At 36.2% G+C, this 72,089-nt stretch overlaps 1 protein-coding gene across 1 annotated transcript; it reads left to right on the forward strand.

The window, feature by feature from the left end:
• Positions 1–8,989: 8,989 nt before the first annotated feature.
• Positions 8,990–37,943, forward strand: LOC134843716 (myotubularin-related protein 2-like). Its single transcript, XM_063859963.1, has 12 exons — positions 8,990–9,069; positions 9,252–9,385; positions 10,259–10,351; positions 10,432–10,587; positions 11,954–12,151; positions 12,398–12,472; positions 15,024–15,246; positions 15,378–15,763; positions 35,804–36,004; positions 36,273–36,470; positions 37,119–37,166; positions 37,312–37,943. The coding sequence occupies exons 1-12, from the start codon at positions 9,006–9,008 to the stop codon at positions 37,645–37,647; spliced, it is 2,112 nt and encodes a 703-aa protein (XP_063716033.1). The 5' UTR covers positions 8,990–9,005; the 3' UTR covers positions 37,648–37,943.
• Positions 37,944–72,089: the final 34,146 nt, after the last annotated feature.

The raw sequence follows: 72,089 nt of genomic DNA on the forward strand, positions 1-72,089 counted from the left end.
AACAAGGGATTCCCTGAAGACACCTCGAAAGATGGAATCCATTTCGATAGGCCAAGGGGAGCTGAGTGGCTGAACGACGTCTTCCAGGAACACATAAACACGCTAGAAGCGGACCTGCTGGAGACAGCCCAATTCACTTTAGGGCCACCTCCCAACCCACCATTCCTTGCCTCGAGGGCCTTGGCTGGTCGATTGGGAGCGAGAGTTGATACTGGAGATAGCTCGAGCAGCAATCAGACCCGATTGCAGAGTGCCACACCAATGGAGTCAGAGGAGGTAGAGTCATCAACACCTCCGACCTCGGCGATGTCCTCCGTGGTGGTGGCAGATGGCAGGAGAGAAAAGAAGTCTAGGGAGACTACCCGCTTGAGATATCCTGAGAAGGTGAAGGAACTGGATCTAGAGACTTTGGAATGCAGACGAGAGTTGGCGGAAACCCTGGGGATCGAACGAGTGTCGCATGAGGACTTGAATAGACATCATTGCGTAGACTGGTTGAAAGCACACGAGGCGCATTTCTCGAGAACGAAGTTAATGGAGACTACAGACCTGACTGGAATTCCCACAAAAACGATCATGGGACCCATTAACTACAGGCCTCTTAAGCAGCTAGGGAGTCCTGGACTTATAGCAGAACCTCCCAAGCACCGAACTGGCATCGCCAGGATCAGGTTGGCAACCCCGGCGCAATTGAAGGTAGTAGACAAGCTACTCAACCCGGGGGGAATGGAGTTGCCTGACGCTGCTTACGAAGGTCCAAGGTTGGCAGAGGATCCCAGGTACGGGAAGCCCTGTGGCGGCACCCAATTGGCCAAGACTCTGGCAGTTTATGATAGAGCAGATCCAGCTGCTGCAAGAGTGATCATTGTGGCGGGATCAGACTTCGAAGGAACGTCTCCCAAGTTGTTCTGGCCGGAGACTCTGGTATACTCTTTGCCAGGAGCCGAATTGAACCAGATGTTGACCCTAGTGGTGGCAATAAAGTCGGAGATGCCCTGTGAACCTGAGCTGCTATTGTTTGCAGGAATGAATGACCACCTGCACGCGATGGGACTTCTTGAGCAACTGAAGGGCAAGGAGATTCCGACATCAAAGAAGATATGGGAGGCTATTCAGGCGTTATTTGCGGCGATGAATGAGGTACAAGAGAACGTAGCCTCGAGATTTGGGTCCAAGACAAAGGTGGTGTTTACCACATCCCCAGGATACGCCAGCATGCCACCCGCCCTACAATTCGTGTATGCGGTCTTAATCTTGATAGCGGAAGGGAGTGAATGGCGGATTCTGATGGCAGCCCCCAATCGAGAGCTGGAGCCAGTAAACTTGAGACTTTACAGATCAGAATTACCAGCGGCATGGGCTGACATATCTCATGCGCTGAGGGGCTTTTACGGACTAGCCGATGTCTTGATTGTATTGGATGAGGTACTCTTGCTAGAGATATCGAACTTTGCTAGACAACTCAAGTTCAGCCCAGTCATCGGGGACGACCACCCGGCGATAAACCAGTTGACGGCCAGCCTGTGGTTCCGGAGTATGGATGTGAAAGTCGCAAATTCCACCAGCAGGACTAGAGGTCCCAGCAACGAGAGAAGAAATGTGGTCGAGACGGAGAAACAGTTAGAATCGATGAAATATCGCTTGACCCAAGAGAATGGCTGGTGGCCATTCCTGACACCAAGGCTGGAGAACGCCACGAATAAAACGAGGGAGGAAGCACCACTCCTCGTGAAACAAATCTGGAGTTTTCTAGAGAAGCAACTGGAGCTAGCTGAAAGGAGAGACATGACGGTGGTTAGATTTGTCTCGGCCGCCAATGAAGTGACGATTGGAGGATTTTGGAGAGAGCACGCCAACGGCGAATTGAAGACTAGGAGAGATTACGAGATTCTCAAGTTCTTGAGTCCTTGCTGGGAGAGAGAATTCTTGGCAGGAGTGTTCGGCACCACGGCGACTATCTTCGGAGCCTTCGTGCAGGAGATACTGGGCATGCCCATCAGCCTGCTCTTGGCCCTGTATTTGGTCTACCCCAGATACTTGTTCAATATGGGTCCAGCATACATGTTTAGTCGGGGAGTGGAGACACTTCGAGTTGATGGGTACCTGGCACTAGTGCTCTTGACCCATGGGGAATTGGTGTCGTTTCATCGGTTAATGGAATATGGAGAACCTCTGTCTATGGGGAGAGTCCACACGAGCATTGAAACCAGCTCCTACAAGTGCGCCGCAGGGTTGAAGACACTACTGGTGCAATACCTCATGATGCAGAATCGATACATGACGGGTGAAGATGAGAACCCAACCTCGAGAGAAGAATGGGAGAAGGCGAACAGAGGGATGCCTCTGTTGACGGACCTGTGTCTGGCAATGAGGTCGGACCCAATGGGGATAATCCGAGGTCTGGAGGAGGTGGTGACCTGCATCTATGGTCCAGCAGTGACGTACGCGTTTCCAGATCCCCTGGTGATAACGTATCGTCACTCGGTGACGCACTTGAGTCTCATCAGCGTACTGGATGGTGCAGCGCTGAATTGGTGTCAGCAGGAAGTGCTCAGGGCGCGTATGAGCAACACGGTACTCTTCGGAAAAGTGAAAGATGCTGAGATGATGGTGTGCAATTTCAGGGGACAAATGCAATGCAGAATGGGAGGCAAGCGAGAGGGCCCTATTGAAATGTATCCCAAATTCTGGAACTTGAACCCATTGACGGCGGACGGACGAGAAATCTTGAGAATTCCTGCCTGGAAGGAGTGCTTCGCACTGGTGAAGAGGGAGCTAGAGACCATAATGGAGAAAGAAATCCTCCCGGCAACCATGCCTGAGTTCCCAATAGTCAGGAGGATGACCTTAGGAATGAATAGTCCCTTGGTAGTGCCCTCCATAATGGCGAGGATGAGGGCGGAGGAAATGCAGAAGGATTTCACTGATGGCTGGGACCCCCTGTTCATTGGCTACACGGCGGCGGTCTACTTCCATACCAGCGAGATGAAGGTAAATTCGTGGACGACGCAAGCGAAAAAGAGTAGAGGTTCGCAGCCCCCTGGATATGAGGTGCGGAAAGTCTTGAGGACTCTTGAGAAGGAAGGACTTGAGAATATGCTACCCATATGGGATGATGGCAGGATGATCGTGATGGAGGGACACGTCGCACTGGTGGACGACATGAAATTTGCCACGAGAAAATATAAGGCGCCCTATGGCTTGGAACAGGTGGAAATAAGACAGGAAGGAACAGAACTAGATGCAGCAGGTCAACTGCACGTAGCACTGACGGAATACAAAAAGCTGGATCCCGCGACACCATCACCACTGTCCGTGGACACACCTGGAGACAAGAGGAGCGGACCCGTCGAGGACCGATTTAAGAAAATTCTCGAGAGAAGGAGACATGAGTCAGAAGAAGAGAGTATGGATGAAACTCTCAGTGAAGCTGGTGAAGACATGGAAGTGGGGAATACGCCTGAACCAGGGCCATCAGGGGAGGAGCTCACCACTCAAGAGCTGTTGAAAGATTTGAGCGAGGAGAATTGGGCAGATACTGCCACACCACCCCTGATTCCGTCTCCACGGAAGAACCTAGAGTTGCCATTGGCAGGTGAGACCTTCAATATGGGGATGTTACTCTTGAGCTCGGAGGAAAGGGAGAAGAACACGTTCGAAGGGAATAGGGACATATTCTTGGGATCTCTCGAGGATGACGCTTGGCAGGAGTTCCTGGAGGAATTCAATCGAGAAGTGGGCAGCGAGACGACGCTGGACAAGTTCAAGAAGGAACTGTGGGACGCAGTAGTGAGATTCGGGGAACCGCTCCTGATAGGAACGGGCCTGGATGAGAAAGCAAGAAAAGAGCTGCTGAACAAGCTAGTGGAGCTGAGGAACGCACGATCGAAGACTAGAAAAGAGAAATGTGAGGACAGCTCTACTCTGAAACAAAAAACTGTGGATAAAATGGTTGATGATATAAAAAGGGATAAGGTTGGGACTAGTAATATGATTAAAAGTACTAATATCCTTAAGGCTCGAGCAGGGGGGAGGCAAGAGTTGGAAGGAGTGGATGGAGAGGTAGAATCAATGATGATAGCCACAACACCCTCGAGCAGAGATGTGAAGACTCGCAAGAGGAAGAGAGAAGTGGAAGGATGGGGTAGTCCTTCAGTGGATGCTGTTTCGGAAGGAAACTTGAGAGAGACGGCGCCCATCGTTTTGGCCCGATGCAAGACGGCGGCATACAAGAACAGCTCGGAGCTCAGGAAACCACTTGAAGTAGAAAAGGAAATAGAGGTTTCCACCAGTTCTACGTCAGAAGAAGACTTCAAGCCTCAGAAGGTAAACGTGAAGAGAGGTTCAACGAACGGACAGGTAGGGGAAGTGGAGATCGGCAAAGAATGGATCTCGAAGGCACATCAGGACATGGGCAAACAAGTGACGAGTGATCCATTGGAGAGGAGCAAGACGAGGAACACTTCCCGGACGTGGTGGGTGGCCCTCGAAACATTGAAGGAAATGGAGGACTGCTTGAAGAAGTTGGATAGTGGAATAGCTCGCAGGCGACGCAATTGGGCCACCCAGCAGAAAGCCGAGGTTAATAAGATAGAGATGGTAAGTCATCTGAAGAGGTCCTGGCAGAGTTTGTTGAAGGATCATTTTGAAGAGGCGATGAGAACATCCTCATCAGCACCGCCACTAATGGCGAATCCCTTCGTTAGAACTGCGGGACAATTAATGTTCACCTGGAGTCTGGTGGGAATAGAGTTGGAGACATTGACCTCGTATGACAGGCTGAAGTTGGGAAGCAAGAAGCTAGAGGTGTATCAGGCACTGATGCAACACGTGGCCAGGGACAACTCAGGCTTGAGCCTGGCTAGGAGAAAAGATGCCACATGTTTCTTGAGATGGACAATGTCAATGATGTCTGATAGCACCATCCTGGCATGCCACCAGAGAGCAAGTGGAAGTAAAACCATGGAGAGAAGGGTCTCAACGATCATCTTGAACGTATATCAAAGTACAGGAATAGAGAAAGAAGATGGTTCCAGACTATCCTTAGAGAGCCATCGAAAGCTGGACGAGGTACGGAGGTTCTCTAATAAGAAGTTCGAGGAAGAACATGATGTTCACCGTAACCTGGCCTCGTCAGAACAGTACTCGAGACTCAGTGAGAAGGGGGAATACCAATACGTGTCTGGAGTGCTGGGAATAGCCTACAATCCCTTCTTAGACTCGGAAGCTGGAGGAGCCCACAGAAACCATGAGGTAGCGGAGCTGCTGAAGTTTTGGACAGGAAGAATAATGGAGATAGACGCGGTGGAGAAAGAGGGGCCGAGCCTGGGCCTGATTCTTGAGAAAACACCAGAGGTGATAAGCATGCCGCGCTCAAACAAGAGAGTTGAAGTAAACATGGGCGGTGGAAATGGCTTGTTAACCACGAACTTGGGAGTGATATGGAAGCTACTAAGACCCTCCTGGTGTCCACATCCCCATGCGAGTCTAATCGAGGAAACCACCGAGCGAGTGAGGTTAGCACCAACGGAAGATGAAGATCTGGCGAAGTTGAGTGTGCTGCATAAGTTAATCACGCCCCAGATGCAAGAGCCAAGCGAAAGGACGAGCGACCCCGGGTCAACAAAGAAATTGGAGCCGGGTAGCTGTCTGGATTCGACGTGTGGGAACGGAGAGCACATCTGCGATGGACGGTCATGCGTCAGAATACTGTCGTTTCAAAAAGAAGATCTGGTCACTTGGTTCGAAGACATCACAGAAAGGGAGAAAAGTGAAGTGCAAATAATAGCGGAATGTTACGCGAGAACCACGGTGAATATAGCGACAGCTCTCGGATTCTTCTCGAGAATGTGTGGTCTGCAGGCACTGGAGAGACTGGAGTCTGAACATCATTTAGTGACGGCGTTGAGCGTAGAATCATGGCCCGGGGTGTTGCAGGTGACTCAAAAACACATCCGGAGCTGGAAAGTTGGTCTTGAGGCGGAAATGGGATTTCCCCTGAGCGAAGCTTATGGCTTGCCATTGAACGCGAAATCACTGATAGGGTCAATGATGGCCAACTTGTGCGGAAGTCACTACCCGCTACACATGGCGATGGTGGAAGTGTCCAGCCAGAGAATACTGGTGGACAAGGCCTTCTCAGTGCCCAAGTGCGTGAGGTTGGCTCGGATGTCGCATCACTCGCACAAGTTGTTGAGAAAAATCAAAGGGACAGTACCAAAAGAATTGAGAGATGACTTAAGCGAAATCTGGGGAGAAGATCTTCTGAAGTTGGAAAGAGAAAACACAAGCGATCACGAGAGACAAAACGTGATCGGGAAACCTGTGGGAAGTACTCCGAACCTGGAAGACAACGACACGATGCACGAGAAAATGATGGAGCTTGAGCCTCTCTTGGAAGCCTCAGGGGAGCGTAATCTCAGGAGCATTGAGATCTCTCATGGGGAATGCCCATGCCACTGTTTGGCACAAACGGTGTGGTATCCAGATCACAAGAACCTTTGCCTGGTGTGGGATGTGGAAGAGATTCGGTCGATAGGACTACCGGATCACCGGCAGAAGGTGACGCTCTTAGTAGTGAGTACGATGTTAGCTCTGAGATGGATAGAAGAGAATATAACGAAGTATCGGGAGGCGACGACGCCAACGGCTGAGTCAATATACGCGATAGACTACAGCAGGAGACTTGAGTTGTTTGAGACTGCGTGCAAAGTATTCGCCATACCAACGGAAGTCAGGCACGTATGGAGTCGCTTGAGGTACTTTCCATGGTTTCGGGCGACACTGACGTCTTGGTTGTACAGGGCAACGAAAGATCACATGAGAAAACATCAAAAGGAGTATCGACAGTTCCAGGCCGAGATTGGGCCGGAAGCTTTCAAGAGACCCCTGCTAACCCATCGTAATGCGATCACGACGGGATGGAAGAGAGTGGGTAAGATGTCTAGAGACAACACCAAAGCGAGGGAGTCGATACTAGAGGAAGACCTGGCGAAGAACGTGAGCTTGAGCCTGCACAACTCCTTTTGCTTGAACCGAGAAGCTAGGGTGAAGGCACTACCCAACCAAGCAAAGAGATTGCAGGAGCAGAGAGAATGGATGCGATCCTATGAACAGCTGAAGGCTTGGGAGGAGATTGTGATTAGTTCCGATGATGAAGAGGAACTGTTGAGACAGTTTGCCGCATCTAGCACTTCAGGATGCAGTACCTCCAAGGCGAAGAGCACGAGATGAATGGGCAAATCGGATGGATCTTGAGTCTTGAGAGGGAAGGGGGGCTTGAGTGTGAATCCGAGTGAAACTTGGATTCACGAAAAAGAAATTTTAACAAAGTAAATATTGTTACTAATATACTATATCTATTATATAAATCAAAATGATGCATGACAATTTCCTGATTGAATAGGACAAAAGAGATTTTTAAATGATTGGCTTGAAAAGCGAAAATTCAAAGGTGCAGGTAAATGCAGATTTTGATTGCTGTTTAGCAATAGTGTGAAAATTTTAAATGGTCGTGAATTTTGGGGTGTAGATAATCTTAAATCTGCTGCAAACTTCTGTAAATGACCACTGGCACTGTATCTTGAGCAACACTCGGTTTTTCTGGGACTCACTGGCAGAAGACAGCGCGCGATGAGGACATCGATCTCGAGTCCGGGGAGTATGTGCCAGTCGGTCATATTTGGAAGTTTGACCTTGAGAAGAGCAGAAAATACTTGATTTTGAAGTGAAATTTAATTTTTCAAAATTTCGAATGGAACATGTCATGCACGATTTTCTCGCGATAACTGAAAATCAGAAAAAGAAATGAGAACAATTTTAGAACAATTGCGGGAAAGTTGTCAGATAAAAACGAGTGGGAAATTGCTATTCGCAATTTCCATCATAGTGAACAAGAGTAGAGCTGTCCTATCTGAAATAGAAGACAGAGTATTCCCGAGAGAGCAATTATTCGAACTGGACCAGAGTGAACCTTCGACGGAAAGGTGGACAGCTTGAGGGTCCCAATGGTCCACATAAAACTTCGTTCTTGAGTTCAAACTTACCCTTACCATTAAAACTGATAAACATTGAACTTATCTAGTTACTTTAGTTAATTCTAGAGTAGCTCACCCATTTAATTACTTCCTGTGCTTGAGCGCATCAACATGTGAGTCCTTAATTTAAATTTCTAGAGTGTGTTTTGTGATTGTTATGTTGAGGTAAGGCGAGTTTTAGGTTGATCCATCTGAAATGGATCAAAGTTCCACTGTCTAATAAAAAGTAACTTAACGGATTGTTCCAACCCGGTTTTTAACGGCGTTCATGTATTTTGGGTATCTAGAGACCTAAGTATGGGGACGTTTCTAATTCTAGAGTGGGGGGATATTTTAGTAGTAGCCTTTAAGCTGTAACGGGTCGTAGTCTCATGTTACAAGCGAACCGAACTGGCTCCGACCGTTCTTGAGGTGGAAAAACACAAGAGATAGTGTCCCTGACCCTTGAGCCAGTGGTTGTAGGGCCTATTTTTCTTGAGCCTCATGTGTGACTGTAGTAGACGAATGTTACAATGTGGTTGTGTTCGCATGTAAACGAAAGCTGATCAAAAGTCGTTTGACTGATGGCCTAAAAATGGTAACTTTTTACTTTGCCCTAAACAGACCAGAAAATCAACTGGCAAGGTCGAGACGGTGAAAAACGAGTAGGATTAAGGTAACTGACGCCTGCCAGTCGTTAATAGGTACTTTTTCTACGCTCCGTCGCTGTGTAGTATTTGGGCGAATGTTACAAGAAGCAATTGTGATAAAAAACAGTCCAAACTTGAAGATTTACCGAATTTAAATTTTTCGAGAAAGCCCATTGTAAAATTGAAAGTTTGATGGTGATTTTGATTGTCGCCCCGGAAATGTAAGAAAGTATTTTAGGTTTGAGTATTGTTAGTAGGGCGCCTTTAGGGGTGCATGGCTGTTGTTAGTATGGCTCCTAAAAGGGTTCATGGAGCCTATTATGGGTGCTTTTCAGGTGCCATGAACACTTTACCCCTGCATAATTTGTCGGGAGAGTTTTTCGTAGATGAAGTCTTCAACATGTGTTAGTATGGCTTTTCGGTGCTTTATCGGAGAAATTTATTTGTTGCATTTTTTTCAACGGAAAATTTAAAAAAATCAGCTGAATAACTACAAGTTTGATACCCTTTCTTATAAATACAAATTTGCAACAACTGATAGGAATGCTTACAGGAATGGATAAGGATTAGTTTCGAATGGTTTTAGCCTGTTTCGATTATGTGCCGGTTGTTGAGCTGCCTGAGATTGGGAAGCGACAGCAAGGGTACTTAACTCTGACAAACTTTAGACTGCGATTCCACAGGCAGCAGATCAAAGACAAAGAGGTGTCGAAGTGTGAGGTAAGTGAATCTACTCGAAAATTTGTTTTACGATTTTCACACCAAATAGAATAATTGCATTTCAAATGCCATTGCTTTTGCTAGTGCAAAAGCCAAATAATCTGATTATATCAGCTGATAAATATACGCTACAAGCTAGTTGTATCAATCGAACAGAGCCATTTTGTTGACCGTGCAACGTGTAATAAATGTTCTGATCATTTGAAAATGGAGGAGGAACTTTGTATTCGGGTGTGTTTGTTTAGTGTACTTTTCTGTTTTCCACGCAAAATCAGTTACCACAAGTAATTATACGACTGGGTTGCTATATATCATCTTAGAGCCTTTTCAGTCGTGATTCGAACGGCATTAAACAATTTTCAAAAATGTTCCTAGTGTCGAGAAAAACCGGATTGAAATTTTTGTCCTAATTTCGAGCTAAGAAGGTAAGCGTCCACGATTGCAATAACTAATTTACACTTAATTCAAGCCATAAAAATATAGTTTTATTTTAGTAAAGTTAGTTTGTGGAGTTTTAGGCGCCGTTTTGTGAATAAAAAATTCAAATAATTTCTGCAAAAAAGATCCTTTTTTACAATGTTTTGACGATTTTCTTGTAATTTTTCTCCGAAATCTGTTATGTATTAGTAATAGTAGTATAGGATTTAGAGCATCTGCTCTAGGGCTATTTAACTGGCCTATTTTAATATGACTGTCGAATTCACCTAATTTCTATTTTTTTCCGTTCAGATCTTTTTTCACACGACACTAGCCGCACGGCACTAATTTTCAAAACGACACTAATTTGACAAATTTTTTTTTTGCTTTTTTTAAGACTATCGTTGTAACATTCTGTGCTACTTAAACAGTTATCGGCTTTCCTTGTTGTTATAGCCCATCATTAATATTCCTCTCGGGTTCATCAGGGACTTTAAAGTTACTACAGCCTCGACTAACAACAAATGCGAGATAGTCTTCTATACCAGGGTTAGACAACGAGCGTATCTCAAGAAAGACTGAATTAAGACATCTCTCTTTTGCTGAAAATTGAGGTATTTCCGTTTCAGCTGATAGTAGATCTAACTTTTGAGATCAGACAAACACAGAAGAGTTCAGCAGAGGCAATGTTAATCAGCGGCGATAGTAGTGGCAACAATAAACTAACATGGAAGAACCAAAGGGACATTCTCATCAGGAACTTTGTTCAGCTTGCATTCCCCCTTGTGAGTGTTTCTCCTATTCTAGACATCATTTCAGTCGTCGTTCTAAAAAGCGAAATTGAAAAGTTTAATCTCTAATACATGTTGTTGATATGAATGACAAAACATTTGACTTATGTTCAGACTTGATTTAAATGATTGATATCTTGTAAATTACCGCAAAATTGTATATCCAAATTTCCAGAACAATGCTAACACATCATTAGACCAGTCTCTGTGTTTCTCACATCAAACTAAGCTATCGCGAAGGTACATTTTGGTACATCATCAGCGAGCCGTCATCAACTCAATCATAAGATGTATTCAGCAATCATGTAAAATTTCATCATTTCGCCAATCAGTGTGTCGCTTCAAAAATCTCTTGACATGGCTGGAAATAACGACGATCTTTACAGAAATCCCAGCATGGAAACATATAAAAGAGTAGCTCCTCCAGTGTCTCAAGGGTAGAAGCGGTTCGCTCAACGCCGCCTGAAAAATCAATTGGCTTCTTGGGAAGCTCTAATCGATCCTGTAGTAGGACTATGTGATCGTCAAGGATCCAATTTCTGAGAGTTTGAAGTCCTTCAGTTCGACCAGTGATCTCTACGTAGGAGCTTTGGAAGGCGAGGAGCTGGAGATAGCACTTGACACATGCTCCGAACTGTCATCCAAGACCACTGAATTGATTGAAACTTTTGCATTCATTTTTTGTTCCTTTTTTAATAGTTAATAGAAAATAACGTAAAGGGATTTTTCTTATGCCCAATTGCTCCTGTAGGATATGCAGGTTGTTTGGGTGCAAAATTGTAAGCAAAGTTGTACAGTACATTTAGGAACATTTGGATCTCGGTGTTTTGACCAACCATTTTTTTTATCGGTTCTACTATCGGTTATGAGCAAGAAAATAGAGTTAATATATCCCGAATCCTCTTTATATTGTTAGTAATTGATTTTTATACTGCAAAAAACCTTGATTTTTTAATCCTTCGTTATCTCAAATAGAATTTATTCGAGTTTTTCACCTTTCATCTGAGACATCTTTTGATGCTCGGCTTTTTATTTTGTATCTCAAGTGGTGCGAAGCTGTGCGTTTTGACCTGACCTCTGCGTTTCCTCTCGGCTTAATAGCAAGTCATACCATTCTTACCAAGAGTTGCTTCTCGTGTATCCAGCTGCTACACATAGCTCGACAAAATACAAAACAGAAAGAAAGGCTTCAATATTGGAATCTTGTTTTTTAAAGCATCCTGTGAGTTATGGTCCATCTCAATGGGTTAGGCGACGCATCGTAAGAAACATTGACAAACACCAAACGTTTGCTCTGGCTGCGAATTATCGCATTCGCGCGTAAAGGCAGACAGTCTAACGCTAGATGTGTCATATGTAGGATCAGGAGAACTTCGATGACTGTCGACTGTTTGCCTACCTACACAAGAAGGACAGTGAGCCAGACCCTGGCTGGAAGTATTACCAGGGACTGCGCCAGGAGTACAAGCGCATCCTGGACGAGCAGAAGAGCCACTCGCAGTTCTGGAGGGAGGAGGACAACCTCAACTACAACATCACAGAGACATACCCCGAGTTTGTACGTACTATCATAGCCATATTTGACAGACTCTTGCAGCCCATAGCAATTGAGTTCAAGTCTATTTTGTTCGAAAAGACATTTTTAGGATCAATTCAAAACTATAATGCTCAGCAGAGGAACTACATTAGTGCGAAACAGAAGAAAGATTTTCGTCTGCAAGAATTGAATGGGGGTTGCTGATGGCAGCGGAATAAAACAATCTTGAGGTCACTGAGAGCTTACCGAGGTATTTGCGCTGTTTAGTTTTATGTGCCGAGCAAAGTGAAGCATGAAGAGCTCAGAGCAGTGAAAGAATTCCGAACAAAAGGTAGAATTCCGGTGAGTCATGTTTGCATACCCTGCTCGCTAGCTAAACTAGTCTTAATGTTAATGATTCATGACATTGTCCCACTCATTTCTGGTGTAGTTAACAGAATGATTTTTTGCGATTTTGCTCCAAAAATGGGGAGGAATTTTGTATTCGGGTGTGTTTTAGTTTCTTCTTTTTGAGCATAATGAACGTAGTGAAGATCTCCTATTTCAGTTTTGGTGATTTTTTTTGGGTTTTTTTTTCATAGGAATAAGTTTCAAACATGCTCTAACAACAACAGATATGCTTTCATTACACCTGCGAAGCGAGTGTATTAGTACGAACCTTCTTTTTTCCAACCTAAGTCGAAAATATTGGTGCGGCACCCCAGTAATAGTGGGCACCTTTACCGTTTTTTGATAGCATGCGTTTTGACATCCAAATAGTAGTAAGTTAACACAGTTGATGCATTTTTAATTATTCAAATGAACCGAAAAAAGTGATGTTTCAAACAACATAACGATAAGGAAAACTCGATTTTAAAATGTTCCAAGTCAATATATCGCAATTTTTTGAAATCGTTCATGCTTTGCGATTTGTTACATGCAAAATAAATTTGGATGCCTTCAGTTTGTTATATTCCAAATTATTACATGCAAAATGAGTCTATTTGTATTCGATGACACTTTTGCTGAATGGCATTGGCAAGTTAAATATTAGCATATGTAGTTGATTATTCGTGACTATTCGTGTTTGTCGGTTGATAAGCTTGAGTGGCTGAGTGGATATTTCGTGAGACTCAAAATCGCGTGATTGCAGTATGTCGCAGATTCGAATCCTACACGTAGCCGAGTTTTTGCTTATTCGAGGCTTATTGCTACCTTTTCTCATTTCACTTGATAGAGCTGCTTTTTGGCAGTGTTCTCGCAATTGTTTGCGAAGCGCAGCGTCGCCTCTGTTACTCTTGCGATAAGCAAGGGTTTTACAATTGGTTACTACACTTTTTTCCCATAAACAACTTTATGCACAGGATGACTGAAATTTGGTCATAGTTTCTTAGATGTAAGTTTATTTTTTTGTCGGCTTTATTGATTTCGACCCATTTTTTGTCGGCTTACTTGCAAGGTAGTTAATTCCGTAATTTTGATACTTTCTTCTTAATTTTTGAGGGTGATTATAGTTCACGGTTTTCTGTTTTTTATAGGCGCCAAAATTTTCTCTTAGAAATAAAACTGAACTTTTCTGCCAGATTTTTTTTTTGCAAGTAAATTTTCAGTTTTTTTTTGGATGTATGGTTTCTGATTTTTTTTTGTTCTAAAAGAACATGAAACTAATTTTAGTTTTAATTAGTTAGGTGAGTGTTAGGCTCAAGCAATATGATTTGAAATCGATTCAAGTTGATGGTGTAACGTATTGTTTCAATTTGTCAAAAAAAATTTCAAAAGAACTGATAGTTTCAAGATTATTTCAAACAAATTTGACTCAACTTTTTTTGTCTACAAAGGAATGTTGTGGCAAGTTCTGCACGAGAGTTAGGCTTGTGGTTCTCTCTGGCTGAAATTTTTGAAAATCTTTGCATCATTTTTTTGTTGTGATGTAGCTCTTGTACCGTTGCGTATAAATTTCATAACTGATAATTCTTGATCTAATTGAGTGGTTACCTGATTTTCATAAGTTTTCGAGTTTTTTTCAGATTTTCTGCTAGTTCTTTTTGCGGCAATTGTTTGAAATTTTTCGTGTGGTTGAAATTTTGTTTTTCGTTTTTTTATTTTGATTTTTTATTATAGCGGATAGAGCTTTTATAATCGATTGTTCTTATTGGATATGCAGATTGTTTGGTTGCAAGATTTAATCAACAGTTTTTGAGTACATTTAGGAATTATCGTGTCTCAATTTTTTGACCGAAATATTTTCTTATCGTTTTCATCTATTGGTTATAAGAAAGAAATGGATGGAGTTAAGCCCAAATCTTTCTTTTGTTTTGAAGGTAATTGACTTCTTTAACAAATGTAAAATTTTTTCTGGTTTTTGAGTCTACGATTTCTTCAACAAAATTGATTCATAATTTTGATTTTGGTTTAAGACACATTATCTTTTGATTTTGGAGCTTTATTGTGTATCGCAAGTGGTGCGAAGCTCAGCGCCTCTGTGTACATTTTAATGCACTAATGTATATATGCTTTTTTGAGTTCAATTGAAATTCATTCACCGAAAGCTACCTAAATACCCCTCTCCAAATACAAACGTTGAAATTGTGCGAAGAAATGTGAACGATTTCTAGTTTTGAAAGTAGAAATTAATTTGACTTAAATTGACTTAAAATACAAGAGTGAATACAAGAAACGACACTAATTTGACGAACTTTTATTTGTAGCTTTGATGATTATAGTCGGAACATTCTGTGCTACTTGCCCCGCAACCAGCTATCCTTGTTTCATCTTTGGAATGGGTTGTTGGTAATACTTTTTACTAAGCGGGGATTTGTAACTATCGCACCGTCGTTCGTAGTATATAATCACTAGTCACGTTCTTGCTGACTAGCTCCTTGAACTTCTCTACGTATTGCATATCTGCATTCAGGTGCTAAGTTGGTGCCACCCTACGAAGGGATCTGTGATTGCCAGAAGTAGCCAGCCGAGAACTGGGGTGGGACACTGGAACTCATCCACGGCAGACCAGAGCTACATTGAAGCACTGCGGGACTCCAGTCTAGCCGAGCAGCTGACCATCGCGGACGCCAGACCGAAAAAGAACGCAATAGCTAACATGGCCAGAGGGGGAGGCACTGAAGCAGGAATGATAGGTACGAAATTTTTTAGATAGGGCTACTCGACGGGCCTGCAATTGCGAGTCCCTATCTATAATTGCGAGTCCCTAAAAGTTCGTCAAAAGCAAATGAAGTGAATAAGAATTTTATGTCGTTGCTTTTAATAGGCAAGAATCAGACAGGATACACAGCCGAGGGACGCCTCACAAATGTCAAATTCTTTGAGATAGACAACATACATGTAGTGAGGGGTTCCTTTGAAAAGCTTAAGAACCTGCTGAGTTGTCCAGTACATAACGACTTCCACGAGCGACTGGAAAAGACTGGCTGGCTAGCATACATCCAGAGGATCCTGTTCGCAGGAGTGGCCGTGGCTGAAAAGATAGAATGTGAGTCGCAGTCTGTGTTAGTGCACTGTTCCGATGGGTGGGACAGAACAGCTCAGATAGTGTCTCTGGCCATGTTGATGTTGGATCCATTCTACAGGACTATGGAGGGATTTGCTACATTGATTGAGAAAGAGTGGACTGCTTTTGGTCACAAGTTTGCTGAGGTAAGTTTAGACTGGATAATGAATTGAATAAGTTGTGTCATGATTCTCTGGACTTTTTGAGTTATGACAGGGGTGTATAACTCATAGAGTAATTTCGGATAGGGTACACCGTCTGCTCGTCACGCTATCTTATTTTCGGCCGGATAGATTCGTGCAACTTCTTAGTCTAATACCGATCCTAATCTTACTCTTATACTATCTAGTCTCAGGTTGTTTAACTAGTCTCTGCTAGGCTCAATAGATCTAGGGTATACTGGTTTATTGCGGCTGCTGAAGTGCTCGGGAGAGTCCAACTAATTTCTAAGTTAAATTCAAATCTCTCTGGTGCTGAAATTACAAGTAACTTCAGCACTTACAAATAAGTGGGTTGTTAGTTAGATGGATCATGATTGGTTAATATTAAATACTTTACATTGGTAAAACATTTAATTTATCCAATCATAAAATATAGTTTAGATCAGGTTCCACCCATCCGGGTTTTACAGTGTTTTTTAGAACAGTTCTTCTGTAATTCAAGGATGGATGATGGACGTTGGTATTTGGCGAACATCATATTTCTTTTGTTTCCTTTTTGTTAAGGAAGTTCCAGGGAGCTGGAGTTAGGGACATAAGACGTTGTGTTCTTCTTGTGACAACGACTGAGTCTTTGCAACAGCATCAATTCTGGTTTCAGAATGGTTGGCTATGTCAGGTTTTTCTGTTCTTCGGAGAGAACTTCTTTAGTGTCTGATCTAGCTTGGGAATGGCGTGGAGATTGTGCGTGGAGGGGATGCCTGGTTACTCGGATCTGTACGTATACTTGAACATCGAGGTGGTCATTGGTCTAGTTCAATGAAGTCCTTTTCTGCGAAGTCAAGTCGTACTCTAAATCCTTTGAGTTGTGATTATGAGCGGCATATCGATTGTAGTTGGTTATTCTCTCTCGAGTGTAGTGAGGTCGTCTTGTCTTTTGATGTTCGTCCTTGGTGTTGTATTCTGATCTATATATTGCATCATGTGATTTTACATTTTATAAAACTTTTATTAGTTTAGTATTTTTTAATAATGATTTTAGTTAGTTGTTTTCACAAAAGCTTTTTTGTTTTAGTTCGGTTATTTTGAAGAGTTACTCACCCTTGAGTAGCTCTTATTAAAAATAAAGGTGTGGTCACAAAGCGTGGATGTAGCGCGGTGGGTTAGGCCGGCTATAGAGCATGCTCAGGACGTCCTTTCCTGGTGGGTTAGGCCAGGTGTGGGAGTATGATTTCATGCGGTTTTTGTGAGGGGTCCTGTTATGTGACAACGTTTTATGTTGGGTTTGTTGTGGTTTTACTTATGTTTTGTTGGTTATGTACTTTTACTAAAAAGCAAATTGTTTGTGGTATGGGTTTGTCTTTCGACTTTTTTGTGTTTTATTATTTCTTTCTAAGACTTTGTAATAGTCTTCAAAAGAATAAATTATCCAGTTTTAAACTGGGTTAATCCGGTTTGGGTACCGTTGGTTTCCTTTTCTTAGTCATGCTGTTATTTTATGATTTGTGGTATTTAGTAAGCTGCGTTGGTTAGTTTTGTTTAGTATATGATTCCTTTCCAACCGGGTTAAAGGAAAGTTTGAAACATGTTATTATATGTTAGAGTTGTTGAGTGTGAAAACTTGAAACTGAAATTCATTATTTTAAACAATTCTTCGTGGGCGAGCTGTGCGAGTGTGGATAGAATTTCTGTGCGAATGAATGAAAATATCAAAAGGTTAGTACTGCAATTGCATTTTATTAATTTACTGCATAGAATTTGGAAATTTACTGCTAGTTATGGGGGAATTTTAAGATACAAATTTTCATCATAATTAGATTTACTGCTTTTGGGGGAAAATTTTATAAATTAATTTACTGCATTGGTATTATATGTATTTAATTGTTGGTGCAAAGGTTTAATAGAGTCTTAAACAGTTTTGAAGAAGTTTCCTATTTTTTATTTTTCTTTTGTGAATTTTTCAGATGATCGAAGATGAAGGCTAAAAATCTAAAGAAAACATGAATAAAGAATGGTGAGTTTTTTAATATTTTAATTAGTTAGTAATACTCATTTAATTCATACTTACCTGTTAGTCGTCGGGGAAAAAACCGTGGGGGAAGATGTCGTGAATTAGTTCTGAAGTTGTTAGTAGTTTAGCTAAGATGCGTATGATATTTTTAGTTTGAAGCAGTGGCCAAAGCAATTGAAGTGCCTTAATAGTGGTTAGTTCTTCAGTGCCAACTGCAAACTCATAAGGTGTGTTTTGGATTAAGTTATATAATTTGTGGTTAAATTTAGTGTTGTGGATGAATTCTAAAATGGGGATTTCTATAGGCTGTACAAACTCGTGCGGGATAAGGAGGGGTCGGGATTCTTCAGCGTTGAAGGTCTTGGTGATGGGGCAGAAAATGTACATTTGGGTTATGGGGTCATAATTACGGAGAATACCATGGAGGTTAGTGTCTTTAATACAATATGTGAAATTTAGGAAATACGGTGAAGTGTATTTTGAATTGATGAATTGGAAACGATGGTGTGATTGTCTAGAGGGTGTGTGGAGGTCAAAGTGATTTTGGATGAAACGATAGTAACTGTATGTATGTGTTTGTTTAGTTCGCAACATAATATCGTGTGAACAGTGTAGATCTCTTTCGTGTGGTGCAAGGAAATGAAAGGTTAGTGAAAAGATTTGGAAGCGTTCTTTAAAACTTTCGTATGCTTGTGTGCTTGTTAGTGCTTCTGAAATAATGTGATCAAACTTTCGGTCGAAGATGTTTAGTGTAAATACATATGGTGTCTTGATGAAAAATTTCTCGGTGATTTGTGGGTTAGCGAAGCGGTCTTCGTCTAAGAATTGATCTTGGTTAGCTCTGATGATGTTGTGATCGTAGTATTCTAGTGTATATTCATTAGCTCTAGGTGCAGTGTGTATTTTTAGTGATTTTTTATATCCTACGTAAGTAAACTGTCTAGCGGTGAGTGGTGTAGTTAGTCGATATAACATGTCTTTGTTTCGGTCTATATCGATGGAAGTGTTGGTTAAAGGTAAGCAAAGAGGGTTAGTGAAATGATAATATGAGGTCCAAGAGAGAGTGGGCATTAAAATGTATTCATCTACAAAGTTGCGTGTTTCGTTAGCGTCATGAGGGGTGTTTAAGGTGTATTGTGGAAATGAGGGTAAAGTGATAGCTAAAAATTCTCTAGTGTTAGTATGCTGGGGGTGGTTGATGTATTCACGGGCTGTTCCTGGTTTTGCTGGGAAAGGATGGTTGGGGAATTTTCTTTTAAAAGTGCGGTAAGCTCTATTAGTGTTGAGTGAAGATATAGTGGATGTGGATGATGGTGTTAATGATTCAGTATAATTTGAAGAGGGTGTAGGGGGATTGGATGAATTTGGAGTGGAGGAGATTTGGTTTATGGTCGGAGTGTTAAGGTGGTAGGGTTGTTGTTGGAGGGTAATAAAATTGTCTAGCTCTGGGGAGATTCGGGGGGTATCTGGAGATGATTGGTCAGAATGGTATGAGGAGTAGGTTGGGGTAACTTGGGAAGCATAAGAGGGTGTGGGAGTGATTGGGTCAGGGTTATTTGACAATATGGGTTGAAAAGGAGGTTGAGAAAAATGAGAAGGGTTATGGAAATTATTGGATGGAGATGGTTCTGAGTCGGCAAATTCATCGGGGGTTTCAATATTCGGGTTATTTAGCTGTGAGATGGAGTATAAAACTGAAATATGTGAGTTAGTGTCGGAATTCATGCCTGATGTTACATTGCTAGGTGGAAAATCGGGTGGCGGAAAAGCAAAAAGTGGTATTATTGGGATTGAAGAGGTAAGGTTGGTTGGATGGGAATTTGATCGATGGAGTGATCCAAGTTGGCGGCTCATCGTGGGCTAAAAAAATTATTATTTTGAGATTGAAAAGCGGTGGTATGGGGTTGTTCAATAATTTGTTCATAAGTATTATCATCGTGTGATTGATGTGTCATTATATGTTGTACGGGACTTTGTGATGTGGTGAGTCTAAAATTTGGATTATGTGTGATTGCTAAATTTCGAAAATTTCGTGGGACTAGGGATAGTGGATGGTTATTTGGTAGGGGTGGTAGTTGTGGTGCCGTTGGCTGTGTGTCGACATTGTTATGTTCTTCGTCGTATGTATTTTGTCGTGTTGTTATTTTTGTGTTATATTCTTTTATTTGTGCGTCTAAAAGAATTTTGTTTATAGATGTGGAAAAAATTCCAAAAAATCCTGCAAAGAGTATGCGTGCTACGCTTGCTTGTCTGTTTACTTGTGTGTGTATAGCACATGTATTGTAGATTCCTTTTAAGAGTGAGAAAAGAAATCCAATAAAGTTAAACATTGCGTATAAAATAGTCAATTTTTCTAAGATGTAGTAGGGCCATCCTAGAAAATCTAGGATCTCATTTTTGAGTGTAACAAAGCTAAAAATGTTGATTGGTGATATATCTTGGGGACGGTATTTTTCGCCGTTTAGATATATATAATCTTTAATGTCTTTAAAATATCCGCTATAGTCTTGCGTGTAGATATCGGCAAATCCTGCGGTTTCTGCAAGTTTGCGTAAATTTTGGTCTATTGATTGTCTTTGTATAGTGTCCATTTGTGTTAATAATTCTTGGAATTGTTGTGTTCTAATGTGATGTTGAATATCTGATTTTGAATAGATTCCTATTGATTGTAAGTCTATATTTGGGTTTCGAGCGATAGCGCGAATGCTTTCTGGTGAAAATTTTTTGAGTGATTGCATTAATGTGGGGTATGGAGTGAGAAGATAATATTTATTTTCATCAGGGTTTAGTTGTACTACATTGTGGCTATTTTCTGATCCACATGGGACTGCGGTATCCCAGAAATAGGTTCTTCGTGAAAGTGTATCCACGAAATGTACTTTATTCTTATAAAAGATAGGGATTCTTTTATAACATCGTTTATCTTCAAAAACGTATAGTGGTGATACTTTTTTAGTACAAGTATAAAACCATAAGATGTTTCCTTCATAGTCTAAAAAATTTGATCTATTTCCTGATAATAAGTATCCTGCGTAGGGTATTTTTAATACTGCTAGTGCAAGTGATTGTAATATTTGTGTTCGTTCTAATTCGCATAGTTGATGTAGTGTTTCTAATTCGGAGAGTGACATTTCTTGAAAAATGCGGCTAATTGTATAGTCTAGTTTCATATCCAAATGAATATCATAGTGGATATTACCAAAATATGTAGTATTCATTAGTGATAATTCTTGTAAGCGTGTGCTTCTGGTGTCATAAGGTTTTAGATGTCCACCAGGTTGTCCGTTGCTTTTTTCAAAATTAACTGGTATATAGGAGGTTCCTTCGTTTAGAGGATGACCTGTGGCATATGGGTCGATTTTTACTTTTCCAGTGGTCATGTCGAATCCTTTTTCGTATTCAACTAATATTTCAGAGTATTGTGTTCTGTGAAGTGGATTCCTGTATTTACATGCAAGTTCTGTTTCTTGATATATTTGAAAACGTGTCAATTTATTTTCTATATTGTCTATGTTTCTAAAATCGGAACTTAGTTTGCGTGATGGATGGACTTGTTCATAAGGAATTGATTGTATGAAATATTTTTCGTGAAATTTTATCATACGAGCGTGTATTTTTGCTACTTGAAATGTTGTACATGTATCTTCGGGGAACCAAACAATTGTTGCTTGTGTTCTTGTTGTAGGGTCGCAATATCCTTGATCATTTTTACAAGGTAGTCGGATTCCTTGATAGATCATTGTATTATCAGATAAATCTCGTGTGAGTTGTATTTTTTCGAGTTGTATTTTCCAATCGAAAAACATTATTTCTTGGTATCCTTTATTTTTCGTGTCTGCTTTGCAGTTTGATGGGTTATTTATACCAATGTGTGGTATCCATTGTTTGTCATGTAGGTCATAGGTTAATCGTCCGTGTGCGCCGTTATACGGGTATTTTTCGTCTAGTTTTATATGTCCTTGGTGTCTTTCAAGTTGTGATTGATGTACAGAGTCTGAAAAAACTTGAAAATTAACTAATTTTCTTTGGGAGTTTTTATTTTGTGTGATGTTTAGTCTAAGTAATTCATTTTTACAATCGTCGGGATTGAGATGTAAAAGACGTTCTATATTACTTTGATAGAATGATTCATGGTCAAGTCGATTTTTGTTTCCGTTCGAGACTTGTGAACAATGTACTTTCTTTTCGGAAAATGTTGCTGTGAATTTATAACCTGTAACTGTTGTTGCTCGGGCTTTTGAATAGAGTGTTGCTATTATATCTGTGGTTTCTATAGCTTGTGGTTCTGTTTCACATTGTGATACTTGATTGATTGCATATTTATGTAGTGTTTTTTGTTCATTCTCTTCGCAATCGTAATGTGTTACTAATAAATCTTGTGGTCCTGTACGAGGGGAAGGGTTTATGTGTTGATTTGAGGTTACTAGAAAAAGGAGTTGGAGAAAATTTAATAATTTTAGAATATACATGTGTATGATAATCCTGAGTATGGGTTATAAAATGTAATGTAACCAATTGTGTTTTTGGTGTATCTGTCGTATTTATATATTACTTCAGTAGTTATAAACGGTGGTGGTAGTGATTGAGCTGTTATGTTAGGTGGATTTAATGGGTAGGGATGTTGTGTAATATTGTTTAATTTAACTGTGATTTCAAACTTTAATTGTAAACTGTTTTGTTGGAGTATTTGAATATTGTGATCACGGATATCGTTGTGAATATCTTGACGATATTGTAATCTATTAAGTGCCCAGTTATGAAGGCGGTTACTTTCTTGATGTTGTCCAAATAATGGTGGAGGTGCTGTGAATGTATTCCAATCTAATCTTAAAGGAATATTTATTGATGATTGTTCTCGATATCTGGCGTCGAGATTATTTGGAAAATTTAAGTTAAAGGGTAGTGGTGAAAATTGACTTGTTGATGGTGTTGATGGTAGTGATAATGTTTCTGGTAGTGATGAGGATGTTGTTGTATCCGTAGAAATATCTATGGGGTCATTGACTAAATTTGGTTCACCTTGTGTGAATGAATGTGTAGTCCAATATGGTAGTCGTGATGTTAGGTTTGGGGGGTTAAAGGGATTTTCACGTATCTGTTCAGATGTTGGTGTTGAACCTAAGTAGTCTGAAGGTAGACTTGAAGTGCTTCGTTGTGAAAAAAGTGTAGGAGTTTCTGGTGTGATACCAGTGGTGTTTTCTGGAGTGGTTTGTGTTGGGGATTGAGGTATATCAAAATGAACTCGGGGAGTTTGAAAATTTCTATTTCGTCGAGGATGTATAATTTGTCTATTTATTTCTGTTGTGTTTTGGTTTTGACTAAGGTTTCGTATTCTACTTAGTTCTTGTGGTAGTGTTGGGTAAAGATTATATGTTGGTTCACTTAGGGATGCTTGTCGTTGAACTGGTTCTAGTGGTTCAGATAAACGAGCGTGCCGTTCTTCAAAAGTGTATGGATTGTCTTGAAAAGAAATTCGTGTAGATGTTTGATTATTTTGAGTAGTTGGAGGTGGTGTTGGATTATCTTGGGATGATGTCGGTGAAGACTGATTCTGTGACTGTTGGGTAGCAATTTTTGATGGATTTTTGAATTGTTACTTTAGTGAGAAGGTTTATGTTTATTATAATATTCTTCTAAAAAAAGAATTAGAAAAATTGTTGCTAGGGCAAATGTGATGATTGCTTTCTTTATACATTTACATATGGTCAAAATGAGGGATGATAAAAATGTTATGAAGATTACAAACAATAAAAAAATATCAGTTCTACTGAAAATTGTTCGTATCATTTAGATAAGTTGTTAAAATCGTACCTGTGGATATATTCAAGGGTTTTGGAAAGTTGGAGGAATAGTTCAATTATTGTGTAGAAAATTAAAAAAATGTTACAAAAAATTATTATGATTATTAGAAAAGATTCAATGATATCAAAAAGAAATATTATAAAGGCTTGGAGTATTGAAAAAAAATGTTTAAAATTGATAAGTATTTGAGCGACTGTTTGAGAGAAAAGCATTTAAGAAATGATCTCTTGGTCGAATATTTTTTGCTGTTTGAGGCGATTTTCTAGTGTGGTCGAATTATTTATTAGTTTTTTGACAAGTGGGTTGAGTTTCGTAAAAAATTGTTGGGGGCAATTTTCATGGTGACTGGGAGGTCGTCTTTTTCTTTATTTTTGTTTGTCAAATGATCCGGGGTATGGTGAGATTTTTATACTTTAGGCTAATTAAAATCTTCATTTTGTGACTTTAGGCTAAGTTATCAAATTTGTTTTGGGGGTATTCGTGGTCTGAGTTGGGGAAATATTGTTGATCTTTGGGTTATTAGATAAGGGAGGGGTACGGTATTATGGTGATATTTATTTTAGCTGTCAAGTTGGAGTGGTTTGCTTGTTTTTGACCTGGAGGTTGTAAAGTTATAGTTAGAGATGTGCCTGGAGTTCTAGATTATTCGTCTAATTGATCTTAGTTTGAGTTAGAGAAAGTGGCGGATTGGATGAATCCTATTGGTCTATTTTGAACTAGAATTATTGCGTACTTGTGAGCATGTTATTTTGAAAAATTGAAATGAAAAATGTTACGGAGGTTTCAAGATTGTGAAGTATAAAATCTTAAAATTACTTTTTAAATTCTACTTTCTTTAATATTTTAGATTGGGGGATGAACATTTTGTAGTTTTTACGTGGTTGATTTCGGAGTCTTGTTGTTTTTCTATGTTCTGTTTTGTCTATTTCTTCTTGGGGTATTATTTGTTCTGTCATTTTTCTATTTTTTCTTAGTTTTGGAGATTCTTTATGGTTTTGTGTATTGTTTTTGGTGGCGGTTGGTTTTGTGTTTTGATTTTCGGTGGGGTTATCATTTTGTTCTGTGTTTTTCAGATGTGGTTCGTTTTGAATGATTTTTAATCCTGTGAAAGAATATAATTGAGTTAATTCGCGGAGTGCGTATTCTTTTGGGTAATAAGGTAATAGGTTGTTTCGATGTTGAACGATTTCTTTTTTGTTTGAGTCGATAATTTTATATGTGACATCAGTGGGTTTTGCAATTATTTGGTAGGGTCCTTTTCGGAGGGGTTGTAATTTTTTAGAAATTCCTTTTTGAGTATTAAAATTAGGTATTAAAACAAATGTTCCAATTTTTAAATCGGAAGCTGGTGTAAAACGTGAATTGATTTGTTCATTTATGTTTTGTCTTTGTAATAACTTTTTCGTTATTTTTTGGTAAATTTCATTGTGTTTCTTATCTCTATTTAAAATCCATTCGGTGTGTGTACCGGAGGCTAATTTAAGAATTTGTGGGTGATGAAAATGATCTTCATCGTGTGTATGTAAAGGTAGGTTATAACAAATTGAGTCTTTAGTTGGTTGACAATAACCTTGTGCGTTTTTATGGGAATTTGCTGTAAACATTATTGGTTTGCGTGGCTTTTGGTTAAAAACCATTTCGTATGGTGACATTCCTAAAGTTGTCGTAATTTGTGAATTGTATGCTAAGGGAAATAATTTTACATCTGCTGACCATTCGGTATATTTTGTATCATTTCCGTTGATGATACATCTAAGATATTCTTGTAATGAACGGTTCATACCTTCGACTAAGCCGTTTGTCCAAGGTGCATGAGATGTACGTGGTTTGTGTTTAATGTTGTATAAATGACATAGTGTTATTATTTCATTATTTATGAATTCTGTACCATTGTCTGTGACTAAAATTTCTGGTAGTCCAAATTTTGCTATCCAGTGTTCATAAAGTGTTGTATATGCGTAATAAGCATTACAATGTGGTACTGGGTTAAGTGCTACATAGTGTGTGAATGCGTCAACAATTACCATAATGTAGGAGTTTCCTTCTGATGAGGGTGAAATTGGTCCTTTAGTATCAAATGAGATACGGTGATTAAAGTACAGACTTTGTCCTTTAAAATCTTGTTTTTGTGCTATTTGTTTTTGATTTGGGTAAGGTTTATTTAGTTGACATACTATACAATCATTGCATAGTACTTTTATCCAAATTGGTGCATTTGGGAAGTAAAAATTTTGTATAAAATTTGAATATGTTTTCTCTGATCCAGAGTGTCCTTTAATATTTTGTGTATGTGAAATATTAAAAGCTATAAGAATCATACTTATAGGGAGACAGGGAACTGTAGATTCATTCAGATTATACTCTAAAAGGTCTGTATTTTCGTTAATTGTTGTGTTGTTAAATTTGCGAAAGTATCGGAGGAGTGTTTTGTTTCCTAGAATGGTTGAATCTGCTTTGATAGGTTTAGTTTTATATTTGTGCCATGATTTCAGTTGTCGAATTACTGGGTCAAGGTTTTGATATTGTTTCATTGTTGAAATTGTAATTGTTTCTGTTGGGGGGAGAAAAATGTTTTCGATTTCTAATTTAGATAAGGGTATTGTATCAAGTGGGTCGTGAAGGTCAAAAACTTGATTTATTGTGTATTTTGAATCATTTGTTTGTGGTCCTGATAAATTTATTTTATCAGTTAAATCTTCTTTTTCAATTAGTGGAAAATGGTTTTTCTTAGGTAGGTGTTGTTTTGTTCGTTTTTGTTGGGTGTTTTGTTTTATCCATTGAGAATATGGAATTGGTTTAAAAGTTGATGTTCCAAGTAGGTCAACTTCATAATGATTATTTTGACAATCTAAATAAAGTGGGAAATGTGGTAAATTATTTATTTGTGATTGTTCAATATCAGTTTTTACTGCATATTTGCATTCCAATCGGGGTGATGTTTCGTTTTCTGCAAGGTAGAATTTTATATTTTTGGGTATTTCAACTGTTGTTTTTCGTGTAAGTAATTCAGGTGGTGTATTTCGACTTAAGGTGTCTGGTAATGCAAGATTTTTTCCTGCAGTCCAAACTATATGTAAGTTTGGAAACTTCATTAGAATTAATTGAAATCTGTAAACTCGGTGGTTTGGGTTAGATTTTTGTGTGAAAAGAAAAATGATTGGTTTGTGGTCTGTGAATAAAACTGTTGGATGTTTTGATCCAAGTATCAGAAATTCATATTCTGTAAGTGTATAGATTATGGCTGTACATTCTCTCATTAGGGTTGAGAGTCGTAGCTCTGCTTGAGTGAATAATCGAGAATTTGCTGATATCAGGTTCATTTTATTTGTACCATTATGTGATTGTAATAATGCTGCGCCGATGCCAAAGTTCGAAGCATCGCACATTGCATAAAATGGTTGATCAGGGTCTGGAATTGTGTTTGAAATTTGTTCAGTTAAAAGTTTCTTTATTTCTTCGAATCGTGCTTGATGTTCTGTATTCCATTCAAAGTTGTTTTGTTGTCTAAGGATGTTATAAAATGGTCGTAGATATAATTGCATTTTATAAACATATTTACTTAAAAAGTTTAACATTCCAAGGAACTCTTGGATTTTCTTTTTATTTGTTGGTGGTTGAAGTTTTTGAATAGCGTCAATGCGTGATTTCAGTGGAGTGATTGTTTTTCTTTCTATGTTATGTCCTAAGAATTTAACTTTTGTCAAAAAGAAGTGTGATTTATCGGGGGCGGCCTTCAGATTTTCGTTCTGAAGTATTTGGTGATATGTTTCTAAAACTTTGAACATTTCGTCTTTTGTTTGTGATTGCATAAAAACATCGTCTAGATAGGTGATTGCGTTTTTCTTGAGTATTAGTGGTCTAAAAATTTTGCTCATAAAGGCTGAAAATGCTGCTGGTCCTATGGATATTCCATAGAATAAGCGGTTAAATTCATATTGTTGGTTTCCGATAACAAATTGTGTTAAACGTCGTGATTGTTCATCTAGTGGCATTTGATTGTATGCACTATTCATATCGGCGGTTGTGAAGTATTTGCCGTTTATTTTTGTTAGAATAACTTGTATTGGTTCAATGGGCCAATTGCATTTCGATTCATCTATAAGTGAATTGAGGTATCTAGCATCGAGAACGATTTTTAATGATTCTCCTTTAGCTAGAATGATAACGGGGTTGATAAATGTGTTGCCTTTTGGTTGTTCTTCTTTATTAACTGGTGATATAATATTGTACTGTTCTAAAATATCGAGTAATCTGTTTACTTTATCATGTAAGTGAATTGGTACTTTACTTGCTCTCTGTTTTTTGAAAACTGCGTCTGGTTTTAATGGGAGATGTAGTGATGAACTGATTTTGCCAACATCGAATTTTGATGTTGCATAGACTGATGAATATTTAATTAGCTGTTTGGCTAACTTTTCGAATTCGTCTTGTGTTATTTGTGAATGTTGGAAATTAAACATTGTTAAAAATTTCTGTTGGTCCTCTGTGTAGTTACTTATGTTGAATGTAGGTTTGAAATATGGAGTTTTTGTGAAATAATCCGTATTTCTGTTTTCGTTACTTATTATATTATTTATAGATAATTCTTCATTAAGAATTGTAGATTGGCAAATATCTAGTAATTGGAGTATATTATTTACGCGATAGGCTTTTTCGTGTATTGGTGATATTGTGGCGTTAGTTTCACAATATCCTAAAAGTCCTAAAGGTAATGTTACTTGGTAAGGTGTGTTGTTATAAACATGTAAGGAAATAATATCTGAATTCGAATTTTTCAAATATTTTATTGAAGAGATTGTGATTTTGAAAAATTTATGAATAGGTTTGAATTCAAAATCTGACATATAAAATTTTTGTTTGTTTTGTTCCTTATCATATTGGTGAACTTGTTTTATTGAAAAATTATATATGTTTCCTGATAGTGGTTTCAGGTGTTTTCTTTGTTGGTTAAATATCGGATAGAATTTTGAAAAGAATGGTGGTTGTTTATTCAATCTTTGAAAAAATGTTAATGATGTTTCTTTTGTTTTTGTATATTTATCTTTGATTAATATTTTACTATTTAGTATGTTAATTGTTGGTATATACTTCGAAATAAATGGTATTCCAATGATATTATATTTAATATCAGTGATATGGAATATTTGTTTAAATGGCTTATTTAAAATTTTGCTTTGCTCCATTGTTCTGGTAGGGAGGAGAAATAATTGGATTTTTCCGTAGTTTATCAATGTTGATCCTTGTGCTGTCGCTAGCTTACTGGAGGTTTCAAGAGGTGTTAGCTTTGGATGTAAAGTTTTTATTTCATTCCATGTGGGAATGTTTATTATGTTTGATTCTGCTCCTGAATCAATTAAAAAATCTATTTCAAGGTCTGGTGGTTGAAATTCTTTATTTCTTGGGCTTTCTAAGAGAAATGGTATTGTCCAAATTTTTTCTTTGGTTTGTTCTTTTTGTATATTTTGATAAATGTGGTTTGTATTTAAGCATTTTGTTTTGACATTTTGATTGGGTTGTTCTGTAGTATTTTTTGCATTTATTTCTTGCGTTGTTGGTGTGGAATTAATGGGTGTAGTGTAATAATTTTGAAGAAATTCTGTTTGATTTTCATATATGTGTGATGGAAAGGGTTGTTCATATATGACGGATTCATAGTCATTTTCGACTTTTATCATATTGATAGCAAGAGTGTTTTCAGTATCACTTTCTGAATCTGATGAAGTACAGTTTATTTGATTGAGTTGTAACGTATCAGTTACTGTGTCATCAATACCTGGGGGGTCTGATGTTGTTTCTGGATTAGATTGTACTTGATTGATTTGTCTTTGATGTTTAGGTGTACTGCTTCTATGACGATTATTAGAGTTATTGTAGTGATTATTATTCCGGTGTGGTGATTGGGAATAATTTCTATAACGATTATTATAACTTGGGTGTCGATTTTGTGAATTATTTCGCGATCTGTTTTGGTAATTATTGTTTGGTCTGTTATAGTTCGATCTATTATATGAGTTATTCCTTGATCGATTATTCGGGTAATTCTGGTTTCGGTTGTTTGAATAACTTCTATTTCGATTATAGGAGTAGTTTCTATTCCTATTATATGATGAATTTCGTGATTGATTGTTTGGATAGTAGTTATTTCTTGATTGGGAATTAGATCTAGAAACAAATCGTTGTGTATTTGAATTTGATCTGGAGTAGTTATTTCTACTATTCGGTCTATTGTAGTGATTTTGTGATGAACTATACGTGTTTCTTCGTTCTGGTGATCTTCCTCTATAACTTGAGTTATATGGGGATTGATTTCTTGTATAACTTGTATTGTTCGGAAGTGGCTTTCCTGAACTGTTGTTGCTGTATACATTTTTGTTTGGTAGATTTTGATCTTTTTTCATGTATTGATAAAATGATTTATTTGGTTCTTTGTATTTTTGAGGTTTATTTTGACTATCTTGCTGTTTTTGTCTACATTCGGAAATACTATGTCCGTATCGTCGGCAATAATTACACCATTTTTTGAAAGATGGTTTGCCTTTAAAGTTCGGGTTCTTTTCGTAAATATTAAGTATTTCAGTGATTTTTTCAACGAGATCTGTGTCTGATTCTTGTATATTATTAATATTAGTGGGAGTCGTTTCAATTTTGTTAACGTATTGTAATTTCAGATTTTCCGTTTCTTCTAGTTTCATCGTGATTTCTGCTTGTTCTAGTTTGTCTACTAGTTTTCTAAAATCTAAATCGGGTTCTCGAATTGAAGAAGGATGTGATGCTCTCTTTTTTATTGCTATTTTCCTTAATTGTGGTGTTAAGGTCATCATTAAGATTTCTGTCATCTTTGTGTTTTTATAGTCATGTGTGTTTAGTGAGTATGCTTTTCGAACTAGTGTTTCGATTCGTACTGCTATTTGCTTGATGGTTTCGTTTGGTAATCTGCGAATTTCATTACATAAAACTCTTTGTTGTTGTTTGTTTCTTTCGGAGTCAAACATTTTTGAAAATTCTTGTGTAAATCTTTTCCAATTTGATTTTATTTCTAGAGGTAGTACTGAAAACCATTTTTGGGCTGCGCCATCTAAGGTTGTTTGTATCAACGCTGTGCGTCGATGTATCCAGTTTTGATGTAGTGGCGTATTAATTGGTTCAGGTCCTATATTTAAAATCAAATTTGCTGTTACTGCATTTAAATAATCTTCTACAGAGTATTCAGGGTCTGTTCCTGTGAAGACCATTAAAGGTTTGTTTGATGTTATTGATGATCCACCCATAAGGTATGGATTCATTGTCATTTGTAATGATTCAGCTGCATTTGGCATTTGAGAAAAATTTGAAAGTTGGTTTCTTGTTATTTCATGTTGTTGGTTTCTTGTTATTTCATGTTGTTGGAGATAATATGGGAGTGGTATTTCGTTTTGCATTTGTGATGGTTGATACGAGTGTGTAGTCATTGGGTTTTGTTGTTGAATTGGTTGAAAAGATTGTATATTAATTGGATTTTGTTGTTGAATTGGTTGTTGATATTGTGCATCTATTGATTGTGGAGAAAAATTTCTATGATTTGTACGTGTTTTCTGTATTCCTTGTCTACGATATTCTTGAGTATTTGGTGCAAATATATCTGGTTGTAAGAAATCTTCATCTGAGGATAAATAATCCATTTGATAAGATGTTTGTTTTTTATTTTTATTTTGTTGAAAAAATGGGTAATTTTCACTGCGATCCTGTGGAGGATTTGGTTGAAAATTTTTCGAATTATATTGGGCCGTTGGGTTATCCCAGTTTCGAGGTTTTGTATATTGATTAAAATTTCTTTGTGGTTGATAATTTGTTTTTGACGGATGTGTATAATTATAATTATGGTCTGCAAAGTTGTTTCTAGTGAATGTTTTGCGTGTTTTTGATGGTATTGTCATGGGTCTGTATGTTTGGTAATCCATATGTGAATATTTTGGAGCAACCGAAGGTTTTACGGTTGATTGTAAGGTTACCTGTGTTTGTGAAGGATTTGTATTTCTTGGTGTTGTTAAATTTGGGCGTATTGGTGAAATACTTTGTTGTGTAGTTGTTGTGTGTACAATTTCTTCATTTATGAAGTGTGATGGTGTCTGGATATCTTGTTGAGTAAGATTCCTAGTTCCATTGAGGTTTTCATTGTGTATGACTGTAGAGTTTAAACTATTATTTTGTGTATCAGGTAAAAATGTATTATAGTTTAATGGTGTTGCATCAATTGTTAATGGTATTACTCTTACATAATCTCTTATGTAAGATATTGTACCTATTGCTTGACTTGAGATTGATTGTGGAAAGTTTATAAATGCGGGATGAGACCATTCGGGGTCCCAAACATAATCTGATTGTTCTGTGATAGCGGTATCATCGTTCGAATTTTGGGGTCTAAAATTTTTTCTTGCTTGTGCAATTAAATCAATATTGTGTGTGAAATAATCTATTATGAACCATGCCAAAATTTTTTGTAAATCGTGTTTGGTATGTTGTGAAACGTCGTCTTTCGTGAAATTTTCTTTAATGATGTTTAAATAACTAGAGAGTAGTGTGATTTCATGTCGTACTCTTAAATGTTTAGATGTTTCTGTCGGTGAGACATTTGTTAATGGGAGTTCATTTTCTAATATCGAAATATAACTATATATTATTGCGAAAACTTCATTGGTGAAAATGGAGTTTGCTCTTTGTGAGTTATGGTATTGGATGCTTTTTATATATTCTGAAAAAACTTTTGAAAATTCTAAATCAAGATCGTCTGTTTGAATAGTATATGTTCTATTATTATGGTTTGGGGAAGTGAATTCTATAGAGTAGATTCCATACTGTTGTGTTATGTTACATATATCTTTTAGATAGTGATCTATGATTTGTCTTTTGATTTTTACATCGGGGAACTCTGTTTTACATGGACTGATTCCGGGTTCAAATAAATTTACGAGTAAATTTTGACAAAATATGTGTTGTCCTCTATCAGTATCTGCGTCTACTATAAAAGGAAAGATTTCATCATCATCTGGAGTTTCGTCACCTGGGGTGTGTGTTGAACTCATTTTTTCGTTCGATGACTGTTAATATGTAATTATTAATATGTCGAATTGGTTGATTCCAATTGTATAGATGTACTGGTTTTTGTTTGTACTGTTTTTTTATTCTTCTTTTTCCTCTTTGTGATGAATTTGAAGTTGTTTCTGAGTCAGAAAAATATAATTGATCGTGAAGTGGGTAATTTTTATCTATTGATTCTTTTAGTTTGTAAAGTTCGTCTAAACTGTTGGTTTCTGATTCTGAAAATGCGTTTCGATTTTTTGAAAATCTTTTTCGTGTTATTTGTCTTTGTTTAGTTATTATTTTTCTCTTTAGTGTTTGTCGTTTTGTGCGAATGTATCCAACTGTTTGTGTATGAGGTGTGATTACAAGGTCGTATTTTTTGTTGTCTATTTCACAATTGTGTAAAATGATTGTTTGTTTATTTCCTAGGTTTTTAAATGACATAAGGTTTAGAATGATGGATGCAAAGGTTGTTAAATGATTTCTATTTTCCTAAACTGTTAGTTCTTACGATTTTTTGGTTAGCTTAACCTGGGTCTATTTGTTCAGGGTTGGAGAGAAAAGTATATCGATTCCGAAGAATGATTTTTACTTTCTCGTGACTAGTATAAGCTAAGGTGTTAACTTACTTAATCTTACTTAGGGGTAATGATTGTGTTCAAGGGTTGGAGAATAGTAAATCGATCCACAAGGTTCAGGTATAATTAGAACGCGAGTAGTTCGTTAGGTACTATTTTAAACTTACTAAGTCTAAGATTTATCCTGGGTCTGGTAAGAGGGGGGGTCAAGTGAAGGATGAATAACCGAAGTTCTTCACTGTTTATCCTAATTTGAATGATTAGTTTTGTGTAAAAATTTCTATTAGTCCTGGGTTTTTAGAAAGGGTTGGGTAGTGAATCGACGTTTGAGGTCGTTAGACACTAATTAAGTGGGTGGGGGAGAACAAAGTTGTTCTGTTTGATCCAAGGATAAGCCTTGATGATCAAATTTAAAATTTAATTAAGTAGAAAATGATTTAAGATCCAAGGATAAGCCTTGATGATCTGGTTTTAAAATTAAGTGACTTTAAGTTTTAATAAAGTTTTAAATTTGTGTAAAGGAAAGATTTAGTGTTTTTATGATATTAGTGGGTTTATGATTGCTGTTATGTTTTAGGTGATGAAGCTGGAACAACAAGATGATTTATGATTACTAACCATTTATTGTCATGCTACTAATTTTTATTTTTATTTTCCAATAAATATTTTTCAAACATGTTTTGTATAATACTGCAGAATTTTAAGAAAACGATCTTAGATCTTTTTATCAATCGTTATTGTATAATATTAATTTTGTTTAGCGCCTGAAATGATTTTGAAGAGTAACTTCAAGGTTTTATGTTTGCAAATGGAAATCTAAATTCATTGCAAGTAGTATTCGAAATATAAAAGTTTGTTCTGGCTTTTGCCGAACTATCATATAACTATACGGCAAGTTTCTACTTTGTCGTATGTCGTCTTTGGTTCGATGTCTTCTTCCAATTCCGGGTAGTTCTATTATGGTTCGGAATATTGGCTCTGATCTATTGAGTCGGAGAGACATTTCAATTAAATTATTGTCGTATAACATTTTGTAAATGTTTTTGTCTAATTTCTAATCTATTTTTGGTTAATTCTAATCTAGTAAGGTCTTGTTCGAGACTTATGGTCGCACCAGATGAGTTATGACAGGGGTGTATAACTCATAGAGTAATTTCGGATAGGGTACACCGTCTGCTCGTCACGCTATCTTATTTTCGGCCGGATAGATTCGTGCAACTTCTTAGTCTAATACCGATCCTAATCTTACTCTTATACTATCTAGTCTCAGGTTGTTTAACTAGTCTCTGCTAGGCTCAATAGATCTAGGGTATACTGGTTTATTGCGGCTGCTGAAGTGCTCGGGAGAGTCCAACTAATTTCTAAGTTAAATTCAAATCTCTCTGGTGCTGAAATTACAAGTAACTTCAGCACTTACAAATAAGTGGGTTGTTAGTTAGATGGATCATGATTGGTTAATATTAAATACTTTACATTGGTAAAACATTTAATTTATCCAATCATAAAATATAGTTTAGATCAGGTTCCATTTTCAATAACTCATTTTTTCAAGTTCTCAAGTATTACTCAATATCAGATGTGTTGCATATGAATTTCTTTACGCATTTTTGAATTGAGAAACTACTTGAAATTTCAAATAGGTGAACAGGCACAAGTTTTGGAAACGCGAGGGAGGTTTCTGGGTTTGATGAGATATTTAGTTGAATCTATTGATTTTACTTCCAAATTGACTCGCTTCTTGTATGTAATTCTCTTTGTATTTGTGACTTAATTTAGGTTTGTCGTAAAACTACCTTTATAAATAAATCCTTACTGCCTGCCAATAACCGATCTTAAATCCTTCGTTCTATTTTGTTTGAAATGAACTATATAGAAAAATATGATATGTGGTTACCCTTGCGATAAGTAAGGGTATTACAACCGGTTACTAGACTTTTTTTCCCGTAAACAACTTTATCCACAGAATTCGCGCGTGGATTGAATTCGCTCGTGTTTTACTGCAGAGGTAAATTCAGTATGCTCATGTTAGGTATATGCCTTGTGTGCCTGTCATGGGTTCATTTGAAGTATTTTTGTGCCAAATAATTTCGGTATTTTTTGGCTTTTGAGTGTCGGCTTTAATTCCGTCGGCTCATTTTCCAAATGATTTTTTGAATTATTTTTTGTTGGGTTTTATAAGAATGGTTGAAGTCTTACAAAATGTTCTGGGCAAATCTAAATCTTTTTCCTAGACCCTTCGTAATAAAAGTGAAACTTGAAAAGGAAAAAAAAAATTAAATGTTCGATTTTTTTTATTAAAAAATATATATTTTTGTTTTAAGTTTGCACAATAACGTTGGTTTCAACCTTTTCTGCTTTTTTGTTCAATCAGCTGTTTTTATTAGTTTTTTGTATTCGATTTTTTTTGGGTTATTGATTGTATGTGTTTTCGCAATTTTTTGTTTGTGGTTTTTGCTTCTTTCATCAATGTAGTTTACCAATGGTTTGATTGCGTGTCTTCGGAAGACTTCGATGAATAGCAGCAGGTTTAAAAAGTAAGCTGGAGGAAGGCCGATTTTGTCCGTCCAACTGTTGTTATAGAGAAATGGAACGTGCAGACAGAGTCTGGAGAAGGAGGAGTCGCCCATCTTCCTCCAGTTCATAGAGTGTGTGTGGCAGATGCACTCCCAGTTCACACTCGCGTTCGAGTTCAACCAGCTGTTCCTCATTAAGATACTGGACGGTTTCTACAGCAACCAGTATGGAACATTCCTCTACTCCAGCGACAAGGAACGACAAAGCGTAAGTTATTCGACCATCCTCATTTCGTGGAACTGTTTTTCAACCTCCTGTTTTGGCCAACCAGCCCAAAAATTGTCTAAATTCGCCTTCGCTGCCAATGCACACTGAATTTGAGCACGGAGTGCGCTCTGGAAAAACGTGATTTTGATCGAAACGTTTCATAAAGTGCTCAAAAATGGATAGTTAGCTGGCTAATACAGAGCAAACAATTAATTAACACTGCAAGTTGAGGCCAAAACTCTAGAAAAAAGTGTTATTTTGTGATTAGCATAATGTGGGCGAGAAGAGCAAGTCGATCTGGACGGATTTGTTGTTTGACGAGGAAGAGAGGAGGGGGCTGTTGAACCCACTATTCAACCGGAATTTCAGCAGGAATAAGGGGGCCCTTCTGCCCTCAGTGTCCACTAGGGCCATGAAGCTCTGGAGGGCATACTACTTCAGGCACAACCCACTCTTCTGCCCTAGAGTATGTACACCTGAACCTGCACATCAATATTAACAAATCTTCTTTTCCATGTAATGAACTTCAGTTTCGATACAGGTGATTGCAACACATTTTTTGCATCAGATCAGAGCTTAGTTATAAATGATTAAAAGTTTGGGTAGAAGTGTCAAAGAATTGCAGTTTTGACTGGGAACATCTTTGACATCTTTTTAAAAACCAGTTGTACCGATTCAAAATGGGCTTACACTACAACAAAGTCATTTTATAGAATCAATTGTTCTTAGCTGAAATGATACAACTAGGCTATGATGGTTTAAATCGGTTGTTGTTAACTAGAGCCAATTTAGACAAGTGAGAAGGCTATCAGATGAATGTTCGAGTATCTTTCACGTTCGAGTTAGATTGAAAGTCATAGCCTAATGTGTTGCTAACAATCGTTAAGCCTAATAGCCTAATGTATAGCGAACCCCGAAAATAGAGTAAAGGCTTTATTTGAAGCAAATTGCAATATGCATGGTTGAAGTTATGCATAATTACGAAGCAATATTTTTTTCTTTGTAAGAAGCCGTGTATCCTTCATGTACCGTAAGTGGATTTTAATCTAGGAGTTTAAAACTTGAAGCTTATTTGAATCTTTCATTGGAAAACTTAGAATCTGGTATGTTTTAGTATGATATCCGAGCTGCCAACTTGCAACTGCTAGCTACCATTGAAGCCGTGAGTATTGACCTTTTGATTTTTCACTCATCACAGCAAGAAAACCGTGAAATCAAAACCAAAATGCCGAAAAACATTCTTCAACTGTGAACTTGTTAACATATCATTTGTAAATGTTTGTGCATGCATAATTCTTCTGTTGCAGTTGAGACAGACGGAAATAGCGCGCAAGTATCAGCAGCAGCAGATGAAGGCGTCAACACAGTCTCACAACAGCGCTCAACAACAACAAACAGCCCCCCAAAAGGGGGAGAAAGAGGGCCAAGGTCGAAGGGTAACCACCACCCCTAATACAGTACCACTGGGAACAGAGATCCCTTCCCCCACCACAGAAGTATCATCATCTACCCCCATCTCAACGTCGTCTTCTTCCGGGGTAATTGGGGTGGTGGGGGTCACTCAGTCTGAAGTGACGCCAGTGAGAATTTCGACACCTCAATTGAACTTATCGGTTGCGAATAAAGTAGCAGATAGCATTTAAACAGTAGATGAATTATTATAGAAACATTCGCTCGCATGGCCTTTATTGAAACAATTATTGAACTGGATTAACGAGCTTTTCCAAAACTTGAAAACAATATTTAGCTTCAGTTATGGGAGATCGTTTGCAATAATAGACTGAATTGGCTACTATAAAAATCAATGTGCCTAGTCTTCGACTTTTTTCATATTAATTTACTTCAATTAATTTTTCTATATATACGTAAATGTTCTCCCAAAGAAATGAGAGCTATATCCAATTCTTGCGCCGCGCTGATAAACAGGTCATTTTAAACGTATTTTTATCCAAGCTGTCTTTATCTGGACGTTAAAAAGATTTTTTTTGTGTTGTCCCATCCATTAAAAGCCAAATGGATTGAAGAACGAACCGCCATGATTGTTAAACCGCGTCATAAGAATTGGAATGCTTTTCAATAACTAAATGCTTTTCTTTCAAATTTTTATCATACACACAGTTTAATTTAATAATTTTACAATCAAACAATTGAAAGTTTACTTGAAAGTGTTTTCCTACGTGTTGATGTTAAATGTAGGGCGACAATTCGTAACAGGAGACTATTCGTAAACAGTATAGCCGGTTACTGCAAGTAGTACAGAATGTTCCGACCACAGTCTTAGAAAATACAACGTTTTTTTTTTCAGATTAGTGTCGTTTTTTTCCGCATGGTGTGATGAAAAGATCTGAACGAAAAAAAGAACTGAGGCATATTTGACAGTCATAGTAAAAGGACTATTCGGAAAACAGGTTTTGAATAAAATTGACTAGGAAAAAGGAAAAAAAAATTGCAGAAATTTTTGGAATTTTTAGCCTTCGTGTACAAAATGGCGCTAAAAAATTAAAAGTACTTTTATTTGAGTACAACTAAGTTTTCACGGATTAAAGTAAGCTAAAATAAGCTATTAAAAGCCTGCACGCTCACAATATATTAGTTCGAAATAAGATCAAAAAATTCCAACGGGTTTTTCTCGACACTGAATCAATCTGGTGCTTCCTATAGCCCACTACTTTTCAATCGAGTGAGTAACAGTTGTTGCTTTTTTTTCCTTACGTCCGCTCATTAAATTATTAACAATATCGTTCAGGGGCGTAATAATAGTATCTAGATCTGTCATCAGACTTTCAACTACTTCAAGCTTGTCAATATTTGTAATTAAACCATTAATTGTATTAAATAACCTGTCTGAATCACTTTATTTCATTTTCAAATGAGTATCAACTAGTAATGCGGTTTCAAAATTACTTTCAGTGACATTTCTATTTGAGTTCATTTTTGAACATTGTGATCTCATAACAGCCATTATATTTAACAAAACAAAACAATAATGTATTTCTAACTAATAGTTCGGTGTGGAGGTCCGAAGAAATCCAGTAGGTTCCAGTAACGCAAAGCAATCCAACGAATTAACAAATTTATCACACAAAAAAAAACAAATAACAGTCGAAATACAAAAATATCGTAGGTTAGTTTTCGTCGTAGTTGGGCGCCAATGTCCTCGTCTGTATGCACGTACACATTGTGATCTCATAACAGCCATTATATTTAACAAAACAAAACAATAATGTATTTCTAACTAATAGTTCGGTGTGGAGGTCCGAAGAAATCCAGTAGGTTCCAGTAACGCAAAGCAATCCAACGAATTAACAAATTTATCACACAAAAAAAAACAAATAACAGTCGAAATACAAAAATATCGTAGGTTAGTTTTCGTCGTAGTTGGGCGCCAATGTCCTCGTCTGTATGCACGTACCTGGCAACAACACTAAGATAAGATAAGAAACGGAAAGGTTAAGGTATCTAAAAGGGGACAGTTATGAACTTTCTAGAGAAACAGAAGGAACAAGAACGTTCAGAAAAAGAGCGACATTTGAAATATTTAAAATTTTTTATGAGATTTGAATTCAGCGAAGTTAGTTGCCTTGAGCTTTCAGTTTTAAACTTAGAAGTTGTGCTGTTTGCACGAGAAAAATTTGTGTTATAATATGAGCTCTTATTTCCCGACCTTAGTCGCAAATATTGTTGCGACAAAGTGTGTTCATTTAGATCAATAACCAGCTGATAAGTAGAGCCAATGCTAAGGATATTAGCACAGATTAATATTTTACATAGCATTCTATCATCTTCAAGGTATCATGGATATGTAGCGTAGAGGTAGGGAAGGAGAACCGCAGCGAAATAAGAGGGTTCGAACCTGGGTGGGGTAGTTTTTAAAGAAGTTTCTCGTATAATGCTCAAATGGTATTTTCAAATGGTCGGAACAGCAAGCGACAATTCGTAACAAGGCGTTGGCAAGTAGAATTCGCTTGCTCTGCTGCGCTTACATTCGGCACGATAGGAATATTGCGCGTGAATCAGGGTTCCCCGCTTAATATACTATTACGTGCTCGAGGTTGAAGAAGTTTTCCACTATTACGTGCGAACAGATTCGATGTATTTTATTAGCAGAGTTGCAACAGCAGCTGAGTGATTGTTTGTTGGTCCCCTGAAGCGTTGATGAGCAAAGTTAACTTTCTATTGATTATGTCGTAATGTTTTCGGAAAAAATATCGCAATCTTTAATTTGTTGGCGCTTGAGTTTTAAGCGCCAATCAAAGTAGTTGCGACAATTGTTTACTTTGTGTCATTTCGTTTTTTTTTGTGGTATTTTTTCGATTCTGTTTGATCAAGTTTTTGGTACTGTTCACGCTCAAACCCGAATTTGCCTTTGGATTTTATCTGCATCCTTAAAAAATGATTTGCTCAACGCCCCCCCCCCCCTCAGGGATTCGACCCCCTGCCGACCCAAAGGGTCCCACCTTTGTACTATTTTGAGATATCCATTTTTGGCACGGACCGTAAAATTTTTCTTAGGGCGCCGCCTTTGGCGCCAATATATACTCGTTTTGAGGGGGGAGCGCGCGCCGAAAAAACGCAATTTTTTTGGTGACAATTTTCCAAAAAGTGCCTAAAAACGGGGGATTTATATGAGTTTTGCCGCTCTTCCTCTGCTCGTCCTTCTTGAGTAGGTTCTGTGTCAGTTCTACTTTCTGAACGTCCTCTTTGTCTTCGATAAATCTTTTATCCCATGAATATCACAACTCTTTTCTAAGTTCTGGATTGTTCTCTTCTGTCTTTTTCACTATTCTTGGGGTAGCGTTCTTTGCGGCATGGTAAACACTGGTAAAGACTTTGTGGAGTTGTTAGGCATAATATATTTAGCCTAATATACTTATACTTGTTACCATAAGTACTGCAACTTCTGCCTTCATCCGCTAGGTTCACAATAACTTTATGTCCTCATGCATGCGCAACCACCTTCACACTTAGTTTGACACATCCAAAATTGCCGCTTGGTCGGGGTGTCCACAGTATACTCTTATCGTCAACGCTTTTCTCGGGTCCCCTCGTCCCCCCCCCCGTTCTACGACGCGATCCATCTATGTGTCTGCATATATCAGTTCTGTCAGTAAACTTTTGTCAAATGTACTCGATGGGTTCAGTCGACGCAATTCTGCCGACTGCTCTGACAGTTGGAAACTGCCTTTTCTGGATAGATGATGACCTTCTTCCTCGGGTCAATTAAGCTCTTTTGTGGGCTTCCACTCATCCTGTACTGTGAGCTCCTTATTCAGTTTTGTATCCTGGTCCAACTTTGGATTATTTCTCAGCAGCTCTGTTCCCAAGGATTATTTTGTATGATCTGGCTGGAACCAGTTCTAAACTAGAATTTATAATTGGATGTAAATACAATTATATTATTGATAAAACTATCACTATAAAATACTACTAAATAACTAATCATGTTCCATCAATAACATTGACACTTATTTGTAAGTGCTGAAACTACCTGCAGTTTCAGCACCAGAACAGTTTCAATAAAATTTTGATTAGATTTGTTCTCCTTCTGGATAAACTCCAAGAACTAACTCGCATAAACCAGTATACACTAGAACTTTTGAGACTAGGAGATATAAGAGTAAGATTAAGATTGGTTTTAGACTAAGAAGTTGCACAAATCTATCCGGCCGAAAATAAGCTAGCGTGACGAACAGACGGTGTACCTTATCTGAAATTACTCTATGAGTACAGACCAAAGGTCATATCTCATGGCTTCGGGTTCCGTCATGCTTCTTGGAGCGTCTCTCAAGCTTTCAGCTCTCAGACTCCAAAACTGAAGTGGGTAGCATTTTTTGTTTTGGATTTCCTTTTTTGTTTTCTGTTTATTTAAACCTGTTCGAGGTATGTTCGACATTGCACTTTCCAATTAGATCTAATTTTTTTCCTCTGCTTTCAAAATTTCTTCTTTCTTCACGTGGTTTTAATCATTTCTTTTTCCGTTTGATTTCCTTTATCGCTACCTTCTTGATTTAGTTGATTCGCACCTCTCTTTTTAGGTTTTATCTTTTCTCATTTTTGATAACTTCTCGACTTTTGGATAAGTTTTTCGTTTTGAGCTCACCGACTGAGTTGTATAGATGCAATCTAAAATGCTTCTTAGCATAATTCACAGTTGTGCCCGCTGACTGTTTTTGACCGAAAAGCCTTTGTTTTGATTGTTTTTTCTTTTCAATTGTTTTTTGCTCGTTTGAGCGCATCTTTGGCTGATAGTGTCTAAAACGTTTTCCACATCTTTTTAAGATGTATAAATCCTTGACCTATTTGTTTTCTAACACCCCTAGTTCTGATCCTACTGCTTGCGCGTTCATTACGGCATAAACTGCCACTAACACTTCACCTGACTCCTGTGCTCTTTTGAACAATTTGTATCTCTCACAGATAACACTTTTCACTTTTTTGTCTGCACCTCTCGCATTTGCGCCATGTCTTTGAAATAAATTTTGTTATTTTCACGTGCCGAATTCCAGAATGAATTTTTTTTCTGCTTTTAAATTTTAAGGCCTGAAATAATCTTGAGATCTAGCGTTTTCCAACTTGATTGTAGTGGATGATGAGTCCTAATTTTAGACTTTGTTTTCGAGTGTGATTTCTTCCAAAGCCAGTTTATCTTGTAGGGCACCCGCTGCTATCACAGCTGCGTTTTCTCCATCACGGGCGTTTCCGTTTTGGCGGAGGTTGCTTTGGAACAGGCTTGGGTTAAAAGTAGTATTTTATTAAAAGTTTTTTTTTGCAGTCGCAGCCAGGAGAATTTAGAAATGCCACGATGGCGCTGATTTTGCTGTTTAACGTTGATTGTCTGGCCCCATACCGTACTTACGTATTGTTGACTAAATGGACAGTTTTTTCCAAAAAAAAGTTGGCATTCGTGGTCTTGACCATTTGTAATAAGAATAACATGTAAACATAGTAGAAACATCAAGGTTACTGCAAATGCAGTATCACCACCAAACAGTATAAGTCACATTCGTTTAAACAGGTATGATTTCAGCGTGTGATCTGATCTATATTTTCTTGGAAACTTTATCCTCTTCGCAGTAAATAATGATATTTAGAATCAAATGGTTTGCTAAATACAATTATGTGCTCTGACCCATTATGGACAGACTTTGCGACCTGAAAAACTTTCAATTCTTTTTTTTTGCTTCAACTGTAATGTGTTTCCAATTCTGTTTCCAAAAGGTTCGCAACTTATTGAAGCTTTACTGCCTGGAACCTAATACACTTTGTTAATAACAGTTCCTCTAAAATTTCGTCCAAAATATGGAAATGCAAAAAGAAGACTAAAATAGGATTAAGAGCAATTTCCCATTCCTGAACTGATCTTCTTTGATGTTTTTTGATAAATAGTTTTGAGTTAATAATTTTTCGGCGAGCGTGTTAAAGTTGTCAACATGACTTTTGGCTTCACTTTGTTGTTCACGTTTCTTATTTTTTTAATATCATTTTATGAGAAATATGATTGCTTGGCAGTTACTCTCTAAAATGGCTCGCTTCAAAAGCTCCTGTTTTTGTTTTCCAAAAAGCTTTCGTTCACGATTTGGGAAAATAAATAATTTTTTTTCTTATGATAAGATTAAGAAAAACTCAAAACTGAAACCAGAATTTATTTTATACTTTGATATTTCTCACTGTAAAATCAAAATAATTAACCAATTATGGTTCATGACTAAACGAAAAATTCTAAAATTGAAACTATCCATAGTTTCAGCCAGAGAATAAATTTAAAAAGATACGAATTAATTGCTTTCTCTCCTCCAAATTTGCGACAACCCAGTATATCTCTAGATGTATTGAGACTAAGAAGTATAAGAGGAAGATTAGGATGGTGTTGCACGAACCTATCCGGCCGAAAATAGGTAGCGTGACAAACAGACAGTGAAACTTCGTTCAAAGTTACTCTATGAGAAGGCCACCCGGACTTAAACTCATCTTGTGCGACCACCGAGTCTCAAGCAGACATAAATTAGTTTTTGATAAAACCAAACAAAACAAGACAAATCGACAATAAAATAGCTTATTTCGACACCTCAATAAGCCTAATCAATCCGAGCCAATACTAAAAACGTATTCAATCACGACAAAAGATGAAACCCAAAACCTGCAACGCAAAGCTGGAAGCGGACAGCGCCGGAAAAATTTGAAAATAATTTTTCAGTAAATCTTCTTAATACTATATAAACTGCCATAAATAGAACTGTAAACTTACTTGAATAAGCTAAGACGTATATTTTGAGCAATTTATCATAAATTACAATAAGATTAATTACACACCAGACGTCGACAAAAATTTTGTCTATCTCAAATTTTAAATTTGCAATAACTTTTACAGAAATGTTCTTACAATTTTTTAATTAATGAAAAAACAAAAACACAAAAAAAAATATTATAACAATTGGCTGTTGTTAGTTTGGAAAAAAATCTAGGTTTCTCAAGGAGCATAGTTTTTTCTTGTCTTCAAACTTGTCTAAATGTTTCACCTGAAACAATAAAAAACTTTCAATACTAACTTCAAAATTTCATCAAATTTTTTCTTGTAATTTTAACCATTTAAAAGCTTAAACTCATTTCGGTTATGAAATCATCAAAGTTTTTCCTAAATCTAAAACCTTAAATCCTTGAAATTTGTTAACTAAACCAGATCATCAAGGCTTATTCTTAGATCTTTATTCTTACAATGCCTAAACAAAAATTTTTTAACTTAATTTTTATTATACTTAAATCATGAAAGTTTTCCTTAGATCTGTTAAACTTCACTTTGAAGTTGTAAGCATCCCTTCACCTAAATGCTCCTAACGACTTAAGACTTCGATTCACCGTCCCACTCAGTCAAAAAACCGAGGACTAGTTGGCGATTTTCCTTTAAAAAGCAGCATTTAATTTAGTCTAAACAAGGAAGACTTCGGTTTCTCATCTTTCTTTTGAACCCTACCTCTTATTCGACCCAGCTTTATAAAAAACTTAAAATTTAACTTGAATTGCAGTTTTAATATGATATCTAACGATCTTACGTTCTAGTTATATCTGAGCGCTGTGGATTGATTGACTATTCTCCAGCCTTAGGTCTCATATCGATCCTTATTTAAGTAAGACTAAGACTGCTTAAAAATCGAAAACGCTTGAGAGCCAAAAAATTGAAACGATTGAGAGCAGTAAAACATCACTCTATGGAATTGATATACCCTCTCAACAACTCGTCACACCAAGACAAAATAAGACCTGACGAATTAGGATTACAAAAAAAATAAGAATTCACAGTTAAGGAACTAGAACAATTGACACCTGATTTTTGCATCAGTTAATCATCCTAACACTTATGTCAACATCTAGTTTAGCAAATGAACAAACAAAAACTGTACAAAATGGAATCATCATAGGTTCTCGATATGACATTCTGATAAGACCGCATCAGCAAATGATAGGATATATAAAATCAAAATAACCAAAGTAAAACCCTTCTCCTCAAAAAAACGAATCCTAAAAACTCGTTTTTCGAGGAAACGGAACGCAATTTCAGAACCTGAAAAAACAACTGTACTACACCTTTAAAATCAACAAGATCAAGTAACAAACACAAAAAGTGAGTAAAGACATTTTTTCCGATTCCGAAGCAACATCATTATTCATAAAAACTAAACAAAGAAAAAAATTAACCCAATTTCTTTAAAAAGAAATTGGTTCGAAAACAAATAAGTTTTTTTTCAAAAAAGTAACAAACTACACAGAAATTTTTTTAGAATTAGAACTAAAAATACAAATAATTAATCATAATTCACGAGATATAAACAACATAACCTCACTTCATGGAATATTCACAATCGAATTTCAATCACCAGATCAAATTAGCCAAACTCCATATAAATTAAAGACAGATGACATAAAATTAAGTTTTAAAAAAAAATTTCTTGGAATAGAATAAAAATACACATCATCAAAAATTACAACGAGCAAACTCAAGATTCACAAAAGATGTCTTTGCAATAATTTACAGTTATGTTTTCATCTTAGATACAGAAGAAATTTGTTTTTTATCACCACCAAAAACATCACTACATACGTCTGTAAGAACAGAAATCAACTTATTTTTTAGATTCTTGGATGGAATTTGCGAAAAAATCTTTGATACGGAAGTATCACCAATAACAAAAATCGATCTCCAAAAAAACTTAGCATGGTTTATGATCGACTACTTCAAACATAACAAAAAACTCTTAGCTTAATTGAGAATAAATTTTTGTACAAACTGTGAGAAAGCTATTTGTTTGCAGCTGAAACTTGTCATACTTGGGATCCTAACTGGTATCATGCAACTTTTCAAGGTTTGCAATTCAAGGAATTTCTGTTGAAAGATTTTTTGAAAGTTACTTCATTGACAACAGACGCAACGCCACTGATTTACAAAAAAAAAGTTTTTTAACAGAACAGGTAATGCCCCCTTAAACTCTGCATTTACGCATGCACAAGCAATTTTGGACAGAACAACAACACTAAAACAACACGATTTTCGAATACCATCAGAAATTGCAAATCGAAAAACCGTTACCACAAGGCTGGTAACAACACATTAAATTAATTCATTAATACTTCCTGCAATTAAACCACCACATACTAAAAAAACACCGTTTCAACAATTTAAATTACAGCCAATAGCTAAACCAAACTCCCATCGAAAACATCTATCTATGGATTTAAGACCTATAACTAAAAAACGTTCTTTTAATAGACAAAACCAAACCACAACACCCTTTCGCCAGCACTAAATATGAGTTTTTTTTTGCAAACAATAGTAGTCAGATTGAGTGAATCAATCAGAACCTCTCGACCATCACTAATACCAACAACAATCCAAAAGTACAACTCACAAACAGCCTGTTTTCGTGATAAAACAAACACTCAAACAGATCACTTCGAAAAATACTCATTTTTGTCAACAAAATAATCAAAATAAAAAAATCCAAGGTTGAATCAAAATAATTAACCAAAGTCACTTCTCTTGATGAAGAATAATCTCACAACAATCGAAAATAACCATATAAAGCTGTTCAAAAGAAATACCAATGATATAATGACAATGCACCAGATGACATTTTCCAACCAGATGTTTCCGAACCATATTTAGACCCACCGAGAATTGAATCACGAAAAACTAAATTCCCAACAAAACTAAACTTTTCACCACCAACTGATAGTAAACGAACACAAAACCCGATAAGTACTCAGAAATAAAAATCTAAAACAATGAAAACTGAAATACCAATAGCTTTTGATTTGTAACAACATGAACTCAGAAACACCAACTGAGAAATTTCACCCAAAAACCTAATACAGCAGAACCAATTCAAATGACGCTATATCCAAAGCTTATGGATGAATCATCAGTTATTTGAAAACCGTAGACTACCAAACGGAAAATTCAAACAACTCGCTGTAGTAATAGAAACAGCAGTACGGAAAAATCTTTTTAAAACTCACAAGAAAAGTAAAATTGAAAAATGACAAAATTTTAATCAAGACTTTAACCCCACAATTACAAAAAGTAGCAAAAAAGAGAAAATCATCAAAAAAGAGAAATTTTTTCATTCCGTGAACCAGACGTTGATTTTAGAATGCTTTCAGACAAATCAGAGCAAACAGAAACCTCAATGAAACTGAAAGAAACAGAAAAATTGAAAATACCAGATACTTCAAACGTTTAGACAACAGGATCACATATAAACACTAAACAGCACTCAGTAAACAAAAAAAAGAGAAAAAATTACACAAGTACTTAACATAAATGAGAGCAACCAAATTTCACAACAAAACCCCTAAAAGAAAATATAATCTACTCAATGAAAATAAACAAAGTAATATAAGTTCAGGAAAACCACTACCATCCAATTATAATCACAAAAGATCATAATTACCATAAAATCATAACGTTCGAGGAAGATTTTCAGATATAACAAATTCATAATATATTACCTAAAACAGATATAGACGTTGTAATAGCCGCAAAAGCCAGTATAAAAAGAATGATTCAAGATCAAAATCAAAGAGAAGTAACTATTCAAACTACAACAGAAATCAATCATACTCAGATAGTCGAAACAGAAACCACCTGAATGAAGGTGGTTGAAACTATTCAGGTAACCGTAACAGAAATTTTTTCAAATATCTGTTCCAGAAATCACGCAAATAATAATGATAGAAGTAACAATTATAGATCACGAGAACAATCCAATTAAAATAGGAATAGTAGTAAAATCTATAAAAATAGATCATCTCGGATTTTTTCTAAATCATCAAATTGAAAAAATTACAATGTTCAAATCGACAATATCAAAATCATAGAAACAACACACTAAAACATCAGCAATAAAAAATCTTCTAGACCACCCTCTCTCTTGGTTCGCGACTCGCGTTTCTTATTCTTCAGCATCAATTTCTTGGATCAGCCTGATCATTACTCCGCTCATTTTTGTGACAGCTATTTGCGATCGCGTCCAACTTCTTGGTGGCGTATTGTCGCTTGCTCGTAAATCCAGAGTCGATGTGGTCGTCAAGAAAATCAAGAAACTCAACCTGAAACAACTATTGAACCCCCAAGATTTGGAACCAATGAAACCTCGAACTTTCAATTCAACCACATCCACTGAAATAGTTCAGAAGACGACAGTTAAACCGTAATTACACTATGATTATTATGTTAAAAATTGAACATGAATTTAAAACTCCTATTTATTCAGATCATTATCAAATTGATCAACTTAATTACAACACCGAGGAACTAGACAGAAGTCAAATCGCAGATATAGAACATATTTCACAACAAACAACTAATAATAAATAGTAGTCGTAGATACACAAAAATGAACAACTACAGCGCCCCCACAGTAAGAGAGAATGTGGACCAGCTACTTCTGTTAGAAAGTCGAAATCATTATACAAAAACTCAACCCCCAGACTTAGAAGTAGATTTTTTAACCGACTCAGGAGCTGAATCAAACATTTTTGACGTAAATACATGGAATGAAATTCAGTCATTAAATCCAAACATGATACTTCAAGGTACAGCAAGTAAGTAAGCAACAGCTCGCACAATGTACAAATTCACGGAAAGAGCAAATTTTTCTTCTACAAACGACATAAACAATCGAAATCACAAACTCCTATTGAATGTTTTAAAGATATATTTCACAGCACAATTATCAAATAAATTATAGTAGGATTCCCATTTGTTACTACATAAACACCCAAAAATTAAAATACTAGCTAGCTAGAACTGGAATTCAAAGATACATATACTCGAAAAAGAAGTACTTCATTAAAATTTTTGAAAGACTACCAAAACATTTGAAACCTTTTATTGAATTCATTATAATTTTTCATTAATTCAAATACATCAGTACCATAAAAATAAAAACGCACAAAAAATACATAAGTTTGACCTTGCTTTCAGACCAAATCATAAACGTTTTTGCGTAACAATATCCTCGATAAACTATGCAAAAACACGAAACAGAGGTTGTTGAACTGCACGCATCTTAAAGTTCACTTTACAAATTCACACTTCTTTTACAAATTCTAGGTTATTCTGAAACAAATTCTTCATCCAATTGAAGAAAAAGCATATAAAGTAAATAATATCTTAAAATTGTTTCCTCTTGTCAATCTAGTATATTCGATGAAGAATTGTCCAATATTATTAGCGCACTTAAAAACATTATCGGTTTTTTTGTAAAAAAAACAACTTATTTTAAACTTTCTTCTCAAAATTCAAAATAAACAACAAAATAACAAATATTTTTAAATAAATGTTAATTTTTAGCAATCACTTTTATGTCAAGATAAAATTGAACCAATAGATAATTCATTATCAAAACACTGTATATGTCTCATCAAAATTTGATATAGGAAAAATTTGCTCACCATTACATCTTCCACTGAAGTCAGACAAATTTTTCAAGAAACAACGCGCAAGTAAAGCATTTATAGATTTACAAAACAAAGTAAACCGAAAAAGCGTGATTATTCCACGACATGGCTACCCTGGACCTGAACTCAAAACAGATTGATTCAAAAGCGTAGCTTTTTTTGTTCTCTATCATGTTGTTGCATTGATTTAAAGCGTTTGATTTTTTTTCACGACGTGCTTGATGTAGTTCATTTTTTTGAAACGTTGTATTATTTTCATTGCTTTAGCGAGATCAACAGTTTTTATACAACTTTTTCCCATCACGTAGCGGAAAACGTTTTGCATCAGGTGTGTCAAATAACTCAAAAAAACTATCAAAAATTTACAAATAATTTAAGTTGCGGTTTTCAATCATGATTCGAATTGGAAACACCGCGCAGTTCGCCAGGCATCGACAGATAAAATATCGCCAGGTATCGACAGAGTTCGCCAGGCATCGACAGATGAAAAATCATTATTTCAAAAATTAATCTTTTGTGAATTTTATCTGTCAATGAAATCAAATAAATTGCTGGTCTCGAACTCGTTTTCTATTTTTCCTTAGATAGCTGACATAACTTCAGAGGCTTTTGCATGTATTTGTTTGTAAAAATTGGTTAAATTATTCTCATCATAGCTCGTAATTATGCTCTCAAACTTATGCTCGGACCGGCTCGCAATGACAGATATCCGATGGAATTTAAATTCCCAAGGGTTTTTTATTCGATTCCGAAAATCTGATGCTAATTAAATTCTCAAGGGTTGATATTTGGATTCCAAAAAGAAAAATAAAATAAACCACCGGTATCGAACCAAACTTGACAGAAAATTTTTAGCGCTACACAAAAAAATTTTTTGAAAAAATAGTCTTCTACACTTTGTTTCTCTGTATCATTCAAGAGTAGAATATGATACAGAAAAAACTTCAAAACACGATAAGATTTGGTATAATTCGATATGTTAACAAATCATTAGAAAATTTTACTCTTTAAAAAGATAATTTTGCTCTATTTGCCTAAATTTTGGTGAAACCTACTGAAACTTCAAAAAATTGAGATTTTCTGAGAACAAAAAGCTAAACTAATAAGAAGTTATGTGAATCACAGCATCGTGTAGTAAGTTTATTGCCATAAATTACACTAACAAAAATGAAACTACACCTTTACATAAAATTACTTCGAAAATTCAAAACATGCACATCATGGATTTTTTTCAAATTCTGGAAGAATTTAAAAATGCTGAAGAAATGCTGAATGAAGTGCGTAAAATCCACACAAATTATCAGTTTTTTGTAGCTTTCGAGGAACATTCGCCACTACTTTTTGTCAAAAAGGAGTAAGTTAATTTTTTTCTAACCAAAAAATCAGCAAAGTGGTAAGTTTTATTCAACCGAGCTATCATGATCCAGTGTTCTCCTCTATCATTGCTTGGTGCTGAGATAACAGTTGCAAAAGAAAATTTTTTTAGTCGAGGTACTTTATTGGAACGGTAAGAATGCATCTACTTGAATCTGAGCTCCTAGATTTTTTCGATAAATTGCAAGCGTAAAACATTATCTATCTTTGCAATTGATAGCTGATTTACAACTAAAAACAAAGAAATTGATCGTTTGATAGTGCACTATAGGATAAAAAAAGAAAGATTAATGACTTACACTCATTTATGTTTTGAATCAACAAAGTCCCACTCACAAGCCTTATGTAGTGGGAAAAGGTGAATGAACATTGTTTTAAAGTCTAGGTTGAAGAAATGTCTCGGGTTTCAATTAATCAGCATTCATTCTCTATTTTTCTGGAGTTTTAATTCTGAGGAAAAACAAAACAGATAAAACAGAGACAATAATGATGGAAAGTCCCAAAAAAGTTTGAGTAGTTTTATAGGAACCTGAAAACTCAAAAAAACTAAACTTTTTTGGCGACTGTTCCGAGTTTGTCAACTTGAATGTTTGATAGTCTTTCTCCCAAGACTATCACTTCCGTTACTTGCTCAAGGGAAATTGGAAAAACATTTCTAATTTCAAGTTTTCTCCACTAAGTTCTGGATAATGCAAGTGCTCAGCTGCATACTGTAGTGAAGTCAAGTCAAAAACTAGAATATAGTGATTCAGATGGTAAAATACTTTTCGGCACCCGAATATCCCATATATTAAGATAGTGTATAGATTTCCCTATGTATAAGGATTAGAAATTCTTTTAGCGAATGAAGAACTCATTAAGATAGGGAATAGTTTTCCCAATGTATTAAGATAGGTAAAGATCGGGTTTCAGTGTGATGGTAAGAGAATGGTTAGAAAAACGGTTTTTTTTTTTGGTTTTTGTGTAGAAATGTCTAGTTATGTAGCAAAAATTTCGGCGAGCGTTATCTAATATGTGAATATCAATGGTTAACTACGCGTAGGTTGTAGAAAGAAGGTTTTATAATTTTCATGTACATGGTGAGTCATTGGAAAGAACTTCAAAAAATTAGATTTTTTATCAAAAATAATGAGAGTTTTTCAAAAAAACTTCAAAACACAATAAGATTTGGTATAATTCGATCTCTTAACTAATTATTAGATAATTTTACTCTTTATTAAGATAACTTTGCTCTATTTACCTAAAATTTTGATGAAGCCTACTGAAACTTCAAAAAATTTAGTTTTTTTAGAAAAAAAATTAAATTACAAAGAAACTATGTAAATCACAGCATCGTATAATAAATTTATTGCCATAATTTACACTCACAAAATTAAAACTACACATTTACATAAGATTACGAAACAGTAATTACGTGGACAAAAACAACAAATCGACAAATTGACCATCAAAACAAAAAGAACCAAATTGTTTTGTCAATACAAGAAAAAAATATATAATCTACTCAATGAAAATAAACAAAGTAATTTAAGTTCAGGAAAACCACTACCATCCAATTATAATTACAAAAGATCATAATACCATAAAATCATAACTTTCGAGGAAGATTTTCAGATATAACAAATTCATAATATATTACCTAAAACAGATATAGACGTTGTAATAGCCGCAAAAGCCAGTATAAAAAGAATGATTCAAGATCAAAATCAAAGAGAAGTAACTATTCAAACTACAACAGAAATCAATCATACTCAGATAGTCGAAACAGAAACCACCTGAATGAAGGTGGTTGAAACTATTCAGGTAACCGTAACAGAAATTTTTTCAAATATCTGTTCCAGAAATCACGCAAATAATAATGATAGAAGTAACAATTATAGATCACGAGAACAATCCAATTAAAATAGGAATAGTAGTAAAATCTATAAAAATAGATCATCTCGGATTTTTTCTAAACCATCAAATTGAAAAAATTACAATGTTCAAATCGACAATATCAAAATCATAGAAACAACACACTAAAACATCAGCAATAAAAAATCTTCTAGACCACCCTCTCTCTTGGTTCGCGACTCGCGTTTCTTATTCTTCAGCATCAATTTCTTGGATCAGCCTGATCTTTACTCCGCTCATTTTTGTGACAGCTATTTGCGATCGCGTCCAACTTCTTGGTGGCGTATTGTCGCTTGCTCGTAAATCCAGAGTCGATGTGGTCGTCAAGAAAATCAAGAAACTCAACCTGAAACAACTATTGAACCCCCAAGATTTGGAACCAATGAAACCTCGAACTTTCAATTCAACCACATCCACTCAAATAGTTCAGATGACGACAGTGAAACCGTAATTACACTATGATTATTATGTTAAAAATTGAACATGAATATAAAACTCCTATTTATTCAGATCATTATCAAATTGATCAACTTAATTACAACACCGAGGAACTAGACAGAAGTCAAATCGCAGATATAGAACATATTTCACAACAAACAACTAATAATAAATAGTAGTCATAGACACACAAAAATGAACAACTACAGCGCCCCCACAGTAAGAAAGAATGTGGACCAGCTACTTCTGTTAGAAAGTCGAAATCATCATACAAAAACTCAACCCCCAGACTTAGAAGTAGATTTTTTAACCGAATCAGGAGCAGAATCAAACATTTTTGACCTAAAAACATGGAATGAAATTCAGTCATTAAATCCAAACATGATACTTCAAGGTACAGCAAGTAAGTAAGCAACAGCTCGCACAATGTACAAATTCATGGAAAGATCAAACTTTTCTACAAACGACATAAACAATCGAAATCACAAACTCCTATTGAATGTTTTAAAGATATATTTCACAGCACAATTATCAAATAAATTATAGTAGGATTCCCATTTGTTACTACATAAACACCCAAAAATTAAAATACTAGCTAGCTAGAACTGGAATTCAAAGATACATATACGCGAAAAAGAAGTACTTCATTAAAATTTTTGAAAGACTACCAAAACATTTGAAACCTTTTATTGAATTCATTATAGTTTTTCATTAATTCAAATACATCAGTACCATAAAAATAAAAACGCACAAAAATACATAAGTTTGACCTTGCTTTCAGACCAAATCATAAACGTTTTTGCGTAACAATATCCTCGATAAACTATGCAAAAACACGAAACAGAGGTTGTTGAACTACACGCATCTTAAAGTTCACTTTACAAATTCACACTTCTTTTACGAATTCTAGGTTATTCTGGAACAAATTCTTCATCCAATTGAAGAAAAAGCATATAAAGTAAATAATATCTTAAAATTGTTTCCTCTTGTCAATCTAGTATATTCGATGAAGAATTGTCCAATATTATTAGCGCACTTAAAAACATTATCGATTTTTTTGTAAAAAAACAACTTATTTTAAACTTTCATCTCAAAATTCAAAATAAACAACAAAATAACAAATATTTTTAACTAATGTTAATTTTTAGCAATCACTTTTATGTCAAGATAAAATTGAACCAATAGATAATTCATTATCAAAACACTGTATATGTCTCATCAAAATTTGATATAGGAAAAATTTGCTCACCATTACATCTTCCACTGAAGTCAGACAAATTTTTCAAGAAACAACGCGCAAGTAAAGCATTTATAGATTTACAAAACAAAGTAAACCGAAAAAGCGTGATTATTCCACGACATGGCTACCCTGGACCTGAACTCAAAACGGATTGATTCAAAAGCGTAGCTTTTTTTGTTCTCTATCATGTTGTTGCATTGATTTAAAGCGTTAGATTTTTTTTCACGACGTGCTTGATGTAGTTCATTTTTTTGAAACGTTGTTTTATTTTCATTGCTTTAGCGAGATCAACAGTTTTTATACAACTTTTCCCCATCACGTAGCGGAAAACGTTTTGCATCAGGTGTGTCAAATAACTCAAAAAAACTATCAAAAATTTACAAATAATTTAAGTTGCGGTTTTCAATCATGATTCGAATTGGAAACACCGGGCAGTTCGCCAGGCATCGACAGATAAAATATCGCCAGGTATCGACAGAGTTCGCCAGGCATCGACAGATGAAAAATCATTATTTCAAAAATTAATCTTTTGTGAATTTTATCTGTCAATGAAATCAAATAAATTGCTGGTCTCGAACTCGTTTTCTAAAATTTCCTTAGATAGCTGTCATAACTTCAGAGGCTTTTGCATGTATTTGTTTGTAAAAATTGGTTAAATTATTCTCATCATAGCTCGTAATTATGCTCTCAAACTTATGCTCGGACCGGCTCGCAATGACAGATATCCGATGGAATTTAAATTCCCAAGGGTTTTTAATTCGATTCCGAAAATCTGATGCTAATTAAATTCTCAAGGGTTGATATTTGGATTCCAAAAATAAAAATAAAATAAACCACCGGTATCGAACCAAACTTGACAGAAAATTTTTAGCGCTACACAAAATTTTTTTTGAAAAAATAGTCTTCTACACTTTGTTTCTCTGTATCATTCAAGAGTAGAATATGATACAGAAAAAACTTCAAAACACGATAAGATTTGGTATAATTCGATATGTTAACAAATTATTCGAAAATTTTACTCTTTAAAAAGATAATTTTGCTCTATTTGCCTAAATTTTGGTGAAACCTACTGAAACGTCAAAAAATTGAGATTTTCTGAGAACAAAAAACTAAACTAATAAGAAGTTATGTGAATCACAGCATCGTGTAGTAAGTTTATTGCCATAAATTACACTCACAAAAATGAAACTACACCTTTACATAAAATTACTTCGGAAATTCAAAACATGTACATCATGGATTTTTTTCAAATTCTGGAAGAATTTAAAAATGATGAAGAAATGCTGAATGAAGTGCGTAAAATCCACACAAATTATCAGTTTTTTGTAGCTTTCGAGGAACATTTGCCACTACTTTTTGTCAAAAAGGAGTAAGTTAATTTTTTTCTAACCAAAAAATCAGCAAAGTGGTAAGTTTTATTCAACCGAGCTATCATGATCCAGTGCTCTCCTCTATCATTGCTTGGTGCTGAGATAACAGTTGCAAAAGAAAATTTTGTTAGTCGAGGTACTTTATTGGAACGGTAAGAATGCATCTACTTGAATCTGAGCTCCTAGATTTTTTCGATAAATTGCAAGCGTAAAACATTATCTATCTTTGCAATTGATAGCTGATTTACAACTAAAAACAAAGAAATTGATCGTTTGATAGTGCACTATAGGATAAAAAAAGAAAGATTAATGACTTACACTCATTTATGTTTTGAATCAACAAAGTCCCACTCACAAGCCTTATGTAGTGGGAAAAGGTGAATGAACATTGTTTTAAAGTCTAGGTTGAAGAAATGTCTCGGGTTTCAATTAAACAGCATTCATTCTCTATTTTTCTGGAGTTTTAATTCTGAGGAAAAACAAAACAGATAAAACAGAGACAATAATGATGGAAAGTCCCAAAAAAGTTTGAGTAGTTTTATAGGAACCTGAAAACTCAAAAAAACTAAACTTTTTTGGCGACTGTTCCGAGTTTGTCAACTTGAATGTTTGATAGTCTTTCTCCCAAGACTATCACTTCCGTTACTTGCTCAAGGGAAATTGGAAAAACATTTCTAATTTCAAGTTTTCTCCACTAAGTTCTGGATAATGCAAGTGCTCAGCTGCATACTGTAGTGAAGTCAAGTCAAAAACTAGAATATAGTGATTCAGATGGTAAAATACTTTTCGGCACCCGAATATCCCATATATTAAGATAGTGTATAGATTTCCCTATGTATAAGGATTAGAAATTCTTTTAGCGAATGAAGAACTCATTAAGATAGGGAATAGTTTTCCCAATGTATTAAGATAGGTAAAGATCGGGTTTCAGTGTGATGGTAAGAGAATGGTTAGAAAAACGTTTTTTTTTTCGGTTTTTGTGTAGAAATGTCTAGTTATGTAGCGAAAATTTCGGCGAGCGTTATCTAATATGTGAATATCAATGGTTAACTACGCGTAGGTTGTAGAAAGAAGGTTTTATAATTTTCATGTACATGGTGAGTCATTGGAAAGAACTTCAAAAATTTAGATTTTTTTATCAAAAATAATGAGAGTTTTTCAAAAAAACTTCAAAACACGATAAGATTTGGTATAATTCGATCTCTTAACTAATTATTAGATAATTTTACTCTTTATTAAGATAACTTTGCTCTATTTACCTAAAATTTTGTTGAAGCCTACTGAAACTTCAAAAAATTTAGTTTTTTTAGAAAAAAAAATTAAATTACAAAGAAACTATGTATATCACAGCATCGTATAATAAATTTATTGCCATAATTTACACTCACAAAATTAAAACTACACATTTACATAAGATTACGAAACAGTAATTACGTGGACAAAAACAACAAATCGACAAATTGACCATCAAAACAAAAAGAACCAAATTGTTTTGTCAATACAAGAAAAAAATATATAATCTACTCAATGAAAATAAACAAAGTAATATAAGTTCAGGAAAACCACTACCATCCAATTATAATTACAAAAGATCATAATTACCATAAAATCATAACTTTCGAGGAAGATTTTCAGATATAACAAATTCATAATATATTACCTAAAACAGATATAGACGTTGTAATAGCCGCAAAAGTCAGTATAAAAAGAATGATTCAAGATCAAAATCAAAGAGAAGTAACTATTCAAACTAGAACAGAAATCAATCATACTCAGATAGTCGAAACAGAAACCACCTGAATGAAGGTGGTTGAAACTATTCAGGTAACCGTAACAGAAATTTTTTCAAATATCTGTTCAAGAAATCACGCAATTAATAATGATAGAAGTAACAATTATAGATCACGAGAACAATCCAATTAAAATAGGAATGGTAGTAAAATCTATAAAAATAGATCATCTCGGATTTTTTCTAAATCATCAAATTGAAAAAATTACAATGTTCAAATCGACAATATCAAAATCATAGAAACAACACACTAAAACATCAGCAATAAAAAATCTTCTAGACCACCCTCTCTCTTGGTTCGCGACTCGCGTTTCTTATTCTTCAGCATCAGTTTCTTGGATCAGCCTGATCATTACTCCGCTCATTTTTGTGACAGCTATTTGCGATCGCGTCCAACTTCTTGGTGGCGTATTGTCGCTTGCTCGTAAATCCAGAGTCGATGTGGTCGTCAAGAAAATCAAGAAACTCAACCTGAAACAACTATTGAACCCCCAAGATTTGGAACCAATGAAACCTCGAACTTTCAATTCAACCACATCCACTGAAATAGTTCAGATGACGACAGTGAAACCGTAATTACACTATGATTATTATGTTAAAAATTGAACATGAATTTAAAACTCCTATTTATTCAGATCATTATCAAATTGATCAACTTAATTACAACACCGAGGAACTAGACAGAAGTCAAATCGCAGATATAGAACATATTTCACAACAAACAACTAATAATAAATAGTAGTCATAGATACACAAAAATGAACAACTACAGCGCCCCCACAGTAAGAGAGAATGTGGACCAGCTACTTCTGTTAGAAAGTCGAAATCATCATACAAAAACTCAACCCCCAGACTTAGAAGTAGATTTTTTAACCGACTCAGGAGCAGAATCAAACATTTTTGACGTAAATACATGGAATGAAATTCAGTCATTAAATCCAAACATGATACTTCAAGGTACAGCAAGTAAGTAAGCAACAGCTCGCACAATGTACAAATTCACGGAAAGATCAAACTTTTCTACAAACGACATAAACAATCGAAATCACAAACTCCTATTGAATGTTTTAAAGATATATTTCACAGCACAATTATCAAATAAATTATAGTAGGATTCCCATTTGTTACTACATAAACACCCAAAAATTAAAATACTAGCTAGCTAGAACTGGAATTCAAAGATACATATACGCGAAAAAGAAGTACTTCATTAAAATTTTTGAAAGACTACCAAAACATTTGAAACCTTTTATTGAATTCATTATAATTTTTCATTAATTCAAATACATCAGTACCATAAAAATAAAAAACGCACAAAAAATACATAAGTTTGACCTTGCTTTCAGACCAAATCATAAACGTTTTTGCGTAACAATATCCTCGATAAACTATGCAAAAACACGAAACAGAGGTTGTTGAACTACACGCATCTTAAAGTTCACTTTACAAATTCACACTTCTTTTACGAATTCTAGGTTATTCTGAAACAAATTCTTCATCCAATTGAAGAAAAAGCATATAAAGTAAATAATATCTTAAAATTGTTTCCTCTTGTCAATCTAGTATATTCGATGAAGAATTGTCCAATATTATTAGCGCACTTAAAAACATTATCGATTTTTTTGTAAAAAAAAACAACTTATTTTAAACTTTCATCTCAAAATTCAAAATAAACAACAAAATAACAAATATTTTTAACTAATTTTAATTTTTAGCAATCACTTTTATGTCAAAATAAAATTGAACCAATAGATAATTCATTATCAAAACACTGTATATGTCTCATCAAAATTTGATATAGGAAAAATTTGCTCACCATTACATCTTCCACTGAAGTCAGACAAATTTTTCAAGAAACAACGCGCTAGTAAAGCATTTATAGATTTACAAAACAAAGTAAACCGAAAAAGCGTGATTATTCCACGACATGGCTACCCTGGACCTGAACTCAAAACGGATTGATTCAAAAGCGTAGCTTTTTTTGTTCTCTATCACGTTGTTGCATTGATTTAAAGCGTTTGATTTTTTTTCACGACGTGCTTGATGTAGTTCATTTTTTTGAAACGTTGTATTATTTTCATTGCTTTAGCGAGATCAACAGTTTTTATACAACTTTTTCCCATCACCTAGCGGAAAACGTTTTGCATCAGGTGTGTCAAATAACTCAAAAAAACTATCAAAAATTTACAAATAATTTCAGTTGCGGTTTTCAATCATGAATCGAATTGGAAACACCGGGCAGTTCGCCAGGCATCGACAGATAAAATATCGCCAGGTATCGACAGAGTTTGCCAGGCATCGACAGATGAAAAATCATTATTTCAAAAATTAATCTTTTGTGAATTTTATCTGTCAATGAAATCAAATAAATTGCTGGTCTCGAACTCGTTTTCTAAAATTTCCTTAGATAGCTGACACAACTTCAGAGGCTTTTGCATGTATTTGTTTGTAAAAATTGGTTAAATTATTCTCATCATAGCTCGTAATTATGCTCTCAAACTTATGCTCGGACCGGCTCGCAATGACAGATATCCGATGGAATTTAAATTCCCAAGGGTTTTTAATTCGATTCCGAAAATCTGATGCTAATTAAATTCTCAAGGGTTGATATTTGGATTCCAAAAATAAAAATAAAATAAACCACCGGTATCGAACCAAACTTGACAGAAAATTTTTAGCGCTACACAAAAAATTTTTTTGAAAAAATAGTCTTCTACACTTTGTTTCTCTGTATCATTCAAGAGTAGAATATGATACAGAAAAAATTTCAAAACACGATAAGATTTGGTATAATTCGATATGTTAACAAATTATTAGAAAATTTTACTCTTTAAAAAGATAATTTTGCTCTATTCGCCTAAATTTTGGTGAAACCCACTGAAACTTCAAAAAATTGAGATTTTCTTCTGAGAACAAAAAACTAAACTAATAAGAAGTTATGTGAATCACAGCATCGTGTAGTAAGTTTATTGCCATAAATTACACTCACAAAAATGAAACTACACCTTTACATAAAATTACTTCGAAAATTCAAAACATGCACATCATGGATTTTTTTCAATTTCTGGAAGAATTTAAAAATGCTGAAGAAATGCTGAATGAAGTGCGTAAAATCCACACAAATTATCAGTTTTTTGTAGCTTTCGAGGAACATTCGCCACTACTTTTTGTCAAAAAGGAGTAAGTTAATTTTTTTCTAACCAAAAAATCAGCAAAGTGGTAAGTTTTATTCAACCGAGCTATCATGATCCAGTGTTCTCCTCTATCATTGCTTGGTGCTGAGATAACAGTTGCAAAAGAAAATTTTGTTAGTCGAGGTACTTTATTGGAACGGTAAGAATGCATCTACTTGAATCTGAGCTCCTAGATTTTTTCGATAAATTGCAAGCGTAAAACATTATCTATCTTTGCAATTGATAGCTGATTTACAACTAAAAACAAAGAAATTGATCGTTTGATAGTGCACTATAGGATAAAAAAAGAAAGATTAATGACTTACACTCATTTATGTTTTGAATCAACAAAGTCCCACTCACAAGCCTTATGTAGTGGGAAAAGGTGAATGAACATTGTTTTAAAGTCTCGGTTGAAGAAATGTCTCGGGTTTCAATTAAACAGCATTCATTCTCTATTTTTCTGGAGTTTTAATTCTGAGGAAAAACAAAACAGATAAAACAGAAACAATAATGATGGAAAGTCCCAAAAAAGTTTGAATAGTTTTATAGGAACCTGAAAACTCAAAAAAACTAAACTTTTTTGGCAACTGTTCCGAATTTGTCAACTTGAATGTTTGATAGTCTTTCTCCCAAGACTATCACTTCCGTTACTTGCCCAAGGGAAATTGGAAAAACATTTCTAATTTCAAGTTTTCTCCACTAAGTTCTGGATAATGCAAGTGCTCAGCTGCATACTGTAGTGAAGTCAAGTCAAAAACTAGTATATATTGATTCAGATGGTAAAATACTTTTCGGCACCCGAATATCCCATATATTAAGGTAGTGTATAGATTTCCCTATGTATAAGGATTAGAAATTCTTTTAGCGAATGAAGAACTCATTAAGATAGGGAATAGTTTTTCCAATGTATTAAGATAGGTAAAGATCGAGTTTCAGTGTGATGGTAAGAGAATGGTTAGAAAAACGGTTTTTTTTTTTCGGTTTTTGTGTAGAAATGTCTAGTTATGTAGCAAAAATTTCGGCGAGCGTTATCTAATATGTGAATATCAATGGTTAACTACGCGTAGCTTGTAGAAAGAAGGTTTTATAATTTTCATGTACATGGTGAGTCATTGGAAAGAACTTCAAAAATTGAGATTTTTTATCAAAAATAATGAGAGTTTTTCAAAAAAACTTCAAAACACGATAAGATTTGGTATAATTCGATCTCTTAACTAATTAATAGATAATTTTACTCTTTATTAAGATAACTTTGCTCTATTTACCTAAAATTTTGTTGAAGCCTACTGAAACTTCAAAAAATTTAGTTTTTTTAAAAAAAAAATTAAATTACAAAGAAACTATGTAAATCACAGCATCGTATAATAAATTTATTGCCATAATTTACACTCACAAAATTAAAACTACACATTTACATAAGATTACTTGGAAAGTCAAAACATGCACATCATGGAAGTTTTTCAAGTTCTGGAAGAATTTAAAAAGCACAAATTATCAGTTTTTTGTAGCTTTCGAGGAACTATTCGCCAAAATTTTTCGTCAAAAAGGAGTAAGTTAATATTTTTCTACCCAAAAAATCAGCAAAGTGGTAAGTTTTATTCAACCGAGCTATCATGATCCAGTGTTCTCCTCTATCATTGCTTGGTGCTGAGATAACAGTTGCAAAAGAAAATTTTGTTAGTCGAGGTACTTTATTGGAACGGTAAGAATGCATCTACTTGAATCTGAGCTCCTGGATTTTTTCGATAATTTGCAAATTTAAAAAATTATCTATCTTTGCAATTGATAGCTGATTTACAACTAAAAACAAAGAAAATGATCGTTTGATAGTGCAAGATAGGATAAAAAAAGAAAGATTAATGAATTACACTCATTTAGGTTTTGAATCAACAAAGTCCCACTCACAAATCTTATGTAGTGGGAAAAGGTGAAGGAACATTTTTTAAAGTCTAGGTTGAAGAAATGTCTCGGGTTTCAATTAAACAGCGTTCGTTGTCTATTTTTTCTGGAGTTTTAATTCTGAGGAAAAACAAAACAGATAAAACAGAGAATAATGATGGAAAGATCCAAAAAAGTTGAATAATTTTACAGGAACCTGAAAACTCAAAAAAACTAAACATTTTTGGCGACTTTTCCGAGTTTGTCAACATGAATGTTTGATAGTCTTTCTCCCAAGACTATCACTTCCGTTACTTGCTCAAGGGAAATTGGAAAAACTTTTCTTATTTCAAGTTTTCTCCACTAAGTTCTGGATAATGCAAGTGCTCAGCTGCGTACTGTAGTGAAGTCAAGTCAAAAACTAGAATATAGTGATTCAGATGGTAAAATACTTTTCGGCACCCGAATATCCCATATATTAAGATAGTGTATAGATTTCCCTATGTATAAGGATTAGAAATTCTTTTAGGGAATGAAGAATTCATTAAGATAGGGAATAGTTATCCCAATGTATTAAGATAGGTAATGGTTGGGTTTCAGTGTGATGGTAAGAGAATGGTTAGAAAAAAGGTTTTTTTTTCGGTTTTTGTGTAAAAATGTCTAGTTATGTAGCAAAAATTTTGGCGAGCGTTATCTAGTCAGTGAAAATCAATGGTTAACTACGCGTAGGTTGTAGAAAGAAGGTTTTATAATTTTCATGTACATGGTGAGTCATTGGTAAGAACTTCAAAAATTGAGATTTTTTATCAAAAATAAGGAAAGCTTTTCAAAAAAACTTCAAAACACTTAAGATTTGGTATAATTCGATCTTTTAACTAATTATTAGATAATTTTATTCTTTATTAAGATAATTTTGCTCTATTTACCTAAAATTTTGGTGAAACCTACTGAAACTTCAAAAAATTTAATTTTTTTTGAAAAAAAACTAAAATACTAAGAAACTATGTAAATCACAGCATCGTATAATAAATTTATTGCCATAATTTACACTCACAAAACTAAAACTACACATTTACATAAAATTACTCTGAAAGTCAAAACATGCACATCATGGGAGTTTTTCAAGTTCTGGGAGAATTTAAAAAGCACAAATTATCAGTTTTTTGTAGCTTTCGAGGAACCATTCGCCAAATTTTTTTGTCAAAAAGGAGTAAATTGATCTTTTTCTCCCAAAAAGTCAGCAAAGTAGTTAATTTTATTAAATCGAGCTATCATGATGCAGTGTTCTCCTCTATCATTGCTTGGGGCTGAGATAACAGTTGCAAAAGAAAATTTTGTTAGTCGAGGTACTTTATCAGAGGGGTAAGATTTCATCTACTTGAATCTAAGCTCCTGCATTTTTTCGATAATTTGCAAACGTAAAAAATTATCCATCTTTGCAATTGTTTGCTGATCTACAACTAAAAACAAAGAAACTGGTAGTTTGATAGTGCAATTTAGGATAAAAAAAAGAAAGATTAATGACTTACACGCATTTAGGTATTGAATCAACAAAGTCTTATACACAAGTCTTATGCAGTGGGCAAAGGTGATTGGATAACGATGGAAAGTCCCAAAAAATTACAGTAGTTTGATAGGAATCTGGAAATTCAAAAAAACTAAACATTTTTGGCGACTGTTCTGAGTTGGTCAACTTGAATGATTGATAGTCTTTCTCCAAGACTATCACCTCCGTTACTTGATCAGGGGAAATTGGAAAAACAGTTCTAATTTCAAGCTTTCTCCACTAAGTTCTCGATAATGCAACAGCTCAGCTGCATCCTGTAGTGAAGTCAGCTCAAAACTAGAATATAGTGATTTAAAAATCTTCCATAGGAAGAGCTTGAAAATCTTCGTTAAACTTCATTGCTTCCATTGTTGTAACATAAGGGCGACATGGAGAAGTTGTATCTAATGAAATAATTGCTCTTCCACTCCGAATCATTCTAAGCTCCCTCAAACGAAATTGTTGATAATTGAAAGGATTTTCGTGAAAAGAACCCGCAGCAGCTGATTTTGTATTCATTGCAACAGCTATTCTTCTGATTAGGGCATTATTGAAAACATTTTCCGGAATAAACTAGTTTTGACGAGATGGAATGATGAAGTTTCTTGCTATAGTTTTCATCTAATTGTAATGAGCAGGTTCTCTTTCCAGTTTCCATTGCAAGTTTTGATGCAAGTTCTTTGCGAGAGCGACTGGTTTTCGAACTACTTTTTCAAGAAATGGTTCTTCTAGTTCTACACTTGGCTTTCTTTTTTCTTCGTCCCAAAAGTTTTCGAGCTGTTTTTGATCCAACGTCTTTTGCAAATGTTTTGAGTTTTTTTTCGTCCACTGTTAAATTCTCCAATCTCTGGAGCTGCAATATCAAAAAAATCTGTACCAATTCTTTTTACAGCTGTGACTAAATATTTTTTAATAAAGAGAATTGCAGTGTTCGTGAGAGTTTGTGCAAGAGCACCAAAGTTTTTCCACGCTGTCTTGCATGTTCACGAAAAATAAGAAATTTAGCTGAATATTCACCAACTCTTTCGTATGAAGTATAAATCAAAAATGATTATCCGAAATCTTGCGAAACAAGTGAACAACTCGTGTAATTCATATAGACACAAAAGGAATTTTTTCGCCTGTAGTATCTGTTTGTTCTATTTTTATGCTATGGAAAGAGTTTTTATTTTTTTTAAATTGTAGATTCGTAAAGGTTTGATATGTCATGTACTGTCCTGTTGATATTATATCTCCGTTTGTTTTTTACTTTAGAAATGAAAGGAATACAACGAAGTGAAGGAGTTTTTGTATCACTTACTATAAATTATTCTATATATCACTTTTTTTAGGGAATGTATTCTTATAAGGTCGTAAGAATACTGAGGAGAACGCTGATCTTTTTCTTTTTTTTATAACCACTGCCTCAATTTGTTCTAATTCGCAACCAGAAAAGTGACTCAAATCAACACTTTGAAATATAAACACTGATTGCTCCTCAGGTAAATAGAGGGCAATTTTTTGTGAAATCTTATCTACAAATACATAAATTCCATTGAATTCCTATTTTTGTGCTCCTAACGTTCACGAACTTTGTCATTCATGGCTACAACTATATCAAAAAACTTGGATACAACACATGGTCAATATGCATCGGTTCAATCTTTCTTTTTTACTAAGAACACTTTCTCGCCCGTCTATGAAAGTAAACTTTCCCTCAGTAGCGTTTTGGTACAATAAAGGGTACGATAATTCTGAAATAGCAACCGCCCATTCTCCTGTAAGATGTTTTTGTTCCGGTAGAAATGTAACATGCGCCCGGAAGATACATATCGACGGAAAATAAAACTAAGTCCTAAGACGACTGGCCAACGTCTAAACAGAGCTTTACATGCTTTTAACCGCCTCTACCAAGCCAATACTTTCGGTGGTCTTTCCAACATCGAGTCGACAAAACGTTACTGCTTTCGGCTTCGGTCAAAACACTCAAATTAACTCAATTACATGCAGAAATAGTGAGCTCATGGCTGGGTCTCAGTATCCGCAGACCACGAGACCACTCCCAAAATCAGGGCTACTACTATTTATTGAATTATTGTTGTTTTTGGTCAGTAGATACAAATCATCATCTCCATCTAAGATGGATCAACCCTTTCCCCCAACTCCTAGCTTCTCATCCTAGCAAAATGAATTCAGATGTTAATTAGATTCAATTCAGGACATAATAGGGAAGCTAAAAGTTTATATAAGTTAATAAAAGTTTCAGTCCCGAGCCCCTCCGGATTCCTGAATCCGGGGAAATAAGACTCTTATCTTCCTTCCGGAAGGCTGTCTTCCACCCTTCACCGTTGTTCGCAACGGCCTTGCAACTATTGTAGCGACACAATAGTTGCAACTCGGAATGGTCTCTGCTATTCCTGCAATCTGTCGTTGTTTTTCAATCACAATTCTCGTTGTTATCGCTATCGCAACTAATGTTGTTGTGTTTTTCTCGGGTTTTCTATCAAAAATGGCCATTTCTGACGTTTCTCAGAAATATGACGTCATACTTCGAATTTTTAAAATTTCAAAATACCAGAATATCTTGACCTTCACCGTTTGACTAATCGTCCCAATAACGTTGTTAATCGCTTAAAACCGTCAATTCGGAAGGTTCGCTGCTAAAATTCCGAATCTGCTGAATTTGCATTTTGGTCCATTCTGGTCGAATGTCACATACTCCCCGGACAGTCCGGTCAATGTCCTCATTGAATCTCGCAATGTTCGTAAAATAGGTACAGTGTCATCGAACAGAACTCACAAAATGCACGAAATTACTTTTATCCACGTCATATCGACTCACTGCAGAATATAAATGGCATCATACTACATCACTATAGCCTTCAAATTCTTTCATTAGTCTGCAAATTGAGGATATGAACTAAGATAAAAACATCTTTTCCGACTTCCAATGTCAATGTCCTGACTAAAAACTTTTCTCCTAGATTTTTAAAAAGACGTTGGTTTGCAGGACAGTCCTGCCAACCAACAAGCTAAAATTATCCTACTACGCTTCTTCCCTTCGGAAATCTTGCTCGATATTGGCCTGAATAATAAAACTAAGAAACTCTGTGGTTAGAAAGAACAATGAAACAATCCCTCTCTTCGAGAGATTACCCAAGTCTTTCATATCACCACAAAGTGATCAGTTCTCCTAGTTGATTAAAAACAATCATGCAGGCTGGAATATTTAAATATACTCTTCACTCAAGCCTTTCTAAATAAATAGTAAGTAAGTGTCTGTAAAGCCACTTAACTAAAATCAAAATGCAACAAATTCAAAACTCAACTAAATGTTTCAGTTTTCAATTACAACTTGGTTGCTTAGTTTGTCATTTGAGTTTTTTCACACACATAAAACAATTCGGAGTTTTAATTTCTTCTTCTTCGTCACTCCTTTTTTTTTCTTTTTTCGTCGTTTAGAAGTTCTAAAACTTCTAAATTCTTCTAAATTTCTTTCTTTTTGCCTCTTATTCTTTCGACCGTTTGTCAATGTTCCATCTCTCCCTCCTGTGACACTGACTCTGCACTTTCAGTTTCTGTGTCTTGCAGCACCTCGTTAGCTATCCTGACGCTGTTGGAAGCAGTCCTCCAACACTTCTGCTCTTCTACCTTCTGTTTGCAACAAGGTAGGGGATCCACGTTAGATTCTCTGTTTCGGCAGAAGCTGTTGTGGAGACACAACGTCACGTTTCTCTCCAAATCTTCCTTCAACATCTCTTCCTTCTCCTTTCCACTACGTTCACTCGTCCTGGAAATTGTCTTTACAGCGGTGTTCACTGCATTCCGATGAGTCACGGAGGCTTGCTTGAAAGCTACTGCTCCAATGTCCAGCTGATATTCACTGTACACTCTGCCGTGCTTCGACATTTGCTTTTTAGCATATTCGTACAACCATGCAGTCATGTTAGCTCTGAACCATGGCATCAATCGTCTTCTTGCCCATATCTTCTTCACTTCCATCGGAATGTTTAGAATCTTGCACATTGTCTCGAAAAGATCTAAATCTTTTAGACAATCCAATTTCCGCAACTGTTCTCTCGTTGGCGCTTCCTGTCTATTGTTCTCTCTTACATGAGCTTCCAGCCATCGTATCGCCATCATAACTCCCACTATCACTTTTGTTATGGGCTGTGATGAGTCTGGTAAACCCATGGAGAGCAGCTCTCCAGAGTCCCAGATCAACACCAGATTACTACGCTTGGGATACCACCAGGTCTGCAGCAAGCAATGGCAGGGAAACTCGTCATGTGTCAACATGATGCTCCTCCAATTACGTTTTCCCGAAGCTTCCAGTAATGGTTCCACTTCCATCATCACTCGGTGGATTTCATCATTCTCGTCTACTGTATTGTAATCTGTAACAGTTGATCCTCTCTGTTTCTGTCTCTCAAAGTCACTGAAGTTCCCACTCACGTATACCATGAACTTCCTTCCCAGTATCGATTCCAACTCTTCCTTTGTTCTCTCTGGAACTGCTGAGAACATCTTACATAGCAACTCGTAAATTTTTTTGGACACTCTCGTTAGTCTCACACATTTTGGCACTGAGAAGGCTTGATCCACGATCGTTCTCGTACTCTTTACATCCACAGCTACGAAATGCACCGGGTATCTGCTCTTGCACATTGGAGCCAATGTCGAGCCCACCAAATATCGTGCTCCTGATGGTCTACAATAAGTCTCACTGTGTCTGATGTTCATTTCCGCCTCGATCGCTTCCCTCCATCTTCCTATGTGTTTCTGCTCGGTTTGCAGAACTCCTGGGAATACTTCTACACTGATGGCTGTGACCATCTCATGTTTCTGTTCTAGATTCAATAGTGACTCTAAAGAACCAAACATGCTGTAGAATCCTAGTGCAGTCATTAGATTCACCTCGGTTCCTCCATGGCAATCTGCGATCAGTTCCGTTTCCGTCCTTGCCTTCATCACGACATTCCCAAACAATTTCGTCAATTGCTGGTGTTGTATCTCTAGGGTCTTTACGCAGTCCAGACCTCCACAAACGTGACCTTCCAGTCCACAGACTTCCGCCAGACAGCCACCAGGTTTGACCCAGTCTTCTGTTCCCCAGCCAGGCAACTCCACTTTATCTTCCCCGTTGCTCCTAGAGGCTGTTCTCATCACATTATATATGATGTTCAGGTCACGCAGGTTACAATCTGCATTCAGCTCCCTCTGCACGTCTTGTGTCGCCCGTAATATCGAGTCAGCGTTGGGACTAGGACACCATGATGGCCTCATCAATTCCCACACTGCCATCAAGCTCGTTCTTAGTAATTCATCTGAGAATCCCAACCCAAACTCCACTCTTTTGTCTGATTTTGGTACGGAAGGTGCAGTCACCTCTTCTTCCAAGACCAGTCCCAATTTGGTCTGAGGATTGGTAGCGCTCTTAATCGTTATCATTTTCGACGTCCAGAATCTTAGCAACACTGCCTGCTCGTAATCGAAGAAGTAATCGCGTATGTCTTCACTCAGGAAAGGATTGTACGCTATCCCTATGATTCCGGATACGTAGCTGTACGACTTCTTCTTGATCGGTCCACAGTACTCACTGCATTTCGGCAGTGCCCCCATAGATTCTTTAGTGAGTCTCAGCTCCTTGTTTGAAAATCTCCTGATTTCGTCTATCTTCCTCATGGGCTTTAACTCCTCGGGTTCCTTCATATTCACCCTCATCGGTTTGCTTTGCTTTATATCCAGCAGTGCTAGCAAGAGTAAGGCTTTCGCTCGCTCATCGCCCTCCTTCAGCATCTTGACACAGGTATTCAATGCAGGTACTGAAATCTGTTCTATCATGAATCGAATGAAACAGAGAGCGTCTCTCCGCTTCGCACACGCTACTGCTGCTCCCTCTTGGATTATCAGATCCCTCATGTTCGTCATAAGGAAAACTTTCTCTTCTTTTGACCTCTTCCTTTCTTCTGAATCATATTCTTCGCGAGTCAGTCCCATCATGCACCAGGCGAACCTCAGTTGTAACTCGGTTCTCACGTAAGGTACCGCCATGAGAGCGTGTATTCTTGGCGCAGTCCTCATTTCTTCTTCGAAGTACCGTAACACCACTGCTTTCCATGGAAGGCTCACTAACTGCTCCATCGTTTCTGCCTGTATCTCGGACGATGCTAGATTCCCGTACGCCCTCTGCTTGAGGGTGGTGCCTCGCAACATCTTTTCCAGATAACCTTCCATGTCCTTTTCGTCTTCCAGGGCCATCACATACCCTCTAGCCGAGTTTCGGTATTCTAACATCTCCATGTATCCACCGGTGGGTTCATCTATCGACACATTCTCCGACACTGTTAGTCGGTTGTATTCCACTGTTACTAGTTGTCCTGAGACACTTCCCTTTCCGTGATTCATGGGAGATGGCTTAAAGTCTTTCATTGTGCTCTCTCCACATTGGCTGAGTATTTCCATTTCTAAGGTTGCTCCAGTCAGAGTGTGGTCACTCCTTTTGGATTTGTAACCTGTCGACTTTATCCCTGCCATGAGAATGGGTGGCACCATCGCTACATCGGTCAACTTTCTGTTCGTGCCAGGTAATTGATAATCACCTTGTCCCAAATCCATGGCTTCTTCGACTCGTTTTCGTTTCGCTGAATTGACAGCTTTCATCGATATCTCCGAATCCACCTTCGTCTTTCCTACTCTCTTCGGAATCACTCTACTGCCTAGCTTCATTTTCATCTCGTTGATCTTATCAATCACCAATTTCGACCGCATCGTTCCTTTCCTGGTTCCTGACAGATACACCACCTCTCCTTTATCGTCCTGCGGTGTCATCTTGATGGGAGAAATCGCTTCACTTTCATCAGTGGCTGAGTCAATCAACAACTCATTCAATCTCCCTTCACACTCATCAAGCTTGTCAAGGACTTCCCGCATCAAGGGTCGGTTGAGACCTGTTTTCAGAATGGACTGAGTCCCATAGCTCTGAACTACTGTCCAGACTTCTTCCATGAACGCCACTCTGTCCAATTTACATCCCGTCCTATTCTCATGGTCTCGGTGATGTACTTCCCACTCTTCTTCGGGCAACGTTCCCAAGAAAGGTACTCTGGCTGAGCCCTCTATTCTTCTCCTTCTAGGTGATTCCATGAGGATTCTTTGTTCGTTATTTCTTGAATTGCCAGGAGAGCTGCTCTCCGGCAAATTCCGTTTCATTTCCATAAAGGCTGACGGAGGCTCCAGTGTCGAAATGCCTTCATCCGCTGGCTCATTCGTCTCCAACGTATCCGCGTTGTTCTCAAGATCACTGAAGATATTGAAATCCAGGCTGGATACTCCTCCTGTCGATGCCCTGTCGTCTTACCCACCAGCTTGACTTGCATCTTGTTGCATGGGTTCTTCGGTTTGACGGCTTCCTCCCTGTCCGTCATCTCCTTCTGACATATCCTTCTT

The sequence above is a fragment of the Symsagittifera roscoffensis genome, chromosome 4 (assembly GCF_963678635.1).
Source record: "Symsagittifera roscoffensis chromosome 4, txSymRosc1.1, whole genome shotgun sequence".
NCBI classification, from domain to species: Eukaryota; Metazoa; Xenacoelomorpha; order Acoela; family Convolutidae; genus Symsagittifera; species Symsagittifera roscoffensis.

Bases quoted from the DNA above. Each gene is read 5' to 3' on its own strand.
- LOC134843716 (XM_063859963.1), top strand. From the start codon at position 9,006: ATGAACACTTTACCCCTGCATAATTTGTCGGGAGAGTTTTTCGTAGAT. The intron at 9,386-10,258 runs GTAAGTGAATCT...TTGTTGTTATAG, and splicing joins AAGAGGTGTCGAAGTGTGAG to CCCATCATTAATATTCCTCT. The intron at 12,473-15,023 runs GTGAGTCATGTT...ATCTGCATTCAG, and splicing joins GAACAAAAGGTAGAATTCCG to GTGCTAAGTTGGTGCCACCC.